This window comes from Corapipo altera, unplaced genomic scaffold, assembly GCF_003945725.1.
Source record: "Corapipo altera isolate COAL_440 unplaced genomic scaffold, ASM394572v1 326, whole genome shotgun sequence".
NCBI classification, from domain to species: Eukaryota; Metazoa; Chordata; class Aves; order Passeriformes; family Pipridae; genus Corapipo; species Corapipo altera.
This window is the reverse complement of record NW_020884945.1, coordinates 1,506,170-1,566,577: the sequence shown is the minus strand read 5'-3', so window position 1 is coordinate 1,566,577 and position 60,408 is coordinate 1,506,170. Positions and strand designations below refer to the sequence as shown.

The 60,408-nt window shown below is 43.4% G+C and overlaps 2 protein-coding genes across 3 annotated transcripts; both read right to left on the bottom strand.

Annotated features, from left to right (window-relative positions):
- Positions 1-720: 720 nt before the first annotated feature.
- On the bottom strand, positions 721-28,076 carry ALG13 (ALG13, UDP-N-acetylglucosaminyltransferase subunit). The gene is made up of 28 exons (XM_027662296.1): positions 27,854-28,076; positions 27,225-27,390; positions 26,868-27,006; positions 25,033-25,141; positions 23,209-23,406; positions 22,779-22,862; positions 21,894-21,944; positions 21,117-21,163; positions 20,114-20,186; positions 18,250-18,331; positions 17,727-17,907; positions 16,921-16,996; positions 16,094-16,202; positions 14,919-14,983; positions 13,942-14,042; positions 13,183-13,310; positions 12,245-12,479; positions 11,966-12,079; positions 11,620-11,776; positions 9,476-9,620; positions 8,998-9,057; positions 8,816-8,871; positions 8,105-8,167; positions 7,580-7,751; positions 6,266-6,388; positions 2,769-2,809; positions 1,742-1,922; positions 721-1,636 (listed from the first exon to the last, which is right to left on the bottom strand). Exons 1-28 carry the CDS (start codon positions 27,932-27,934, stop codon positions 1,371-1,373), a joined length of 3,303 nt encoding a protein of 1,100 aa, XP_027518097.1. The 5' UTR covers positions 27,935-28,076; the 3' UTR covers positions 721-1,370.
- A 15,933-nt stretch (positions 28,077-44,009) lies between these two features.
- SERTM2 (serine rich and transmembrane domain containing 2) lies at positions 44,010-51,488 on the bottom strand. Of its 2 annotated transcripts, none has more exons than XM_027662447.1 (2): positions 51,146-51,488; positions 44,010-47,871 (listed from the first exon to the last, which is right to left on the bottom strand). In XM_027662447.1, the coding sequence occupies exon 2, from the start codon at positions 47,294-47,296 to the stop codon at positions 47,018-47,020; it is 279 nt and encodes a 92-aa protein (XP_027518248.1). In that variant the 5' UTR covers positions 47,297-47,871; positions 51,146-51,488; the 3' UTR covers positions 44,010-47,017. The 2 variants fall into 2 exon arrangements, with proteins under 2 accessions (XP_027518248.1, XP_027518249.1); XM_027662448.1 differs by having other exon boundaries at positions 44,010-47,513.
- Between the last annotated feature and the right edge of the window lie 8,920 nt (positions 51,489-60,408).

Genomic DNA, 60,408 nt, shown 5'->3' with positions numbered 1-60,408 from the left:
CTGGCAGCCGTAGCTTTCAGAGTCAGGCTCAGAGATTGAAATGCTGAGCTCAGGTGCAAGTTAAGGTTGTTCTTCAGGGCCTCTGGCACTGAGCCAACACAACCTGCACTTGTGCCTGTGTTTGTTAAGCCAGGGCAGGGCTACGCATTTTTATATCCTTTGGTCACAGCTTCCTGGCAAGGTAGGAAAAGCAGCATCATTCTCTCCTTCAATCTCATAGAAAGTCAGAGTTCCTTCTGGCCCTTGAGGCTCCTCTCCATGCCCTGCCATAAACCCATCCTGACACTCCTTATTCTCACTCTGCAGCTGACGGCAGCTACAGCTGTATGAGCTTCAGGAACAAGAAAGGAGGTTAAGAATCACCACCACCTACAGTTTCTGCTGGTTTCAGACAGTTTCTCATACTCACTTTATAGTCACTTACCAGGACTTGCTGGAGAAGTTGTCATAGCTCTGATAACATCTCTTTCCTGGACAGGACTAGAATGCTATTTGAGGGCCAACTACATTGTGCCTGTTTACAAATCAGGCAGATTCCACAAGTTTAAAGGGGAAAAACTGCAATTACCAGGAATTACTCCACTCTCATACTGAAAGCTTTTGCTACCATTTCATAGAGGGCTGGAGCAGCCTTATCCCACATAACCACATTTCTTTGGTCCAGGCTGTGGGACAACTAGTTGTCAGGAACATTATCTGCCAGTGATAAATGACCACTCATTTTCACGTGTTCAATGCTTTTATTTTGTGCTGTCAGTGCAAATTAACCACCAAAGACTATCACCATATGTGCAACAGCTTTCACAAAACAAATCTTACAAATATACAACAGATCAAAACGTTATTCTTGTATTTCCAGTCATGAAATCTATGCACTATGAAGGTAGACAGAAGAAATACAGCTATTATAAATGTGACCACCAGCGGCAAAGCAGCTTTGTTTTGCAAAATCTGAGAAAGCCAACTTATTTTAAACATTTTCACCCTCTAATGACTCTATGCCCAATTTTTATCTATAGCTGTAGTGGCAGCCTATTTCAGTGCTTCAACAAGAACCAGGTGTTCAAGTGTTCAGTGCAACCTCTCAGAGATACATGCCTTTACTGACAGTGCTTTTCTCCACATACTTTATGCAGCCACATTCAATTGTGTTCCCTGCATTACAGATTGTGTGTACCTTTTTCCTATGCTTCCCTAATCAACTAAAACAACATCTTGTCAACTAGGAGCATAAACCTAAACATGAAATATGAATGCAGCTTGATCAACTGACTCAGCCCCCTAAGACAGGATAACATTTACAAAAATATATTAGCAATAGTTGACAAACAAGAAACGAGAAACCAAGAATGAGTTTCCAGCTCCCAGATTTACATTCCTTGAGGCATGTCATGAGGTACAGGGTTAGGTGAGGCAATGTAGCTGATTTGGTGTGGTGGTCCTGAACTTACAGCGTTGGCCATTTGTGGTGAACTTCCATGTGCAGGATTTACTGGGTGCCAGGCACTAATATAGTGGTAGGCAGGAACCACAGTGTCAAACCCAGGCAGAGACTGCTGGCTGAAGGGGTCTGACACAACTGGGTAATACACTGGTCCATAGGATAGGGGTGGAGGCTCTGCATTTGGAAAGTTACCTTAAAAAACAGAACAAAATGCACATACACAGGTTTTAACCACATTCATGGCCCTTTTTATGCTGTCTTTCATTACTATGAACACAGCAGGACTCAAATACCAACCATTTGCTGGTGCTTCCAAGGGAACCTGGACTTCAGTCTGCCGAGCATCAGTGAAGATCTGAGGTACTGACTGATCTAAGGCAGGAGCTGGCTCAGCATATGCTGGATAAACTTCTACTGAAGATGGAGGCAGCACTGGCTGTACATACACCATGGAAGGCCAATAGTTCTGATGGCAATACTTAGAGGAAAAGAAAAAAAACCCACAAGGTCAGGCATACAAACACATAGTCCCCTCCTCCAAATCGCTACTAGTTCAGATCTGAAGTTAGGAAAGAGTGCATTTTTTACCTTCCTAGCCCCTTGAAACACCAAACAAATAAATAATAATAAAAAAATACCGCCTACCAGGAACAATAATGCAATACACAGCAACAGCCAGCTCAGTTCCACACTGTTGTTATGCCAGAAGTATTTACAGAGGAAGAACATTCCCACCTACTGGTTTGGTCATATTCAAAAAGATTTTTAATATTTCTTTGTTTGAAAAAGTTCACATTACTTTTTTTACTTCCCTGAGCAGCAGACTGACACTGCCTATGACTACTGGAAGAGAAACAACTCTTCAACAGAGCAAGAGTTTCCAGAACACAAAGAAATTGTGCTAACCAGTCTGAACACAGCTGGACAAGTCCTAGAAGACTCAAACCACACATCTCTAAGTGGTCTTTGATGTCTTGTCTAAGTACACAAAGTTTCTTAAGAATGGCTCAGGTTCTCTGCCTTATCTTCACTGAAAGAACAATATTTATTCACCATCCCCTGCAAAACCAAAAGCAAACCCAAAAACCACCACCACAACCCAGAGTAAAATAACTTAATATACATACAGCATGCTTCATATTTTGAGTTAGAACTTCACTTCCTGAGTCACACTTTGATCTCCACCAAGCAAGCCAATATGTATTGTCAGGAGCACAGGATGCACACTTAGCACACTTAGAAGTGTTCAATGTGTGACTTTATTTGTCAAGAAAACCAGCAGTTTTTACAGGCAATTTACTATACTCATTTTAAAAGTGCTTACTTGCAATCCCAGATTAAAGTAATACCGCAAGACCTTTGTATCTGAAATGAAAGGATATGACATTAAAGAGCAGAGGAATAAAAACCAAGAAGTAAAAGCAATTTGCACACATTAAGAACATATTACTTTAAGCTACTCTTACTTAATGAATAAGAGTATCTTAGCACTACTTTTTTTTTTTTAAAGTTTCAAGGGTAAACAATGTATCTTGACTAGAAGTAGCTGTTAATGCTACCTTATCTTTTTAACTTAATCCAGTTAGATGTATGTGCAATAGTAGAGCATTTGTCTGACCAACTTATTACTTAACTTCAGTGACTACATTAGCTTTAATTTTGGTTTACTCATCTGGATTACTCAAGTGGTAACTGTCAATGTTGTTACAAGTCTCCATTGTCTAAGCAACTAGGATTTAAGCCAATCTGGCTTCCCTTTAATCTTGAGGTTTTAAAGGAAAAAGTATTTTCTCAAATAGAAATCAGATGAGTCCCAAAATGAAGCTGACCACTAAAGGCTCTCCCTCCCTCACTACAGAAATGAGAAAGGGTTTGGAAGCATGCAGACAGGCAGAAGCAGCCTTCTCATACACCTCTCAGTGACAATTCACCAAAGCTGTTACATACACAGTTTGTACACTGCCCATGTACTGCAAATACCCTCACTGGGCTGGCACACGAGACAACAGGCCAGCTCCACAGAGACTCCAGCTTCACACTGCTGCTGCCCAGGGCTAGTCTGTCTCTGCCACCACCTCCACCTCTAGAGCTTTGCTGAGCCATGGCCACAGAGACCTGTCAATGGGGACCACACACACAACGACCCTAAGACCTTCCCACCCAGTTTTGGGGGTCTCCCCAGTTGTTATATCAAGTGAGAAAACAGAGGCAGGGAAGGAGGAATAAGAACATATTCCTTCCTTCCCCCTCCTCACAAGGGTACTCAGTTCCCTGCTTTCTTGCAAATAGTCTTTTACTTCTGTCTTCCATGTACTGAATCATTTGTCTTCAGGCAAGTACATGAAATGCTGAGAAATGATATCAGATGTGTGGAGGAACTTTGAAAGCACTTTCCAAGCACAACAGGGTTTTGAACTTGCAAACATATTTCTGACTGTCCAAAAACAGTGAAGGAGTTTTAAACCTTTAGAGTGGACCACTGAAAGGAAAAAAAAGAGAGCAGGTGTTTAATCCCATGATGCAGTTCTGGAACTATGCATGAGAAAAGTTGTTTTCTTAGATTGCAATACAGTTTTGTGTTAAAGGCTCAGGAAGAGCAAGTCACCTATTGCACAGCACAGACTTTGCTTTAGCACAGCTGGGAGCTGACAGGGAGACAACTCAAAAGGGGCAAGCCGCTAAGGACTTCAATTCAGCAACACCTCAGAGTTACCTATATTCTCTACCAGGGCCTTAGATCAACAGTGCTTCCCTATCCACCCATGTCCCACACATTCCCAGCCCTGCTCCTCTATGGTACTGCATGTGGTATTTTGCTGCAGGAAGGCACAACGTCAGCAATGCAAACTCCTGTCTTAAAATGCATGAGGATTTGTTCCTCTATCATTGCTGCCAATTTTCAATTCTTTTAATGTTCAGCATATCTGATCAGGTCAACAATCCCCACAGCTATTCTAGGAAGTGCACACAGATCCATCCTTATGTCAGCTTAGTCCTGGAAGTGTTGGTGATCTGACTATAACATTGACCACAGTCACTAAAACATTAAAAATAACCCAAAGGCCTACATGAATGCCAACTTTTTAGTATCTAGCTGAAACTGCATCTACATTTGGAACAAGTTGGTTGGGTTTTTTTTAATCCAATTTTATTCTTTGTTTATGCAAATCTATGCAAAGCAAGCATCAGAGCAGAATGAAATAGCAGCTTCATAGCAGTGATAACAGCACAAAGGAAGAGCTGAGAGACACACTGATACTGGAAATACTGCTGTCTGTGGAATGCTGGAACAGAAGCATGTACAGTAGGAGACCAGTCTTCGTTTATATTCCTACTTTAGATGTCCAGAAATCAAGTAAGTCTTCAGTAAAACACTACAACTTTTATGAAGCAATAGCTAAGCCAAAGAAAGTTACCCACCCCTGATGAAAATACAAAGACCATGTTGACTGCTGATTAAAAGCTCATCTCACAACAAAGTTTTTACTCTGCTGATGGGAAGCTCTGGTCAACCCTGAACACTGCTGTGGTCTCTGGAACACACTTATATCAAGCAGTCTTTTATCAACACCTCCTTCAAATACAAGGGACCAAGCAAGGGTAGGACATCTAAGCTGACCATCTGTAAGTCTGAACTGCCATTAAAACAAGATCCAAGAGACTATGAAAACTGGAACAAACGCAGATACAAGTAATGCTAAGGCACACAGCAGGTTTTCTTCCCAGGTCCAGGTCTATTGACAAGTCATGGTCCCCATCTATAGCAGGCCTGCAGGTATCTTCAGCAAAGCACACAGAACTCCAGATCAAGTACACCCACATACTTAACCCTATGCTACCCCAAAGCTGCTGGATTTCTTAATCTAAAGGCCATTCAGATTATCATATAGTCTAACAACATAAATGCTACAAGCAATTAATTAGCAACCTTAAGATCCTTATTCTAGAGTCTGTGCCAAAAAGCACGTGGCCAATGTTATGCAGAGTGACTCAGCTGAAGAGCTACAGGTGGGGTCTGAAGAGGTTATTAATCCACATCCACTCCAGCTCCTTGTCAGCACACTTAACACCCAATTCTCCCAAGTGCTGAAAGCATCAGCTAAGGGCATTCACCTCGAGCTGAAAAGCATGAACTCTGATGTTACAGGATCAGCCAGAGTGATGGTACCACAGCAGGGAAGTGGAAAACAGAATATTCAAGATTAACAAATCTGGGAATTGAGAGCACAGGCAACGACAGCAGAGTAACTGAAGAGCACAGCAGCAGGACCTGTGAAAGCAGCAGGCCTGGTCTCTGCACACTCATTGCTCAGTGGCTGAAATGTACCTTAAACACTGTCCTACCTGATGACAGTATGTGACAAGGCCACACATACAAGGAACAAGATGACCCTACACTTAAGCCCTGGTTTATAATACCACAGAATGACATCTTGGAGCACAACAAAAACAGCCCACGGAACTGTGCAACAGCATGACTTTATAAATACAATTATTTTAATCAGTTATGAGAAAAATGATTACTGTGCCACAAACCAGTATGTTATAGGCCAAGCACCCTCTCCCTTGACAATCATTTATTTAGGGTGCCATCTAGAGCTGCAGTAATCATACATCTGAGTCAGATACAAACTTTCTATTCAAAACTGTTAAAACATTAAAATGTTTTAGCATAAGCATCTATAATATTATTTCTCACTCCCTGTGAGCTGCAAAGAGCTATTTCTTCTCACTACTGGTATTCTGTCAAGCTTCCAAGGAGAACACAAGTCAGAAGTGCTGAAGAGCAGCAGGAGTAAAAGCACAAAATACCATCATTACCTCGAGGCAGATCACTGCCACTGGGATCACAAGAGTAAGCTGGAAGAACAGCACCAGCTTCTCCCACCTCACTCACTGGAGGAAGAGGAGCTGAGTAAGTTGGGAATGGCACCGAAGAAACTGCTACAATTGGAAGGAAACAAATGTCACGCAAAAAGTCAACTTTGCCATGGTATGTCAAATGAACAAGGTGCTCAGTCACACAATTAAGCATGCACTTTGTCACCACAGTGCCCCTAAATTCAGGCTCTAACAAAATTCTCTTTAGCAATCGCTTTAAAACAAGTCCAGAAGAAATTCTGAAACCAGATGGGAAGGTTCCGATCTCTGAAGCCTTAATTGTATGTCTATCTGCAAGCTTCATATCCCAGTTAAGAAAAACTGCCTTTTTCAATCATTTCTCCATATTAGAAGGCAGGCCAGACTTCTCTTACATAATTGTCTGCCCTAGAACAACAGAGAACAGATTAATCACTTCAAGTCATCCGAAGTGTGACAATAAGCCCACAAAAACAAGACAAGGTTCAAGACACGTCAGGCCAAAAATATTTTGGGCAGCCTACTGTTAAACATTCCTTAGGTATGAAGGGATAACACATAAGCAGGTTGGCACTGGTGAGCAGACAGCTTTGAGAGCTCTGCTGACTAAACTCTCAAGCAGACTAGGAAAAAAAAAAAAAGGTTAAGAAAAGTGAGACAGAACTGAGCAGAATGGAAGGTGGAGGTTTTTTGGATGCTAAACGAAGAGTTACAGAAGACATGAAAATTCCTCCTTGCAAGAAGTGAAAAAGAATTTTTTAACAGACACTTCCAGGATGTTAAAGCAAATACATCTAAGGGGGCAAGTGCACTATGTGACCAACCACAAATCTGATCTCCTTGCACAGAAATAAGTAAGCACAGAATTAACTGAGAGTCACAAAAATGAACCTGACACTTGTGTGAATCCTGAAACATCACAGCCAGTGACTCTTCTGGAAGAGACAGTAAAGCCTCTGGAACAGTATCTCAACTCCAGGGTGCTTCCATGAACTTCTGCCTTCTAAAAAGAACTTTCTAGCAAAACTCTTGGCTAAAGGTGGCAAGGGGAGAAAACCCAAAGCAGAGACCTCCAACTCCTATGCAAATTTGGGGGCAACTGCCCCCTCAAAATAGAAAGTCAGCAATCAAGTTACAACAACAACTAAGTCATTTTAAACCAAAGCAAGTGACATTTCTGTTTTTAAACCTTTTAGCATTTGTTCTGGATGGGGGAGGGGAGGGAGGGCAAAATAACTGAAAACTTAGTCCAGGGCTGCAGTCTGTACACTCTACCTGGCCTCCCCACAGAAAAGGGAGATACTATGACAGGTTGAACTGCTGTCTGGGGGGGAGTTGCTGTGGTGACACTGGCTGGAGTGGAGGTAGCAGAATTTGAAGAGAGGCCTGTAGCTGGAGCAGTATAAACATCTGGGGAGGCTGAAACTCCTGCAGAGTTCACCAACACCTGGAAAAGAGTCAGAGTATTCAGCAGACTGCCTCTGCAACCGGCTTTGACAGAGACTACAGAAATACCACATACTTCAAAAATTCTCACTTTATATAAATCATTTTGGAAATCCTAGCTGTAAAGGCACCTAACTATCCAAATTCTCTAAAAATTGGCTCAAAAAATACCAGTTTAAAGTTACAGACACCTGCAAGGCTCTTCTGTTTTGCTTGGTTTTGTTGCAGCAAATTGTAATCTTTGCTGTAAGATGCTGTAGGGGACCCCCACAAACTGACACAATGCAAGCAGAGTGGTTTCCTCTCCACAGGGCTACCATGATAAAGCAGGAGATAAAGTACCAGATACTACACCTTCTGGGGATAGCTGTAGGAAGTCCCTTCCTCGTGAGGTGACACCGAGACAGGCCCTTCTTCCTGAAGGGATTCCAAAACCAAGCATGGTCCATTTAAGTGGCAAAGAAGCCACGAGGCACACACCCCACACTCCTGGTTTTTTTTTTTTGTTTTGTTTAGTTTTATTTTTTTTATTATTTATGGACTATACACCCACACAGATCATCTTCCATAGCTCAAGTAAAAGCAGTTTTATTCTGACATGCACAGGACTGCTTTCACACCCACTGAAGAGCAGCAGGTGAATAAGACTTAGTTTCAAATTGAAAAAATAAAGCTCCAAGGTCAGTTCTATCACAGATGAGATCTCTTCAGTCCCACAGTGGAGGACTAAGATTAGCTGGAATACAACTTGAAAGGCAGCATGATAAAAGCAAGTGCTGTCTGGAGTAGAAAAAGAAAAGTAAACAGCACTCAAATAGACATTTTCTCTTCCACAGAGCAAAAGATGAAAAATCATTCATGTATCCAGTGCAATTCAAACTTGACTGCTGATAAAAACCTCACTATTTAGGGAGAAAAGGAGGGGGAATGTATAAATGAAACCAACATGCCTTTCTAAGAAGTCTCTGACCTGCTGTGTTAAGCCTGCATCCAAGGACATTTCCTGTGAAGAATACTACACACCTCAAGGGTCCCACATCTGAAGAGACTGTGACTAAAGCTTACCAAGTTTGCTGTAGGTTCTGCTGAACTAAATACTGTTGCAGTTTCACAGTCAGGATCTGGAGGGCACAGGCAAAATTAATTGAAAAGAGCTGCATTAAATCTAATCCTTCAGAAACGTATGAAAATGTCTTAGTATTACATTCACCAAATATTCTATCAGTAAAGACTACATTTTTACTTACCTGGGGGTGCATAGATATATTCTTCATGAAATTTTCCTACAAGGGAGATAGAACAGGAAGCTTTGATTCAAGAAAAGGGGAAAAAATAAAGCTTGGAGTTACAACTACATTTTAGTGCATCCATTACTAACATGTTTTGAGTATCATCTTGCTTTGTGCAGAAAAAGTAAATAAACTCTGAAGCTACTTGGTGGAAGAACAAATGGTGTTATCAAGGTTGACATTACCAAATTTACACCATGCATTTTTAAGCAGCAACTTAACTTGCTACAAACCTCCACAAAGGTGCTGGTGTAGCAGCTTAAACAGAAGAGACACATTTGTATCAGACAACAAAGAAATATAATATGTTCACACACATATTCAGAGCTCACAACAAAGATCTCTAGGAGGTGTAAGGACCCCCCTTGGACAATCAAAAGCACATCGAAAAATTTATAAATCTGGTTTTTTGCCTACTAATCCCTTAAGAACTCACCATTTTCACTTATTGCTTCCTCCTCCTCTGAGGAATTCAGGGTCTGCTTGTTAGGTGAAACAGAGTTCTGGTTTCTCCTTGCTACCCAAAATCCTGCTGGACTATGGACAGTGGGAGCAGGACTACTCTGGCTCTGAAAAGCAAACTCAGAAGCATGCATTTAGAAATAATTTAAAGCCTTTCCATGCTCCACACAGATGCACACACACAGTAGCAACAGGCTGGCAGATGAAGCTTTCTGCAACCAAAGCTTACTAGAAGTATCATCTGTGTGTCCATTCCTATGCACTTGATTGCCACAAAACAGTTGCAGCCACATTTTCTTCCTTTATCTTTTGTTCTGCCTAGAATACTTAAGGCAATTTTTTATTTCAAGACCTACCAGTGTTCTGTGCTATGCAGTCAAGTTGCTTCCTCCCAGAACTCAGTCAGCTCTAACAAAGCTGAAAAGGAGGAAGGAGACCCCAGATAACAGCCAAGACTGCTACCTCCAACACGTATTACTGCATTCCTCACTCTGGAGCATCTGATCTAGTAACAGCAGATCAGTTCATCCAAATACTCCAATTATCATGGACAAAGGTTATCTTTAGTCACCACCAGTGAAACCCAGGGGTTACTGCTGGCACAGACACCACTGTCTGCACTAACTTGACCCACACATGCAAGCCTGACTGTTGCAGACAGCAGCACACATCAAGTTTTCCCAAAGGACTCCAACATTTTACATGCCCTTTGTGTTTGCACTGAAGTCAGTACCTAGCTACACCACAATTTAAAAGATATAGTTCTCTGAAGCAGGACTATAGGATTGAGATGCTTGAGTAAAAGAACTCGATTCACTCTTTTGTGATGGCTGAGGTGACACTCAAAATTCTCCTCAGAAGACACAAAAGACTGATAAAGTGTTTAGAGAGGCCTGAAAGATTTCCAGAGTTGAAGCAGAGGTTGTAAGTCAGAAGATTATCCCATCAGGCCTCTAGTAGGATGGCAGAGTTCTCTGTGAGATGCATCTTTCCCCAGAAAATGTCATATTCCTTTACTGAACAAGACAGAGAAAAATCTTTGGCATTGACAATACCAAAGTCAGTGAATGAACATGAAAACCTATTCATTGGGAGCTGGAGGTACACGGTCTAGCAATGGGGAGGAAAAGCCCAGTAAGCAATACTGATTTCATATGGAGAGAAGAAATGGCAGGATAATCTGTCCTTATTCCTTGACACTCTTGGAGAAAAATCAGAGCAAAGATTAAAGATCTAGTGCATGAGGGCAAAGAAAAAAAGACTGCTCCTGAAGCAACCCTGAGCATCTTCCCTCTCCCTCATTTAAAGACATTTGTTAAGTTCTCTGCTTTAATACAGTTCAAAAAATTCTCAAACCTACCAAGCTTTTTTTTGTTTGTTTCTAAAAGATCTGCTTTCCTATTCAGATACCTCTTTATCAGTTGTTTTTTGGTGTTTTTTTTTTGATAGAACACCCAGCTTTGGACTAGGTTTGGACTACAAATAAAAGAGAAAGATGCATTTTAAAGTTAAAGAATACACTCTGCCACTTTATCTACAAATCAACAGAAAGACTGTTTTATGAGAAGCCTAGATTCGTATTTTTTCCTGTTTCTATAGTAGAACACATTGTTGCAGAACAAGATGCTAATTCAAAACTACCCAACTACAAATTCACAGAAACAATCCAGGCTATCACCATACAGCTTCTGAATCCCATTACTCAAACAATACATTACAGAGTGGCAAATAAGTGAAAAGCTTTCTCCCACAACATTTAGAGTGAGACAGACATCCACAGGAGGAAGAGATTTTGTTTTGTTTTCAAACTGCAATAGAAAGGAGAAACACTGCTTTATGTTTATGAAAATATACTAATAAGAAAACAAGTGCTGCTGGTGAGGATACAGAGAAAGAAGGGGAATATTTCGAAAAACTGAGGTTTTAAGCAGATTTTACAGGATCTCAACTAATTTTAGTCTTCCATGCTCAAAGACATTCACTGCTAAGCCTTATTCCAAGAAAAAAAACCCCAAAGCTGCTGCATATTTAGGTAAAGAAGTGCCGTGCATTTGTACAGTTTTTCCCTCCTCCTCTCTCTTTGAGAGGTTTCAGCTTACCCTTTGGTTCATAACTTACTGGCAAGGTAGAAAAAGCAGCATCATTCTCTCCTTCAATCTCATAGAAAGTCAGAGTTCCTTCTGGCCCTTGAGGCTCCTCTCCATGCCCTGCCATAAACCCATCCTGACACTCCTTATTCTCACTCTGCAGCTGACGGCGGCTACGGCTGTACGAGCTTCAGGAACAAGAAAGGAGGTTAAGAATCACCACCACCTACAGTTTCACCACCGTTTTGGTGCTCATTTCTAACTCTTTTTAAGAACCCCTCTGTGCCACTAACAGCCAGTTCAGCCCTTCATGTCCCACCATCCTCCCCAGTGCTTGGTTGAGCAATGTTTGGTAGAAGAGGTTTACTGTCACTTACCAGGACCTGCAGGAGAAATTGTCATAGCTCTGACAACATCTCTTTCCTGGACTGGGGTTGAATGCTATTTGAGGGCCAACCATGCTGTGCCTGTTTATAAATTGGGCAGATCCCCTGAGTTTAAAGGGGGAAAGGTGCAATTACCAGGAAGTGCCTCTCAGGTGGAACTCAGCTGTGGTTTCACCTATTAAGCAGCACAAACTCTCTCCTAACTAGTCTGCAGCAAGAACGAATAGAAAACAAGTGGTCACCTCAAGACAGCTTTTCAAGACTTCATACCTCAGCATCCCAAATCCACGGTGATGTCTCTGAGGGTTCTGCTGATGATAGGGTTTGTAAGGTGCCATGTTTGCACCACCCTGGGAGCAGTGAACTGGAGGAGAGCGCCCCGAAGGAACGTTGTGCTGTAGGCGGGGTGGAAGAAGTGGCTGCCCCCTGCTATAAGCCACAGTCATAAAGACTTCCTTTCCACGAACTTTCTTAAGCATTCTCTTTCGTGTTTTCATACCCATTTCTGCAGTTTTCATTGAGGACAGAAGAGACAGATTTACACCTTAAACCTGAGCTACATTCTCTTTATCATTTGATAAGAACTAGTATTTGGACACATGGCAAAGGAAGAGCCAGTAGCCTATGACAGAAAAAGTGCATCATAGCTGTGCAAAGTTCAGGCCCTTCTTTTGAAGGCTCAAGCAGGTATTCTACATTATGAGAACACAAGCATCTCACATGTTAAGTACCTTCCCACCTTCAGCTAATCAAACCAGTACTGTCAGTATTTAAAATCTCTTTATGAAGGCTGAACTTATTTAATAAAAATAAGAAAACCACAACTCCTCCGAATTAAACAATTTCAATCCATATTTAATTGGCTGGGGAAGCCCTAGTCCATCCATGCATCTCTGCTAATGCCAAATCAGACAAGCTTTCTGGTTCACTGATGCAGTCTTTACATAAGGTTCTCAAGAGTCAAATTTGTTTTCAGTAATTTTGAGCAATAACCAATTTGCTCTGTATTTCAGTGGATTTGCTCTTTTGCAAAGGCAAATTCATCTGTCTGAAAGATAACTTTACATCAAACCCCCGCAGCAACCAAGTTTTGTATCACAATCTGAATTAAGTCACTTCCAATATCCAAAGATTGCTACAGTTACAACTGTCACGAGCATCTCCCCTACTCCCCCCAGCTCCAATGCTTCTCAAAACCTTGTACAAACCTATTCCTGAGAAGTGTCCACCTGTTATTTTCTGATAGGCTCCTCCTCTTCGGTTGTGAGCCACGTTCCAAGCAAGGACAGGAGCCACTTGAGTCACTGGCTTCAAGTTTGCCAAAGGAACTGTATGTCTGTACAAAGAACACAGGGATGGTGGCAGTGCCCCAAGGATACACTGGGCATAACTGCACAGCAACGTAAGCTGAAGCAACACCAAGGCAGCAGAAAATATAATAGCTTGTGAAAATAAATAATCTGTTTCTCTGACACCAAGCACACATTATTGCTACTTGTTTAATAAAAAGGGGCAACCTAGGCTTTAGTCTCAACCCTATTTACTGCCTGGTGAAGGGTGAATGATTAAACAGCAAGGGGGAGAAAGGGATTCGATTCACTGAAGTGCCAATTATTTACTTGTCTGGGTACAACATAAAAACTCCAACCAACAGCCCAGGGTAATTTGGTATCTGTGAATTAAGCCCAAACTGCAAAGATCACTTTCACTTTCCAGTGAATAAAGAGCAGCAAGATTCCATAGAAAGCATTACAATAATGATTTTGGTCATTAGAAATTCAAGAGGAAAAATGTCCTGCAATATTCTCTTTGAAGAGTGACAGCCAGTAAGGAAGTAATCCCTCGTTTTTATTTAAAAGCCAAAGTTCTCTTTTCCAAGTACCTTGACAATCCCATTTCAAGCACCTGTGAACCCAGAAACTCAACTAGAAAAAGTTCAAACTTGAAGTAATCAGCAGATTGCTTACTTTTCTGCCAGCTCCTCAACAAATACAGTCAAGGTGTTGTCCTCCTGTCCAACTTCCTGGATATGAGCATTGTAATACCTCTCTCCCGGCTCCAGACGCACCTGGAGAGAGAACAAGGGGAGCTCTAAAAAAAACCCAAACTGCATCAGAATATTGTCTACAAACCACTAAGAGCAAAGGTTGCTCCCAGCCAATCCTGTGTTACTGAGTTGGCCCAGGAGTCTCAAATACTTCTTGAAATTACAGGCAAAATAAAGAGCACTGTACTACCTTCAGGAAGGAAGGGAAAAGGAAATAAAATCAGTCTGGTGAGTGACAGAGAGGCAAGATACCTGCTTCCTAACTTATTTTTATACACTGTGCCAAGCAGATAAGTACCAAGGAAGACTACTACTGAAGAACTTGAGAACAGAAGATAAAACAGGAAATTGGAAAGGAAAGCTCTGCTCAGCAAGAAACAAGTCACTAAGTGAATCATCAGCACTACTTTAAACAGTGATTAAAAAAAAATAAGCCCTGACTACATACAACATCAGAATACAAAGAAAACTGACCTTCCTTTCAGCATCTCCTGGCCACGTCATGCTACTCTTCCCTTTCTATTTTATATAAGTATTTTGCTACATCACTGTTGAGAAAGACAAGACTATCCAGAATTTTTGCTGATACCCAGGTAAAAACTCCAAAGACAACTACCTTCAAAAGCACACCCTGTGCATTTTGAGCTCTCTGCCTGCACACACAGAATGTGTATGACTGGTTCACAATGAATTTCCAAACTGCTTTTCCTTCACACTACCCAAAGTTTAAAGGGAGATTTTAGAAAAAAATTACATTAAAAAGAAAGTCAAATTAATTGCTACATGGAAGAGAATGAGAGAAGCCTTGGAAAATTCTATGAAATAAAATGGTTTACCATATTCTATTTTAAGCAGTTTTAATAGTTTATCATAACTGAGTCTCCTTTGAGTACTAACCTGACACTTGTCTCCTAAATAGTACTGTCTCCCAGCAAACACCATGTAGTCAGTTTTTTGAAGCTCTAAAAATAAATGAATAAATAAATAAAAATAAAAAAAAGCCTTTAAACTACTGTTCTTTCTTCTTGTATCCCAAAAGTACTTCATGACAGCATCCAACTACAATTAATAGGCCAACTGTCATTTCCTATGTATACCTGAAAACATTCCCCATAGTAACAGTGAAGTAACTGCAGATGTTCTAAAACAGACCATAACCAGGCTAAGTCACAGACCAATAATAACCAGATAATGCAGTAAGTAACACCACTGCTTCAATGCTACAATGTCGTTGTGGTGATACAGAGTTAATCCCACATTTAGTGCAAATGCTGGTATTAAGAATTTTGGGCATATCTTGTCTTGACAGAGTCCTGGTGGCACTTGGCAAAAGTGAAATGTTATCCCAGAAAAGCTGACATTGCCTAAAGTCTCCTTGGTCCCAGATTTCAGTGGGGTTCTCTCAGTTCCTTGCCTGGATTCTCCACACATCAGTGTTCCACATAGATAATTGGTTACCATACTCTGTTCCAAGAATTTTAATGACCCACGTTACTGCTTACACAGTTTTAAAACACTGGAGTTCTTCAGTATGCAAAGCAAATCAGGTCAGACATCAAACATCACTTAAAAACTTATCCTTCTTGGTAACTTCTTGCTTTACAGATCAGTCACAGTGTATGCCAAAAAGCAGCCAACCTATCCCAAGCCACAAAGACCGTGCAATCTCTCCAGAATGTAGAAGTCCACGATGGGTGGGAAGCAGGAGAAAAACTCATCTGACAGATCCCAACGTTAAATTTGAGATCTGCGTTATTATACAGTTCTGAGGCCAAAGTCGTGCTATAAAAAGGAGTCCTTACACACGTGCTGTAACTAAAAATTCCCAAATTTGGTTGGTTTCCAATCCAACAGAATGGCAACACAGAGTTGGGTACTTTGCTTTGAGTCCTCTTACTTCCTGTATACAGTCAGTAAGTAGCAGAAAGCAGATTTTTAGCAACCTTGTACCATTACACAGTATCAAAAGCAGTGTATTTTGTACTTTGAATTGCAGACAAGAAACCAGCTACTGGTAAGAACATGTCCTACCTACAGGAAGAGTTTTTTGGCTTTCCCCTTTTCATAGATACCTTTTCTGCTGTCCAGCCAAACATCAAACTCCACGTTTCGATAGATCGCAGAGTCCAGTGCCTTTAGCACTTTATAAGGAACAGGCATCTTTGGGGGATTTTCTGAAGGCTAAAACAGAGTTGAAAGGCAACATTAACAAGTGCATTTCATGTGTTCAGCACAACCTCTAACCTGTCAGCACCTGTGGATCATTTTAAAGTGCACAGATGCTACTTTCCAAAATTTTCACTTCCACTGTATCCCCTAAAAACTGAAACTCAAGAATATGAAAACACATTTAGATATTCAGGTGTTGAGCAAACAGATTTTGGAAAGTAGAAACAGGTTTGAGAGTAACATTTGGCATGTTTTTTTACTCAAAAAGAATCAAAGGAATCTAACCAGACCCACGAAGCCATGACCTCAGAAATTGGTGGGAATTTCAGGTATTATATCTGAAAACAGGTTTTTGTAGAGTTTCTAAAACTCTACAGATGGAGTCCACACTACAGACAAGAGAAAAGTGAACCAGTTTAAACCATTTCTGGGGAAAAACAAACAACAGACCAGGAAACACCTGCTAAGTTCCATCTTCCAGTGGAAATGAAAATTAGCTAGGGGAAGAACTAGAGAATTTCAGAAAGGAAAAAGGCTTATCCAATTTAATAGAAACTCAAGGAGGACAAAACCAAAAGACAAAAGTAGATGGAAAAAATAAACCACCTACTTCCAAAAAATCCATTTTTAGAAAGTCAGAAGAGGGTTTAGCCCTGACAAGGGTAACAACATACAACAGAAAAGAAAAAACCAAAACAAACTGTAAAGTTTTCTTCTCTAACTGACAAACCTTTTCTTCTTCAATGCCTTGTTTGAACTTAGCTTCCTCTGGATTGCCAGCACCATTGCCTTCCCAGTCATCCACCCTAAGTAATTGAAAATAAGATTACAACAGATACAACACAGGATTTCTAGCCAGCATTAAAATCAACCAACTGCTCATACAACCTGAAAAAGCACCATGGTGCCATCAAGTGGTAGATTTTGCCTTAAACACTAGTGATGTGCAATGCAGTACAGGACAATCCTTTTCCAAGTTTTAAGAGCAAAACCTTTACTTGTTCCAACATCCACTCCTAATGAGGGTACTGCTTGAGTTAGAAAAGGATGAGGGTGATCCCACTGAGTGACTGAATTCTTGCACTGGCAAGTACAAGACACCCTGTTCTAGGTCCCATCAACCCAATGTCAGCTGCAAGCATTTAGCATTGGCCAGAGGCAGCTCTCAAGCCTTTCAGAGCTGTAGAGGCTCAGAAGAGTAATAAGTGTCTCACTAAAAAAAACCAAACAATAAAAAAGCTTTGATGAAATAAGGAACAATTTCCCTTACAAATAAGCTGTCATTTTACAGAGTAAGACACAGCTATAATGTAGCCCAGAGCAGAGTATATTTAATCATAAGATACTTCTCAGCTCCAAGGAAAGCACGGGATTTACTCTTCCAGGACATACTTGAGGTGTGTGCTCGTGTCATGACACAGCAAAAAGGGAGTTAACATTCCATAAAAATTCAAAGAAATTTGGAAAAGTTGTCCTCTGCAAGGTTTTTAATTTTTTTTGCTTCCCTTTTCCAGATCCCCTTCCCAAAAATACTACCTCTTTTCTGATGGATTTCTGGATACTTTTTCATGAAGACAACCGAAGTTTGCATCCTCACTTCCTACACGACCACTGTTTCTGTTCTTCTTGGATCCACTTCGAAACACCTCCACTGCAGACCTTAATTCTTCCTCATCCATGCCAAACACACCTTTGTACAGGACCTCATATAATAGAGCTGATCAACAAAAACCTCGATAACATGAGATTCATAAGAACCCCTGCAATTTTCAAGGTAAGCATATCTTCAGATATATCTACTGTTACAAAGCACTAGTCATATGAAATTTAATTAAGAAGAGAATCATAAAGTAATTCAGGTGGGAAGAAGGGATCTCTGGAGGTCATTTGGTCCAATATCCCACTTTAACAGATAAAAAAATGAGTGTATGTTATATTAACATACAATAAATGAGCTTCCATCTCTCTCCTCCCCAGCCCTGAAAGCTGAACCAAACCCTGCCTATAAACGTATGAAAACATGTAATTCTCTTTCATAGAAAAATGATTTCAAGTTTACCCTGGCAAACAGCAGCATTCTCCTGAAATTGTTTTGTATACACAGAGTCATAATGGCCGTTGTTGGAACAACACAGTAAAATCTGGGAAAGAAAAATAAAGGGGGAGAAAAAAAAAAAAGCTTTAAGGCTGGAATTATGTAAATCCAAGTTCTTTCTACCTGATATCCTAGCTCCAGACTACGTTATTCTTTTATTCTATAGTTGACACCAACTCACCAAGAAAACAATAAATATTCTCAATACAAATATGAAAAAGCTGTAGAATCAGCTTAAAACTGAATCCTAGGTAAAGTCTCTAAATTTTGTCTATCATAGAAAAAACATCAATCTGTACATCCTGCTGTATTAAACATGAAATATGAGTTTGTTTCCACCTTACTTCCAAGACCACCAATTGCTCAAGAGGTAAAATAAGTACAAGCCATTTAATGCAGTACCCCTGAGACACACTGTCCAAGTGTCAAAGGCACGTTTCATCCTTCTTTATGAGATGGACAAGAAGAGCTTTTATTTCTCTAGCCCTCAAAGCCTCACTTTTAATAAAAAGTATTGTGTTGCTTTTTGAAGGGGTGCATGCAGATTTCTGCAGCAGATGCCCTGGCACACCGTGTAAATGTGTGCCATCAAACCCCACCCTGGCACACAGCCAGAGCCAACTGCAACCAGCAGAAGCTGTCAGGCAGCTACCAGCACACTGCCAGCAAGGATGCTTCCCAGAGAGCCAGCAGGGGCTGGGATGCCAGGGCTCTTAATTCTCTGAGCACTGGGTATTCTGCCAACACAAGCTCTCCTCTCACGGTGAGGATGAGCAACACCAGAAGGAGCTGCTGCCTGTATGTACAGTCTAATGACAGACAGCTGCCAACACTTAATGAGAGCTCTGGTTTGTAAAGCCCTGGAGGACAAACACACATTTAAACCATACTGCTTGATTTTTAAACTCAGCTCATTTTGGAATTAAATTAAGCTACACAGAAAACTACAAAGAAGAAGAAAGAAGTGTGTGTAAACCAAGTAAGCAATACTAATCAGCAGAAATCAACAGCTGCTGGCTGCAGCACAGATTCAGAGCAGACTGGCCACTTTGGCAAATGTAACAGCCCACACTGAAATCACACCACAGCAACTTCACTGGCATCGTGCCTGAACTAGTCCCATAACTGTGCAGCCACATCTGCGTGGCTGCAGAAAACAAGAGGGCTCAGAGGGAAGGTAATACATAGCATTTCTCCTCTATATTCCTTCCTTTTGCCCCCAGCAGTAATTCTGCTGTAGACAAGCTGTTTCAACAGTTCCCATCCTTAACTCACATCAGTTTGTACGCCACAGAAATCAGCTTTAATAGATCAGTCGAATCCCATTAACTTCTCCTCTTCAAGAAAAAAACCTGCACGCCTCATCTGACTTCAGGAAGTGGCACTAGGGGTGGGGAGAACACCTTCTATTTGCCAGTATGAGAAATGTATCTTGGTGTAACTCAACACATTTCATTCTGTGCTGTCAGGTTATTCAAACTCGCCCTGGGAAGTGTTTTTACACAAAGATTTCAGAAACACGAAAGAATATTCCGGAGTTGTGATATTAACTCTTGCTATCAAAATCAATTAAGCAGGAGTAACAGAACAGGGAACAGCACACAAATCCACTGCTCAGATAGGAAGCAAAGCTGCTATAACTGAGTTAACTGTTGTGCAAATCCTGTGCTTTTTCTGTGAGCCGAAGTCAACTCTGCAGTTTTGTTCAAATATGCAAGGGCACTGGAGTTTCGAGAGCTCAATTCCAGTGGCAAGATTTTACAACTAAGCAGGACTGAAGGTAAGTAGATACCAGGGGTAGGAGGAAATTGCCCTCACTTCTGCTCACCTTGTCTTCAAAGTCATGGTCTGTGGCATACGTGGGTGGCTTTCCAGGGTACCGATACAGAATGAAGTCTCGCCTAGGCAAGCAGAGCAAAAACAAGACTTACAAGAGCAAACTTTTAGTAGAACCATGTTATGGAGAAGTTTGCAGGGAACTGTTTAGAGAATCCACTGATGGTTTACAAAAAAAATCGTGTGAAGTACTTTTCCTGAAAAGTGAATGCTCCCAATAAAGCAATGGCCAGATGAGTAAACACCACCTATCTTGAGAGGAAAAAAGGAAACTATCCAGGAAAGTGCATGGCATTTACTCACAGATGAAATCAAGGACTTATGCTGGTAGAAGGGTGCTCAGACATTGACACAATTTATTTTTTTAGAATTTACAATTTACAAGACAATCACTAAGGGAACCAGTCCCCCTGCAAAAGGACTAGAACCCCAGTACAGAGAACTAGTGACTCGTGCCAACCTTCAGTTTGTTCCTTTAGTACTGAGGCAAAACGAGCCTGCAAAGGGAGGGTTCTTATTTCTATCACTGGAGAGCCAGCCTGATACAGGATAGCAGCATTTTAGCAAGGCAGCAGCACCTCTGCAGGCTTTAATTTACCTCTGAAATAAGTATCAGGGTTTATGCACCAAGTAGGGCAAGTACTCCTTGCTACTGGTGCTTTCAAGAAGACTCACAGGAGTTTTAGTCATGCTTTTATCCACCACAGCGTTTCCACTACAGACAGCCCCTTGTTTTTCCCCATTTTCCATCCTTCAGCCACCAGAAAGTTTAACACCAACAAACAGATAACAGAGGAGCATCCCTGAAAAGCGACCCTCCCCTTAACCCGCAGGAGCTGGGATGGCACCATTCACATGTCAGTTAAGTGTTAAGGAAGCATTTCTCACCACGTTTCACACATCCACATCTCAGTGACAAAGCCTTAGAAGGTTCTGGGGCCACAACCCCCACACCATCAACCCAAAACAAGAAAACATAAGAAACAGATACTTACTTGTACATCATTGATAAAGCACTTATTTCCAGCTGGCCAGCACTTTCCTATGCAAGATTATAAGATTACATAAAAGAGTAGAGGCATCTTCAATATCAACAACTTTATTCCAGCTCTCTGTAGTATTAAAACCCCCATCCAAACTCATCAGTTTGTTAAAACAATCTGGAAGTTGAGATACTAGGATTTGGGGGAGAGTGTGGTGTGGTGAAAGGGGTCTGCAAGATGGGATAGCCACAATTATCAAAATGAGTAAAACAGAATGGTTCTGGCAGCAGCTCTTAAAACACATCACTCAAGATAGATTTGCTTTGAAATTAAAATCACATTTTTTTCAGAGACTGTGGCATTGATCAAGCTTACTGGTTAAAGACTAAAGAAATAAAACTTTGACCTCTGGTATTTGAACCTGGGGGTAAAGGAAGAAGCAGGAGATTGCAAACCCTGATAAACATTTAATGTGAAGTATACTCCATGTTATTTGTTTTTTTCTTAGAGAAGAATTGCAATTTTGAGTAAGCTTTTATTGTCCAGCCTACAGAGATTGCTTCTTTGCACCCATACAAATTCCCCACTAAAAGTGGTACTGTACAAACAATTCTTTCATGGTTATTTAGTACAAACCCTTAGTATTACTTATGCAAATGAGACCCCAGGATTGGGGTCCATCTAAAAAAAATCGCAAACTCAAGCACATTTTAAACTGTCCCCTAATTACGTTCCTTTTCTAGTCTCCTCAAATTTTAGTCTCTTGACAAGTATTAGATCAGTTCTTACCTTTGGATCTCTTAGTCGTTCTAGGTATTTCTCAAATGAGCCTTCCACATACTTTCAACAATGAAGAAAACAAATACAAAAACTTAGGCAGCTGGAAAACAAAGTTAAACCTAAACACTACTTAACAGTTACCAGCTGTTGTATGGAAGGGGGCAGGGCAGGGACCGGGGACATAAACATCAAATTTAGGACTAGTCTGCCAGTTCCTATCAGTTTTGGGTTTTGAAGGGCTCTGGCCTGACCAATGGCAGGAATTTAGCTCTTCCCTGCCTTAAATCATGGGAATGATTTGGGGTACCAACGTGGAAATACCAAGAGATTCTAAAAAAAATTAGGAGCACAAGTCAGTGACCCATACTCTGGGGCTCATCTCCCTCCTAGTTTAGATTATGCACTTACATATGATTACTGGGGAAAAAACCAACCAAATAAAATCCCAAAACACAACCCCCAAAACCCACACCAACACCATACACGCAGCTGCGCCCACACAAACTGCCACAGACAAAACCAACCAGAAAACTCACCCCAAAACCCCACGATTTCATGCAATGATTTCACACATACTGGAATTTTCCACTATCCTTTGATATTTGTTTCTTGCTCTGAAGTCCTACACATTTCCTACCTATCCATTTCTGCAATGGCTGCTCCGTAGAGATTATACACAAATAACTCCCACCCTGTTACTTGGGTTTTAGTAACTTGTTGTGTGGTTGCAACTCAAATAAGGTAAGGAAGCAGTCACCCCGCCACTTCTCTCACACGCGACAAGCCAGGCAAGGCACAGCATGTTCATGTGGGCGTGTTTAGTGCAAAACCACACACCCCCTCCCACAGCTCTGCCTAACTACACGTGCACAGCTGCCCCACGCAGTTACTTACAGATTCAAACTTGGACTGGTGCTGCCTCATAAAGGAGACACAAGCTTTCCTAACTTCCAAATGATGAATTTGAGATGAAAACAGCTGGAAGAAAATAAAAAGTTACGAAGGAGAAAATTCCAGAGCTTGTTTCACGCTTCGCACGAGCTGTTATTTTACCCGCAGTTTGCAAAGACTGATAGCAGCACAGAGCCCCGGCGGTGCGGAGGGTCACGGACACGTGAGGGCGGGCGGCAGTCGGAGCGCCCGGGGGCTGATGGCTCCCATCCTCACACACCTCCTCAGCCATCCACACCCACACCCCCTCCATCCCCCCCCGCGCCACCTCACCCCGGGCACCCGGGGGGTCTCCGGGAGCACCCCCAGCCCAGCCCCGGTGGCGCTCGGCCTGAGGCGCCCCAGGCTCCCCCCAGCCCGGCCGGCTGCCCACTTGCTCCGAGACGGCTCTGAAGAGGCAGGAGGCGTCCTTGGCCGTCATCTTGCGGTAGAGTCCCAGACTTCCCAGGTACTCGTCCATGGCCACCTCGCTGAAGGACTTCTGCCCGAAGTACTTTTTCCAGCCCTTCTGCATCTTCCCGGCTGAGGCGGACGCGAGCTCGGCGCGCGGCGGCTCCGCGCGCGGCCGCCGCTAATGAGGGGCCGCTAATGAGGGGCCGCGCCCACCTGCGGGATCGCCCGGAGGGACCCCCCGGGGCCTCGCCCTGTGCCCGGGGATCCCGCAGGAGCTGCCCCCGCCCGGGCCATTTTAAGCTGTCCCGTTCTCCCGCCCCGCTCCAGCCCCCGGCGTGAGTGCGCAGCCCTCTCCTCCCCGACCTGCCCGGGGAAGAGCCCTTGCTGAGCCAACTCCTTCAGCTCCATCGCTCGACATCCTTGGCTACGTAACCGGGGGGAACATCGGCCCGGTTGGTTGTGCAGAATTCCCTGTGACATCCCTGCACGCTCCCGGGCCGGAGACAAGTTGCTGGCAGTAAATTTGAAAAAAGCAGCTCTATAAAAATCGTTAAGGACATGAAAATCTTAGTTGCTCCTAAGGAAGTACTTGGGGTAAACTTCGGGGATCGGCAAAAACGACACCTGTGCAGCCTGATTATTCCACTTGATTAGGAGAATGCCTCTATGTACATTCAACTTCATAATAAAAATTCCACTTTGTTGTTTTAAACTACATCAGAAAAAAATCCCAAACAAATAATGTACTTGCAGGAAGGGCAATTAGCACTAGTTAGCACTGCAATTCCAGACCTTCACAAACCTAAGAGCCTGCATGAACATTTGTAAACCCTATGGTTTTCAAAACATTTACCTAAACAAATCAACATGATTGACCATTTCAATGGTTTAAATGGGAAGCTGGAATCAGCCTCAGATTCATAAAATGGTTTGGGTTGGAAGGGACCTTAAAGATCATCTTATTCCACCCCCTGCCATGGGCAGGGGCACCTTCCACCAGCCCAGGCTGCTCCAAGCCCTGTCCAACCTGCCTTTGAACATCCCTTCTAGGGATGGGGCAGCCACAGCTTCTCCGGGCAACCTGTGCCAGGGCCTCACAGCCCTCACAGGGAACAATTTCTTCCCAATATTTAATCTAAATAGGAAATATTGGGCTTTACAGAAGCCCAAACTAAGTCACTATGTGGATAACGCCGTGTAAATGGAGTGATTGTATTGCTAAGCCCATTCCTCTCCTGTGTTTTACTCTGGCAGTGAATCACCCAAACGCAGGTCACCTGCTGGGCACTTCGGCAGCACCTTTGCAGTTCTTGACTTTTCTCACCCAGATTCACCACGTGCCCCTTTCTCTTTTAAGAGGCTTAAATCTCTCCCTTTTGACTTCTCTTTACAGTATTTCTGTAAGCACGTGAAGAAGGCATCTGCTTATTTGCAGAACAGCACAGGAAGATCAACAAAACCAACTTAATTCCACTTGTCCTTGGCATATATGCCCCTTAAGAAGTCATTTAGCTTGTCCTCATCACTGGAATTACCATCCCAGTGGAGATCTTGTGATGTAAATATGTCAGTCCATGAAACCAGACAGTTCATACTCTTCCTCTCCTGGTTGGCTCTGTGCTCTTTTAAGCATAAAGCTGGATGACTCTGGCACTAAATTAGAAACCCTCTCATGCCAGTTAATATTAACAGACATCTTCTTCGAGGGTTTGCTCAAGCTGGTGGATCTTAAGTATGGAAGACCTCACCATGAGAGCAGAAAAGTGGGTTTTTTTCTCACATTTTTATTCTTCTGTATTGTTTATTGAAACCCAACAACTTTATCCAAGAACAAAGCAAACTTTTCTGGCTGTCCAGGCGGAAAAGGTTTCAGAGTTGACAAGTCCATCAACTGCAGCGTCTCCACGAGAGTGCTGTCAAAACAGATCAAACCCAGAGATTAAAAAAAAAGAAATCCATCCCCAAGGGAATTTTTATATACACACAATTTTCTTTCTAGTTTTACGTACGTAATCCTTTAGCATGGAAACCAAAATAAGGACATGGAAGGAAGAGACCTGACAGAGCAGCAGGCCCCAACCAGAACTGGCTCTTAAGGCAGCACTGCTGAGAACATACTTCAGCTTTCACAGACCACCTCAGCTCCTTAACTTTTTAACTTCTGTGGTTGCAATGCTGGGAGACTGAACAACATCCAAGGATCTTCTCCATGAACCATACCAGGAAATTCATCCTGTTTGAACACACGGCACAGTTCTCCACCAATCCCAGAGCCACAAAGAACTGCTACATCAATCTGTTACTTGCTATTATCAAGCTGCAGATAAGGCTCAAATGCTTGACACTGCCCAACAAAAAGAAAGAAAAATTCCTTCCTGTCTCCATAGCTGGCAGAAGCAGCAAGATAACAAGTTTCTTAAAACTTGCTCGATATAAATGAATGTCACACCTAGCCTGTTAAGAAAGCTCTTCTGAAACACATGAAATCCTATTTGCAGGGCAAAGGAACAAGACACAGACTAAAAATTGGGAGTTTTATTTCCTCTGCCTTCAATTTACAGGTCATCTGCTATTTCTAGAGTGCAGTCTATCATAAGAGAAAACAGTAAGATACAGTCCAAAAGGAGAGGAAATGGAACAAACAGGAGTCAGGATGAATACGAACTATCAAAAGGAGCTGAGTTTTTTGGTGGGAGAGGGGATTTTTTTTTTCTGTGTTGTTTGCTCAGTGGTTTGTTTTGGGAATTTTTACTGTGTGTGTTTTTTGTTTGGTTGTTTTACTTTTTCCCCTGAAATGACGGGCAGTAGGTCTGTGAAACTCCTTGTCAGAGAATACATAGGATTCTGAAAGTTTGGCTAAAAGGGCAGCCTGAATAAGTAATTGAAAGGCAGAGGTATTGAAGGTACTAACCAGACAGCATCTGATTTAGGAATCCCCCTGAATCAAAGCATATAAGAGCATTACGAAGAAAGTAATACAACCACATGTTCTTGCCCTGTTCCTGCTTTTGGCTGGGCATCTGTATATGGCCACTGCCAAGAGGAGACTGAGCTATGTAGACTCCTGATCTGTATCAGTAAAGCCATTCTTATGTTTTGTTCTAAATACTCCAGATACTTCTAATCTTGTTATGTTAGTGCAGCTGCACAGGCAACTCCAGCTCCTGCCCTTTACAAGGAAAGTGCATGTAGCAAAATGATGGAGTCCTGAGTCTGCAGGGAGGAACTGATTCCATGTGGTTTGTGGTTGCAAACTGATGGTCTAGGCTGTATTATTTCTAGACTTCAAAAAAAGAATCCCACAAATAGTGAGAAAGAGCAGAGAAAGAGAGTAGCTGTTGGGTGCTTCTAGGATCCTACCTGACTGTTCCAAATTCAACCACTTCTATTTAGTTTAAATTTTTCCTCTTTTAATCTGAATACATGTGCCCTCAAAGGAAAAAAAATAATTAAAGGGGCCACGGTCAAAAGGCTTGGTAAGTCTGGTCAATTAGCACATAATGTTAATCTGTCCACTCTGGAAACAAATGGAGGTTACAAAGAAGGATGTACATTTCTTTGGTACATTCTGAATTCTGCAGTAACACAGTCAATGTGCTGAGCACTTGCCCAGCCAGGACAGCCACAGCAGCTGCATACCTGCAGTTACAGCAGAGGACATACCCATCTCTGTGGAGCTGTTTGGCCAGTTCAAGCTGATGGTTGTTCATCAGCTTGTCGTTTATTACTACTATTAGTGGTTTTCCTTTTTCTAGAGTCTCCAGACAGCTACCTGCACCTACAACAGAAACAGAAAACACGGTGAGAGATGAAATATCCTACTTGCTCCTGAATCAGGGGAGATTCTTGGAGGTGGACATTTAACCACCCACCTCCAACTGCAGACCTCAGCATTACCAATCGGCCCACCCCCGAGCTGGAAAGTCACAGACTTCATCGCACGGACCCCCACTCTTGATCCAGGAGCACAGGCCCGGCAAGCAAAGGGGGCTGTACCTGCGTGGCTGATGACCAGGTCGGCGCTCCGCAGGTCCTCTGCCAGCGAGTCCTTGAAGCGGAACGATTCCACCTCCAGGGCCGCGCTGCCGCCGGGCAGCGGCGGCTGCAGCGCTCCCCGACCCACCTGCAGCACCAGCTTCTGGTACCCGCGGGTCTGCAGCGCCTGCGGCGGGACGGGGAGGGATGAGGGGACGGCTGACGGGGGCAAGGGGGCACAGGGAGATGACGGGGGGGAAGGGATGAGGGGACGGATGACGTGAGGGGACGGAGGAGAGGGAGATGACGGGGGAGAGGAGGGGGCGAGGAGGGATGACGGGGAGCGATAATGGGGACAGATGAGGGGCGGGATGGATGGAGGGGGTGTGCCCAACCGGGGCGCCGGGCCCTGATCGGCGGCCCGGGTACCGCGGCCCGGGTACCGCTGCCCCCCTCCCTTCCCCCAACTCTTCACGCCTCTCCCCGCGGACACCTCGGAACGGCGCCTGCCCTCAGACACCCCGGAACGGCGCCCGCCCTCAGACACCCCCAGCAGCCCGTGCCGGCACTGGGGCAGGCGGGGCAGCTCCCACCGCGCAGGCGCCAGGCGGGGGAGGCGCGGGCCGGTGTCTCTCTTTCGGCCGCCTCACCTGCAGCGCCGGCGGGGAGCGGGCGGTCGCGATCAGCTCGTCGAAGCTGGTGGTGCCCACGGTGACGAACACAGACTTCATGGCCACCGACCGGCGGCTCCGGGCTGGCCGCGGGGCCACCAGAGGGCGCCGCGCGCCCGGCTCGGCGCTCCCCGAAATGGCGGCGGCGCTGAGGGAGCGGGGCGGGCTCGGCCCTGAGGGGGCGGGGGCAGCTGCTCCTCGCGGTCCGTTCTCCCTTCGCGTCGTCCCGCCCCCGCCGCCCGGGCGAGCGGAGAGCGGGCAGGGCTCACGGGGCCGTGGGATTTACCCACGGCGCCCGCTCTAGCGAGCCCACACTCCGACAGCGTTTAGCGGGGTAGCCACAAGCGTCTCAGGTTTTCAGGCTTTCAAGGAGGAGAGGTTAGTAACTCTAGGCTTGGAAAGGGGATTCAGAAAGTTTTGTGCTCCGGGTGTGTTACTTCAGCACTCAGGGTCACTAATGGGCAGCCTGGCTGGGTGTGTTCAGAAGGGCCATTCCCAGGGCAGGGCCACATCCACCTTCCCTGGACAGACTGACCCGGGGGAGGTGTGGGGTTACCTCCCACGACACTTCTGAGAGTAACGCTTCAGTTTCCCTTAAAAAACTGAACATTAAATGTGTTAACACCGTCTTGCCCACCGAAGGCTAAGACTTGGCCCCTTAGCAGTTGCGCAAACTAGCAGTTTTGTCTCTTTAATTTCAAGTGTAACACGATGGACAACACTGTCACCGAAAATCGTCGGGAAGAAATTAAACCCTCCAACACTACCTTTTAAATGTTAATGAGCCAGACGTTACTTTATTCTGGTCAGAGATAGGTAACTTACTTTATTCTGGTCAGAGATAGGTAACGAATCATTCCAGCTAGCTGTACCCTTTCAAGACTTTTCATGTATTTATATGGTTTAGCAAACAAATTCGCATTAATTGGTTCTAAGTTACACAGTTCTCTTCATTTAATTAGTACATAAAGGACTAATTTGGTCCGCATTATTTGATCCTCTTACTATTCTTCTGGTTACTCCAACATATCTTTGAAGGACCATAAATTTAAGATCCCAGATGTTCAATCCTCAGCTCTCTCAAGCTTTGTTTATTGAAACTTATCAGAGCTAGTCCAGAGAAACTCAAAACTTCGGTGATTTAAAGATCAAATTGACAAGAGTCAGTAAGTTAAAAGAATCTAATTAACTGCTACAGTTAATTAAAATTTTAGGAAAGTTAAATAATTTCCAACAATACTACCAAAAAAAAAAAAAAAGAAAGTTAGGCATTTAAATCTATTCCCTGAATGAAATGTAACAGATGAGGTCATGAGTGTTCTAAGAAGATGCAGAAAAGACTCAGCTGTCTTAAGGACACCTCTGATTGCCATGTAATTGGCATATTCACATTGCACCTTAGCCCCCTCTTGCTTTCATTTAGCATAAGGAGCCACACTGAAATGTAGTTATTTTTTGATTAAAGCAAATAGTGCTGACAGCAGAAACAGTCAGGGGAGGGTGGCACTTTGTCTTGGGAAAAAGTGCTGTAGACCACTACAATATTGACAGTCCTGAGTGCACAGGGCCTTGGCAGCCCTGCCCACCCTCACCCAACTCTTAGTGCTGCCCCTCAGGACAAGGAATCTGGGAGCTGAGGGTGACCACAACACAAGAGAAGCAAAGACCTCACCAACAGGGCACAGTCTGACTGCACCAGAGAAGGGCAAGCAGAGCACTGGCTGCAAGGGGTCCAGTGACCATGAGGCAAAACCAAGGTTAACAAGCTCAATCCAGGAAACCCAAACAGCAATTCAGGAGCAGAATTAGCAGCAAAGTGACCCACAACTCATCTCTGTCATCCCAGCATGAGAAAGACAAGGACCTGGTTAGGTGGGTCCAAAGGAAGGCAACAAAGGTGGTCAGGGGCTGGAGCACCTCTCCTGGGAAGACAGGGCAGGAGAGCTGGGGTTGTACAGCCTGGAGAAGAGAGGGCTCTAGGGAGATCTCAGAACTGCTTCCAGTGCCTAATCAGGCTCCAAGAGAGCTGGAGAGGGACTTTGGACAAGGGCCTGGAGTGACAGGACAAGGGGGAATCGCTTTAAACTGAAAAAGGGCAGATTTAGATTAGATATTGGGAAGAAGTTTTTCCCTCTGAGGGTGGTGAAGCCCTGACACAGGTTGCCCAGAGAAGCTGTGGCTGCCCCATCCCTGGAAGTGTCCAAGGCCAGGTTGGATGGGGCTTGGAGCAACCTGGGATAGTGGAAGGTGTCTCTGCTTATGGCAAGGGGTTGGAACAAGATGATCTTTAAGGTCCCTTCCAACCAAAACCATTCTGTGTTTCTACTTGGAGCCCAAGCTTAAATGAAGTCACTGTCAGAGTGTGAGTGGAAGCCCAGCTGAGGCTGGTCTGGGCAATTAAGAGCCATTAGTGCAGTCAGGGTCCCAACAGCTGATGGACAAGAAGATAGACTTTGGGATGAAAGGAAGATGCTAAATTTTTCTGGTGTGTTAGAGATGAGGTTCAGCACATGTGTAAATCTTTGTGAGAAAAGGGCAGAATAAATGAATGTTATGGGTTTTAGTTTGGTTTTTTTCCATATGTCACTGAAAGTCAGCGTCCTCTGCAGCATGCTTTATATGGGCTAGAAGGAAAAATATTCACAAGTAACACTGCAGTGACTTGGAGTTTTCACTGGAGGATACATTCCACTTGCATGTTGAATTAGGCTTGTTGGGATGATTTTAAGCTGAAGAGAAGAGGGAAAACCATCCATTATAGGACTCAATTTCATGCTAATACCCACTGTTGTGTAGGGAATAAGTAGAATTTTGCCCATGAGTGCTTATGCTCTGGCCCATGAGAATTACAGATCATTCTCAGGATGAGGCACTTGGAGCTGATCCCGTACAGTTTTAAGGCAGATCATGTAATCCAGGCTTGATGCTGTGCCTTGTTTCATTGCTCCCCCTGCTCTGTGTTCCTCCAGGTACAACTGCACAGTGATCCAGTTCAGAGAACTGATCTGACAGGGGTTTGTTTGCAGTTGGATCAGTTCCCTGAGTTGCACAAGCAGCACAGCTAACCCAAGGGAGGAAGCAGGGTTGGGGCCCCTTGGATTTAGAGTGGTTTAAATGCTTAAACCCCTTCATAGCCATTGGTACCTGCAACCATTTTCTCTGAGCCTTGAGGCTCAGAGTCCCCGTTGCCTTTGGGACAAACGTCGTGGGAACTGGGCCCTGCTTGGGCTGGACAGTCTCTCTTTGCAGTGCCAGTTGTTTCTCTCCAAGCTATGGGTGTGGGATATTAGCAGGGATGTTCCAGAAAGATGGGCTCAACCTGCCACCATTAGTCCAGGACCCTGGGGAGAGGCTAGGAAAGGGCTGAAAGAGAAGATACGTTCTTGTCAGAGCTTGCTCCCATCTGTGCTTTATGTGGCACAATTTATATTCTGTTATTTCCTTCCTGTGCCAACATCTGGGCAAGAAAGCGAAGGTGGCTTGAGTGCAAGCCAGTTTTTGTTAAGAGAGAAATTATTTATCCCTCCCCTCTTCTCCTTAGCCATTATTTGAAATGTTTCTGGATGGCTCAGTTTTGAGCACTGTTGCTTTATATTCAGCTCAGCTTGCCACAGTTTGCCCTGAAAGCTCTATAATTACATTATTAAGGAGTAAGAAAATGTGTGAAAATAAACTAGTTGGTTCACATCTTGGTTTCTGAAAACTACATGCTGCCTTCAGTTTGCTCTTGAAGTTTTAAAGACTAACTCACAGCTGTCACAATAAAACTCTGGCACCACTGAAATGCATGGGCTGCAGACCGTATAAAAAAATTAATCTTAAAAATATATATACCAACAGGAAGACAGGTAGATCTCTAAGCCTACAAAGTCTGATTTTCTTGGAAGGAAAAAAAAAAGCCAGTGACTGGCTAGTTATTGTCTTTCCTTTGTATCCCTTATATTTTGTGCACAGATTGATTCTCCATTTGGCTTGTGATATAATGGTGCAGTGGATGACATGAGGCTCAGGAGAGCAGCTAGATTTCTGGACACTAAATTTACATTATACTTTGGTACTCGTAATATGTTGATGAATGTGCAAAATGAAGTTAGTCTTTCTGATTGGCTTTATATAAATTTGAACTGAAAAAAAATGTTTGCTTCCTTTTTCTCTCTCATTTAGATGTAGTGTGGCACCTATGAGGGTTGATATTTCTGTTACTGTAGGGAGGATATTTTGGGGAATTACTCCTTCATGTTACGGTGATTCAGAGATGCTTGATCTGGGTAAAAAACAGAGAAGCATTCATCAGGCAAATGTAAATATCTTTGAAATATCTCATTGCAACATTTCTTCATCCTTTGAATTGTCTCTTTGTGGGTTTGTTCTTTGGCAGTTGGATTGTCAGGTAGCTGACAGACACAAAGGCTCAGACTGACAGGAGACAGCAAAGGTGTTGGTTCACCTCCTCCTCAGGACTGACTGGCAGAACACGGGTGCTGAAGCAGCATGGAGGAACTCTGCTGAATAAATATTACCTGTCTGAAGTGGAAGGGGAGGCTGTGGCTGGAATGAGTGTCCATGATCTTATGGATTTTTCTGAATTTTGCCATAATTGATGGTGTGCCTCGAAGCCCCTGGTTCTGGAATTATGTAATCATGATTTTTAAGGCCTTATGCTTCTGAAGAGGAGACAGAGAAGATAACTCACTGAATCTTAAGGCCCTGAAGACAAACACATAAATAATATCTGTTATATATCTATAACTATGTATCTGTTTGTTACTCCTGTTTTGCTCTGTGTTTAAACAACGTTAATGATTCATTGAGACCTGGCTTCCAGAAGCTCAGAGCTTTCTCATTTATGAAAGTAAAGTGCTGCTGGTCTTTGTTCTGCCTGTGAAGCAGGAGGTCACCCCTACAGTGGGATATAGAACCTGTGCTGTTTCAATCCTTGTTTGGAGGACTGTGACTCAGTCCTTGAGCTGGCTCCTTACTGATGCTTGATGCCTCTGCTGGGTTTCTGTCAAATGCTTGCATAAAAAAATCAGAAAATGGGCTTCATATCATTTCTTAAAGCTGGTAATTTCCAGTAGTGTTTGGGATTTTTGGGAGATTGTAAAGGAAATATTTTGAAGGGTTGTGCAAACCAGGCCATGTGCAGATGTAGGAGGGAATCTGAGGTCTGTCTCAAAGCGTGTTATCCTGGCTGTGAAGGCTCACTATGGTGATGTCTGCTGGCAACTGGTCCCCTCAGCTGCCCAAGGAGCCTCTGCCCATGACAGCCTGGCACTACTCCTTGCTTCTGGTGGAAAATGCACTCCACGATTCCTGCCTCCTAGCCACCAGAAAACATCTTCACAGCAGTCCACCGTGTGAACACCCTGCCACTTCATATTCCTGCATAATCCCTCTAACAAGCAAATCTATTAAACATTTACAATTAATGAAAAGCTGCTCTAATTCTGCCAGCAAAGCACAGATGTGACCAGTGGCATTGGTGCCAGGACAGGGCTGCCCACCCTGCGTGGCAGCGACGGGATCAAAAGGCATCCAGCCTGCAGGCTACATTGTGCTCCACCTTTTCCCACCTTTTCTGCGTAGCATTAGCATCCTCCCATTTGCAATGCTGGTTTTTTCTTCTCAAGCTGTGTCAACAAACCAAAGTGAGACAGTGAAAGCAAATGAGATTCACCTCCCAGCCCATCCACAGGCCATGTCCAACACAGATCTGCACGAGGCCTGAAAGATGGAGTGATATCACAGGCACTGAACCTGCCTATTTCCTGCAAGTCTTGTTCAGAGGAACTGTGCCCTCTGCATCATTCCCAAGATTTTGGAATAGCAGTGACAGAGATGTGATTCATTTCCCTCTCCAGCTTATTATTTACAAGCAGTCCAGTTTCCATTGCACATTAGGGATCAAAGTAGCCACTAGATACCTGCCAAAACCACTGAGCTCAACTCTGAGGTTCCTTAACAGATCTAGGCCACCAGTTTTTTTGTTTGCATGATATATAGCATATACTGAGAAGAATCAATACCAGAAACATCTTTGTGTGCATTTCCTGTTTATGGCCTTCTTTTTATCACCAGAAATGCCAGAATCATTTCATGCAGAGGCAAACTAGAAGGTTAATATTGTGTGATGAATTTCACAAAGATAAAAAATTGTGGCTTTTATTTTTTAATGTTCTAAGGCTGTATGCAGAGTGATGTCTAAAAGAGATATATAGACATGTTTACAACTGAAAAACTGCCTTGAGTGTGTGTACCTGTGCATTTCACAAATGTTTGCTGTTACTTAAGTATCCACATATAATGGTGAATCTTCTCTCAGGATTTCTTTTGTCATAATTCCAGGGTAACGTTCAGCTGTTTAAAATAAATAATTGCTCTAGAATTTGCTTGGAAATATTGGACAAGATTCATTCCAGGTGTAACTGAACTGACTTAAATCTAAAAGAGAGCTCAATTTTACATTTGCAAGAGTCATTACTGATGCCAAAACAAGAGTGTTGCACATTATCTTGTCCCTAGAAAAAACTTTTCTGAACTCAGGATAGTCCTGTTTCCTTCACCCTGTAGCACTCTTATGCATGGCCACCTTTACTTCCATCCACAGTAACTTCACCTTTCTCTGATGAAACTAAGAGCTGTTCAGATACTAAATGTGGGCATTCATTTAAATAAGGCTTTGTGTACCAGTGTTTCCTGTTAGCAGCACACTAGAAAGCACTGTTCTTGTCGCTGTGCCACCTTAAAATGGTGATTCATGGTTAAAGCAGTCCTTGGTTTGTCTGATTTTTAAGGGTATCACAGATTGGGCTGGTGGTCCAGGGTAGCCTGAGGCCTTTAATCAGTCCATAAGTGAGGAGAAGCACAGCAGGTGTATGGACAGCTGAGCCTTCCTTGTCCTGCTGGGGAGGGAGGACGATGAAGACTGAGAAATTCTTCACACTTTACAGCATGGTCTGTCTCTAATCCCTTTGGTAATGGCTCCAAGCATTCAGGGGGGTGTGGGCAGCTGGCCACCAGAAATTGGACTGAGGACACTTGCAGGCTGCTGGGCCACCACCATGTAGAACAGCATCAGGTTACTATCAAACAGTGTTGAGTTTGTCCCAGTGTCTTTGCCATGAAGCAGTTAATATTCCTTTTCTGTCCCTTATCAGAGGGATATAATTGCCAGGCAGCACCCACAGTTACATGTTGACACTTTTGGCATAACTAGTAAAATAAATTAATTTTTCCAAATGCAATGAGCTTTGATATTGAAGAAATGATTCATGTCTAAGATCAAAAGGAAATGTCTTCTGAAGCAGAGTGTCCCATTTTCCCCCAGGGCCTTAGATTTCTGTCATCACAGGCAAGACCTTTGGTTTCTCTGAACCTGAAATTTTATTTTTTATTTTGTGAGGCAGTGACTTGGTGAGGACTCAGGTAAAATCTTCATTGATTCTGAGACTGGTATTACACAAGGTACTGCTGGGATATATTGGTCCCTTACTGTTTTCTGTTTATGAACCACCTACCCCAAGGTGCTAATTAGCTAGAAGAGTTGCATATACACAGAGTACTGTTTTGTTCCTCAATAAAAGTACATTTGTGGTTGATATGACTTGGCTTAATTGTGAACATCCTGTATTTTTGAAATCATCAAGGTAATAGCAAAAATTTGTGAGACTGGTATTTTTCATCTAAAAACGAATTACAAATATTTGGTTAATTCTTAATAACCCCTGTCCTCATTCATTATTTTTTGGCTACAATAAACCCATTTAAACATTTTTATTTATTTTCCCCAAAATCAGGTCACATATTGCTTGTACTCAATAAGATCTGTACTTGGGGGTTGGTACCTATGTTCTGTGATTGTAATTAGCTGTTTCCTTGCCCTAGGTACTGTGCAGGCTGGAAAAAATTCTTTCATGTGCCTTACTTTGACACATGAAATAGGATTTGTGCCATGCCAAGTGTCTCTTCCCTGCATTCAAGGATGCCTGAACAAGGAATATGAGGCAAGCATGGCTGGCTGTAATCTGTTGCTTCTGAGACTGGGCAATGCAGATGCCACTGATCTTAAATGTTCTGTGGGGTGTTTTATTTTTCTCAGAAAAAGGAGTTTCATGTCAGAGTCAGATGGATGGATAAAGTCTTGAGGGTACTTGTGGGTGCTAGATAATAATGATATACCAGTTTTACATCGAACCCTATGCCTCAGAAGTGGCTGCAATGGGAGGAATCAGCATGATCTCCATGGGTTTATGTAATAAAAATGAACACCAGTTACAGTGCCTTTTTTCCACTGGGACTTAGCCCATCATTTTGTCTAATTATGGTATGAATCCCACAATGGAGAAAACCCTTCTTCTCTAAAGAACTAATTCCCTCTAGAAATGCTAAAAATCTGAAAGAACTCTAATGATAATGCATTTCACAATAGATAAAGAGGGCCTGTGCCGGCCACTTACCACAGAAAAATAGAAACAAAACAAACCCACAGAAAAATATGAAGGACTACCCTGGGAGACAAAGAAGGAATATGAGGTAGTTTGTATAAATTCTTCTCATACTTTATCTAGGCTTGTACTAAATATAATGACTGATCTATGCCTAAACATCACCAGCCATTGATTGCTGATGGATTTCTTGACATAACATTCAAGGAATAATGTTGGACTAGAAAGAAGAAAATGGGAAGAAAATGGCTGAAAACATGTTCTACTATGCTCCTAAGAAATTCTGAGACAATGAGACAGGCAGTTTCTGTCACCAGATGAGTTACATCACAAAATGGTTTGCCTGTGATCAAAAAGGGACAAACCTCTGGTTTCCTCACTCCCAGTTCTTTTCCTCAGATCAAGCTCCAGCATTGATTTGATTGGATTTCTGCCAAACTGAGATAGCTCGTGAAGCTGCAGAGCTCTGCTGAGGGTTGTTCAAAAGACTGCTGAGTGACAAAACCACAGAGAGAAGAGCTGCAAGGCTTCTTCAGCACAACAGGGAATGGTTGTAAATGAGAACGGCAGAGAAGTAGGCTATGGTCACTCAGGGATGAAATCACCCCACCTACACATAGCACTAGGCTCTAGTTTACTTTGCCTGATGTTCTCTTATGAGTTTAAAACCAGCAACATTAAATAAAGAGGCCGTGTTTAACATTGAAATTGCCTAAAACATGCCTTCCCCAGCTGTCCGGTGAAATTGAGTCCAAACTCTAATTTTCATTGAATGGAATGACATACACTTTTATACTTCATTACACTGAATGAAAGATCTTTCAGACTCCCTTACAAGAAAGAATAAACAGCCTTCCCTAGAGGAAGACTGTGTTTATTTGCAGACAGGGCTACTAAAAAAAAAAAAAAACCCAAACCAAATGATGATTACTGCTGAAGGATGATACCTTGGGAAGTGAAAACCTGGTATAGCTGCATCTAATCACCTGAGAGACAGCAGCTCTCACGGCTTCCTGGCCGTGGAGAGGTTTGTTTGTCATGTTTGTCTTTCCTTGAAGGACACAATTGACTATTTATACACCCAGAAAGACCAAATCTCTGTTAAACAGACAAAACCTTGCAATTACCAGGTTTTCCTGCCTCAGTTAACACTGAAGTCAAACCATGTACTAACAGTCCAGAAAAAGCTGGTTTGTTCCTCCTTATTTTACCTTTAAATTGAATGTAAAGATTTTATTTAGATAATTCTTTGTATCAGTTTCTTGTGCTCTTTTGGGAGTGGTTGACGCTGATATACAAAGGGAGAGGAGCAGCACATGGAACGTGCACAGAGGCAAACAGGGCACAGCCAAGCTGCCTTTGCTGTACCTCACAGCAGTGGAAGGAACTGCTTGTTGAAAGAGGCTTTTCAAAGCAGATTCTGCCTGTGTGCATTCAGAAGTCTTTGGCTGGCAGTGCAGCATTGACTCTTGCATTTGCTTGGGCTGTTGCTGGTTTCTCAGTCTGCTGCCTGCTGAGAGAGGCCACGTTGCTCTAGAGTAAGAAATGAGAAATAACTGGCCTCTGCAATCACACTGTTCATTCCCATCCAATGCAAGCCTGGTTTAACCCTGTAAAGGTGCGTGCAGCTAATTGTGGTGAACCTTTGGGCAGGTGATGTTAAAATCTAAGCACTGTACTGATTCAAAGAAACCTTTGAACACTCTGAAAAGCACTTTTATTACGGCCAGGGAATGCAAAGGGGCAGGTGTTTTCCCCAGTGCACTCCACTGAGCAAAGGAACACCATAGCTTTTTATACAGTTTGAAAGTAGCAAGTTTAAAATTATCTATACACACACTCTTTTTGCAGTCTGCCTTATCTAAATAGACACTTAGTTTTACCTCCTATTCTTACCATTATAGACTAGTTACATAAAGTTTTATCATTTCAAACAGTTTCAGGTTCCCCACCCCTCTCTACGTGCTAAAAAGCCTTCCCTATCCCCTAAGCTATTTTATCTTAATTGCCCACAGTTTGGGCAGAGACTTTTAAGCAGTTTTACATTTTGCAAAGTCACACTTACACAGCTAAATTAACATAGCTAAATTTTATTTCATTTTCTATTTCAGTACCACAAAGGTCAGCTCTACTACAGTAAGAGAGCAAGTGATTCTGCCAGTGTCTCTGCCTTTGAGGCTGCCACAGCACCACCCGATTTCTTTGGATGGTTCTGTGAGTGCTGCCAGTATAGCAAAAGCTTCTCATATTGAAACTCATTGCTGGCTTTGTGACTGCACGGGACAGTTCTAACACCCAGACAATACCTTCCATTCTAAGTCCCGTAGAAACCTCGACATCAATATTTTATTGCCATTTAGCCCTCATGAGTGTCCTAGGTTTGAAAAGAGATGATGGAATTTTTTGCCCCCAGTGTCTCTCCCTCCCCGTCTGTTTCTCCCGGGATGGGGGAGTCAGGAGAGGGGGACGGAGCGAAGCCTCCCGGGCAGTGCGGGAGCGGGGGGGAGGGAGAGGTTCCCCAACCAGAGCGGGAGTGCTTTGTGCCGAGGGGTTGGTTGGACACCCACCGGGCAGAGCGGGAGCCCGCCTGCGGCCGCCTCCTTGTTTTTGTTTTTTTTTTTTTCGGAGGGGAAGTTTTTTCCCCACCGGAAACCTCGTAGAGGACGACTGAGAGATAGAGCCCGAGCTGAGATGGGTCAGAATACCTGAGCGAGGTATTCTGCCCTCGGGACTGTGCCTGTGGAAAAAGGACTCTCTCACTGCTGGCTGCGAAGCCACCGGCCGCTCACGAACGACAGCGAGCAGCTGCTGAGCTGCCGGAACAGTTTGCCTGCAGCCTTTTCCCCTCTCCCCCCTCCCCAGGCTGCCGTGGGTTTCTCCTTCCACCTGGGGAATTGGAACTTTATTTCTTCCGAAAGTTTTGATTGCACCATTTGTTGTTTATTCGGATTTTGTTAACAAAGAGCTGTTCTTTTCCACGCTTCCACCTGAAATTTCTTAATTTCTAAGCTGTAATCATGTTAAACTGAGACAATGAGGTATTGAGATTTTAGCCTGGCATGAAGCTGAAGTGCTTATGGTATCTTCTGCTAATGGTGTTGCTAATTCCTTCTGAGTATTACTGTATTCCATATAAGATCAATCCCCTACTTCACTGACCTCTTTGAGTAGCCTGTTAGAACGGAAGCACCTTACAGCTTGTTATTCAGTAGCCTGAATTTCAACTTAGTGAGCCTTTTCTTGGAACTGTTCAAATTATGGTGAGCTGTTATTTGTTATTACAGAAAACAAAACTTTATTAATTCTTGTAAAGCATTGAGTTTTGAGCTTTATTAATTGAATGTTCCTCCTTCATTTCCTCTCTCCCATAGGGTATTTGCTGTTGTGAGCAAGTGCCTGTCTGTTTTGGAATTCAGAGCTAACCATGCACTGAGAAAGTTGTGATACAATTCTCATAGGGGTCCCACTTTTCTATACATTTCTGTCTGAGATGCAACTGGTCTCCATGAACATCACTGGCACTCTGCTGTGATTCATTCCTGTGATTTACTGTGTGGCTCTTCTGCCTGTTTTCTGTTTCAGCTGGACATACACTAAGAGAAAGCTCGTCACACATATCCACCACAGACCTTCTCTGGCTTCACATGCCTGCTGTGTGCATTGCAGTTCTCTGTCATGGATACTTGTGTGCCTGCATAAACTGGATACTCTGACCTAGAGTTTTCACTGTGAGTATCTCTGTCCCCTGCTCTTGAGGTGTAATTCCTGTGTTCTTAAGTTTCCTCAGTAGGAGGGGAAAAAAAAAGAGGCAATGATGCTGAACTAATCAGTATTCAAAAAATACAAAGGCTTTTAAGTGGCAGGACACCAAATTTAAAGATGTTATGTCCAAGCATTGTGTCTGAACTGTGACTTGCTCATGGATATGGAAGGCAGCTTTCCAGAGAAAGGCTCTCAAGACATCTCACTACCTCAAAACATAATAAACTTTTCCTAATCTCTTTGCTATTGCTGTTGTCCAGCATGGGGCTTGAAGACACTGGAACAGTATCTATTTATGGATGTTTTAAGAATTCTACACCAGACAAAATTAATTGAAAAATTAGAAAATAGAACAAAATCTCACCTAGGCTAAGTATATACTTATTTATCAGCATATCTTTCCCAAATTGCTGTGCAGCAAATTATATATTCATCTGAGAACAGCAGATCAGCAGGCCAATGGTGTGTTTGTAGTAAATTGGTGGATAGTTACAAGCAAAAGTCAAACAAAGGCAAAGCAACCTCAGTCATGATCCCAGTGGTCTGATTCTTCCTGAGTAGCTTTCAGGTGTGGGCATATGGAGAATGTTGCCATGCTGTAGTTCCCTGTTAGCTGTCCCCTTCAGTGCTGGTTGTGCTCTGGAACAATAAACAGCTTTGAAATCCAGCACAGCATCAGTCAAAACCTGGTATTCAGAATGCATTCAGAATTGTTGGGTGTGTACAACACCAGCAAGTCACATTTCTTCCACACTAGATGCCAGCATAAAGTGCAAACTGCTATGGTGCTACCACCCAGACTGCACATCCTGACAGAGTCAGTGCCTAGAGGGCTGTTTAGAGCTTTCTGGAGGTGTGAAAGCATGAAAAAATTGTGAACAACTGCAAACCCACATCAGTCTGATTCTGTTGTGACAAGCTGTACAATTTGCCACTGAGGATATTGCAGCAACTTCCCACTGGCCCAGATCTGGGCTTCCTGGGACAATACAATCTTGTCATGCCACAGCTATTCAGACAAGTCCTAATAACCTAAAGATTGTGGAGTGCCATTATAAAAAGTGCTCACATTAACTGCTGTGAACATGAATTAGTTTGAATTAGGATTGCTAAAGCATAAGTAAACTGGAAACACCCACTTTGAATTCTGGTCCAAAGACAGGATTCTGTATGGGAAGATGTTTAAGGGACGTGGCAATACTAGTGGGAAGGAGGAGGATGCCAAAGGCTGTGACACACTCAAATCCAATTTATGGGTTTGTGTTGTCCTGCAAAGGGCCTCAATGCAGCTCCTGCTTGCCCACACAGTTCAAAGGGGAGCTCAAGGCTGGTTTGCTTCCCAGTGTCCCCTGCATTTTAGGGAAGAGCTTGTCTGCCTATTGTTTGCTCACATGTATGTGGTACATATAAATATCTCTGACAGGTCCTACTTGATCCTTCAGTGTTGTTGGTAGCTATGTTGGTTTTTTTCATAAAGCTACATAAATAGACTTCATCCAGTAGCTATTGTGGTACAAGTGTTTCAGGACTTGAAGAGGAGGTAGCTTCCAGACAACAGCCCAGAATAAATAAGATAAATTTCTTGCTTGCAGAGAACAGATTTCAAGAGTCAAAGAGTGGCTGAGCTCTCATTTGGCTTTCAGGTGCCTTTTGTTGTCTCTTAATCCATTGCTATTAAATGGGACTGTAAGAGTAGGACTATGACCATGCAGACAGAATTAATGCTCAGAGAGTCAGTTCAGGAAGTCTGTGGCTATTAGCTTGGTCAAATTATACTTTAAAAATGGGTTAATAAATCAAGAGGAGAAGGAAGGAGGGAATAGTCTTCTGAATTATTCATCATTTGTTTCCCTGTTGACAGGTTTACATAGACATGAAATGGAGGTGGGAGTATAAGGAGGGGGTGATTTATTAATTACATATGACTTGCAACAGACCTTGCTTGCCCTCTTGCATTTAGATCTGCTTTTACAACTTAGCTTTTATCTACAGCTGGAAAGATTCTTTTTGTCTTCAGCTGAAGAAATTCTGAAAAATCCAGTCCATCAAAATTCAAATTCAGTTTATTTTTCACACATAACATCAGTTGTCTTAGATGATACTTTAACTGTTCTCGATAATGAAAGGACTGAGGAGGAGATTTTCATATACCACATTCTAGACAGCAAGTGTACAAGGAACCAGCTTACCATTGTGTTTTTCTTTGTTATTTGTGCCCCCAGAATGAACACTGGGAATCAAAGACTGCTCTTGTTCATGCTGGAACTTCACAACCTTCTGTAAAAGCTGGATGATGGTAAATATTTCAGAGGGCTTTATGGGGCTAGGCTTTTGGCAGATGGAATGTATAACATGGAGTTCCTTTTTGTGAACAAATGTGAAATCTGTGTCAGGAACACTAGCTAAAAATAATATCTTCCCCAATCCACAAGTGTTTGGATCCTTTTTGCTTAACATTCTGTGTAGTCTTTTTTTGACCCCACTGAGTCCAAGCAGACTTCACTATCTCTAGGTTTATTTTTCTATTAAAATGTCAGCAATTGAGTTGACAGCTCATGTACCAAGCAAATACCCCTTTTCAGGTATATCTGCTCTGAATTTTTAGTCACACATGTCACTGTACAACTGCACATGTTTTCACAGGGCACATGAATAAACAGGACTGTCAACAAACTTCCTGTCCATACCAGAATTGTGTGGATCCACCACAAAGATATATCTTCTCTGAAAAGAAGTACAGTCATTCCACAGTCTCACCAATTTGCCACCTAATCTGTAGCAAATAATGTGACTTGTAGCATTACCTGTCAGCAGAGGAGTTGTCTGCATCTGTCCTGAGCTGCTCACCTGCTTAAATCTACAGCTGTGTCTGCACTGACATGGGATCTTACCTCATGAGCAATTACCACAGTAGTGACTGCAGGGTAAGGACTTATTTCTGGAGACAAGGCAGACAACTAAGTTGTCATTAATGCTGACAGTTAAATGGATGTGTGACTTCACATAATTTTCGAGTTTCAAACATTTTTTGTTTCTTTTTCAAGTAATATCAAAAAAAGGTCCTTTGGGAAGCTCAAGTTTGATCCTCTACTTAGTCGTGTTGTTTGCAAAATTGTGTTTTATTCTGCAGCCCTGTGAGGATATGAAAATAAATGTTTATGTTTATATATTCTGACACAGAGGAGAAACATATTCTACATATCAACCCTTTCTGCTTAATACTTAAAGGCTTGTTAATGCAGAAAATTCATGGATGTGGATGGAAATCATGTGGATGAGAATACCCTAGCATTAACCCTGTGGAATTTCTGTGGTGTGGGGAGTTACACCATACACCTGACGCCTCCCAGACTGAATACCCTGGAAGATTTGGGAGCGATGGTGTTTGATGACTGTAGGCTCCCTCTGGCCTCGCAGCCCCACCCCCAAGGCCCGCTGATGCTCGGGCGTTTAGTGCTGCTCGTTCAGAGCAGGCGGCTGTCCTCCCCCGCAGGCAGGGAGTGCAGGAGGTGAGGAATGCACTCCCCAGTCCTGTCTGTGTCCAGTGCCTAAGATGAGAGTGAAGATGGGGGCAAACTGTTCCAGTTCAAGTGCTGCTTACACAGACTGACAGGGGGTCTTCTTGCACAGACACCTCCTGTGGCCAACTAATTTGAAACAGTGGTGCCACTCGAGCCTGTTTCTGCCTGTGAGCTGGTCTTTCAGATCCACAGGTGGGAACAGTACAGAGCAATGACTCACCACTGATGGAGTATGCCTCTTTATTTTTGTAAACTCATTTTCTGTTAGCAGAGGGACAAGTGGGAAGGAAACAGACTGCAGGAGGGGAAGGGTTTGGATGTGGGACCTGCAGTTGTCCAAGATCCAGTCTTTTCTCAGAGGCATCCCTCGGATCTGGGCCATTACAAATGAGAATGAAAAGGGGGAAGGGCATTCTTCTGTTTCTCAGTAGGAAAGGTTTTGAAATTTCCTGGCATTGTACAGACAAATGAGGGACTCTTAAGTGCCCCTTGGTGTGTAAAGTGTTAAGTGGGACAGATACTTTGTGTGAAATGAAGCTATAGAAAGGAAAACTTGTCATTTTTTTATTAGAAGATACGGTACCTTCCATAACAGTATCCTAGAGCAATACACAGTCTGCCCAAAGATGGTATCTGGTATAATGTAATGATATATAAAGTGATTGCTCATTTATTTACAATATATTTACTGAATAAGTTTTAAAATGTAAGACTTTTCTGAAGTAACATTCTTTAGTATGAAGGAAAGAAGCTCAGTCTTGACACCTATCTTGGGGGGCATTTTGGCTGAGATCAGAGCAATCAGAGTTTGGGTTCTGGCTCAGATTCTGATAATGTCATTTTTCATTAGGAGATCTGAGATTTTATGTCAATAAAAGTCTGTCAATTAAAGCTGTCTGTTCTGCAGCCTCTTGGATACAAGGTTTTTCCACAGATAGTTGTGCTGGAAGGCTAATGTGGTTTAGTTGCTGATTTAGTATATTAGAACATTTATGGTCTAGGTAAGTTGTAGCTTTTGAATGGCATATCAAGAAAATGGAAAAGTTTTAGAGAGCAAGTCAGATGCTGAGGCTGGGCTAGGCTGCCTTATGATGGCTCAATGAATGACACATACCAAGCCAACTTGATCTGCATAGGTTTTTGTTAAATTTAAATGTCACTGACTAACTTGGTATCCCTCTGTCTTCATTAGATTAATATCCAGATCATCACAAAAAACTTTGGCTCTTGTGCAGTTCTGAGAGGAGCCAGTCTTTAGATGGTGTGTGAAGGCACCATCCTGCCCAGTATTGTCCCCATGGCAGGAAAGTGGAGGGCAGCCTGTCTCCTGCCATTTCTGCAGGGAAACACAGTCAGGCATGGCATGGGGAGATACTGCTGTGAGGGTGTTGTTTGTTGAATTCCCTTACACAGAACTGTTCTAGTTCACTGTTCAAGGCCAGGTTGGATGGGGCTCAGAGCAACCTGGGCTAGTGGAAGGTGTCCCTGCTCAGGGCAGGAACAAGATGAGCTTTAAGGTCCCTTCTAACCCAAACCATTCACTGATTCTACGATTCACAGATTAAACCAATTTATGTGGGGATTAATGGAGTGTAAAGGGACTTAATCAATATAAGGAAGTAAATTTTAAATAGTTTCATACTATATACATCAGTGAGAAATAACACTAGTCCTGCCCAAGGACCAAGTGTGTCCAGTATGGATGTTACTTGTCATTCTGCTCCCCCACACACAGTCAGCTGTAAAAGCCATATTCCCAGTCCAAACAGCTCCCCATGTACAGACCTCTAAAGGTGAACAAAGAACCTGTTGTACACAAAGCATTTGAGAAACAGATTTGTGTTACTGTCACAAGTCCATGTGACAGTCAGTGTCTTCCTTAATTTTACACTGGTTTTGTGTCAGGTGTTTACACTTTCCAAGCCCTTGGAGAGACAAGAATTAGCAGAGAAGTGTATACACATGTGGAAAGCATCCAGGGGGGTTTATTGCTGAACTAGAATTAGATTGTAATAAAGAGGATAAGCTGTGTAAAATTTCTGCCCTTTAGAGATGTAGCTGAAACAATCTCACTCGAGTTTTTTCTGTAAGAAGAAGTGGTGCTCCCAGGACCACTGGGATATCTCATATACCATCAAATATCCTATATCTGATTCCATCTTTCCCATATACAGAAGCAAAGCCTACCTCTCTCAACATCATTCATAGGTAAGAAGACTGGGTCAGATTGTTGCTTCATAAATGCAAGTAAACATTTCTTTCCTCCAGGAAATTCCACCAGGATATTTGAATGCAATCCTATTTTTTAGTGCTCAGTGAGTTTACTTTCCATTTGCATACTCCCTCTTAGTCTTTGTCCAGGGTTGTTCACATTATTCGTGATTGCAGTGCCAGGCCCCAGCATTTCCTCAGCGTTATTTGGAGGAAAACAAATGAAAGAGCTTTGGCAGAACTGGTCTGTCTTTTGAGGAAGAAAACCCAATATGGATCTGAAACAACATGTTATTATGAACTTAAGTCTGTTAGGAGAGTGATGTCCATTTGACTCCAAAACATTACATTGCATTTTAATTACTGAGTGTTACTGGGGAAGCTGAAAGGCAGAAACATGTTTGTATTCAGCTCAGTTAATGTGATGAAGAACAAAGGAAGAGGTAGTGTCTTAACATTTTTTCTCTCCTGCTGCTCATTTCCTGCTGATGCTTTCTTTTTACTTTAAACCTTGCTTAAATTTTGGCTTTATTTTCTTTCCTCTTTTAAAGTTCTGTCTCTTTTTGATATCTAGCATGCAACTATTCAATGTATGGCTTTTAGTGTCAAAAAGCAGTAGTTCCAGCAGGTGATGAAACATTTGTACACTTCCAAAACTCCACTGTGTAATTGCCATTTCAGTGGAAAAAAAAGCAATTTAAAGTTTTCCTTCTTGAATGGGAGAAATGCCTGAGAATATTCAAGCCACTGATAATTTGTGTGTGTGCCCTGTGGGTTCTTCCCACTTACACAACTCAACTTTGTTGATTCAACTCCTTTCACAAGGTAGATATTTAAGGGCAGAGAGAGGTGTCAGCAAATACAGGCTCCAAGACACATTGTGCTATATGTCTCTCTGGGTTTTTGGCTGTTATTATTGTGGTCTTCATGATTTCTGCAAGTTTTGTAGAGGGATATGAGCCTTTCCTGACAGCAGCAGGTTTCTGTAATGTAAGTTTGACTGAGGGTGTTGCACACAGGTTAGCTGTAGTGTTAACAGCCAGCCAGCCCGAGAGTCATGACACTTCCCAGCTGCTCTGTGCTGCTGGTGATGGTTGTGCAAGAAGTTGTGGGGCTCAATAGGCAGCCACAGATTCTTTCCACCACGTTTTGCTGAACAGAACACGTTTCACAAGCACAGAACCCTCCTCCTTGCTCTGTGGTCTCTATGTGGTTGGAATCCTGCTGTGCATTTCCACATCTGTGAACTGCTGGGTGTTCTCAGTGCCCTCTGGAGACACGGAGACCGGGGAAACAACGTGCTTCATGCGCAGGAGCATGGAGAAAAGCAGGATGAGAAGGACAGCCAGGAGTGTCAGGAACAATCCCACGTACACGTAGAGGCCGGAATATTTATCTGCTGTGGTGTCTACTTCGGTAGCCACAGTTGGAAGGTGGACACGGCCAGTCAGGTTTCCACGGGATTTTAAGTAGGTCTCAGTCATTGCTCTCTGGGGCCTGGGGGTTAGTCAGCTCTGGTCCATTTTCCCTACATACCTTCAATTTGCTGTCTTCCCTCACCAGACTCACAGAGGATGTCAGGGGAGGCAACTTAGGACAGATGTCACGATGGCTTCAGCAAGAGGTGCTCCATCCTCTCGGTGCCAAGGCTGCTGGTTCACACTGCACGGGACAGGACTTTGCAAATCATTTTGCAAGTTGCTGTCACAATGATAACAAGCATCGTGTTCTACACTCCCCCCTGGCTTTTATTTTGTGCTAAAAATATTTTGGTCCTTCTTTTGGTAGGTCAGCTTCTTTGGCAGGTGAAAAGCTCTGGTCCTTCTCTCAAACTGAGCTGCAAAGGTTTGCACAGCTTTGGTGTTGTTTTCCAAACAAATTGCACAATGAGCTTTCTGCCACCTTCTACCACAGCAGGTATCCTTGTTTGAGCTGGGGAGGGTTGTTTTCTGCTTTGCCAGATTGCTGAGGGATGTCTTCTAATCCTGGGCTAATGATCTTTGCTTAAAGAGCATGGAGTTTTGAGTTCCTCATTACAAACAATCAAAAATTCAGCTTTCTAAAATGAAAAAAAATGAGAGAGAAATGAAGCCAGGTACCAAAATAGCTTAGTCTTTATGTGGTATCTTTAGAACAAATAGATAAGAAACCCCTTATCATGGTCCTGTGAGACACTGAAATCAGGAGAAGCACTGAGTATTTAACTTTAGAACAAGATCATGCCAATCTAATTGTTAAGGTCTCCTCTGGTAACACATTACTTATGGGTAAGAGAAGGCCCCACAGTCTGTGGAATTAGATGTCACAGAGAAAGGGAAGATACGAATCCAATCACTGTTTTTCACTGTGTCTCATTTATTGTTTATCAGGAGGCTTTTTTCTGGGGTCAGATGCACCTGGCAGGTATCCAGAGCCCTACCTGTCCCACTGCAGCAACACTGCTGCAGGATGTGACACTTCACTCACCTCTTGGCAGCAGAACTCACTAGAAATGGGAGGAATCTTAACATTTTAGCAATTTTAATTCTTATAGCTGGAAACAGAAAATAAAAATGCTGAAATTTCACTGTAAATGGTGCATCCAAAAGAATCACGTTCTGCTCTGATAAGAATCTTGGTTTTAGCTGAAACAAAAATGGTAGCACTGAAACAAACTGATGCAGTAATTTAAAATGTTCACTCCCTATACACCTACATGAGATGTAAGCAGAGTAATATTAACATAGTCTTATACTATGCTTGTCAGATTAAAATGAAACATTAGGTCAAAATGATAAAAGTTCTGACATTTAAATTTTCACCTTGAAGACATATTGCAAAACATTTTGACTTTCATGAGCCTTCCATTTGTAAAATGCAGCTGATTTATTGACAATGTTTGGTTATGTTCTCCCTATGCACCAATGGGAACAACACCTTGCTGTTCTTCAGAGAGAGGTGGTTGAAATCTGGAGTCATCAAGGAGCTGATATGCAGGCTTTTATTACAAGCAAGACAGACCAGCTTTGGCTCATGTGATGGGGAAACATCTGATGAGCTGAGGTTTTGGAGAAGGGGCATGGAGGCTTGTCTACACTTTAACTTCCAGCTCCCACAGTACCTTCTTCAGTACCAAAGCAGCTGAGATAACAGTGATCCTGTTTAGGGAATATTGGACCAGATCCTCCTTGGTAATAAGCTGGGCCAAACTGCTGATTGAAAAAATAGCTTGGGGATTTGACTTTTGCAGCCCCTGCAAGCATAGTGGATCCTGAGCTGTGCTGTGTGTGGGCAAGCACAGTAGGAAAAGGTTGCTCAGTATTTCTCCAGGAGCTGACCCAAGTCCTGTGGAGCCAGTTATTGTGGCAGCAGGTTTTGTGCTGATGCAGAGCCATGGGACACGAAGGTGAAGGCTGGGGGGCAGCCAGGCACTTTTGCTCTCACTTACAGGGCAGTAACTGTGATTTTCACACTTCAAATCTACAAATGGAAATTCTTCCCCCATGAAGAATGTTCTCATGCTGTACACCAGGTGGGAAACAGAGGGTGTGAAGGTAACTGGCTGACTCAAACCTCTGTCCTTACAATATGATTTCTCTGTTGATAATGAAATGCAGTCAGTCTGGAATCTGACACTTGTGTGAGTTAAAGTACAGAGCAATGCCTTTGCCCATCCCATCTGCTCTGTTACTGAAAGCAAAAGCCAGAGCTAGTTTCTCTCCTTAAGGAGCAGAGAGTCTAATGGCTTTACATGCTTCATAAAATTAGACTGCAGAATGCTAAGGACATTAGTCTGAAGTTCAGTAATTTACTACAAACCAAGATGTTGAATTAGCAAAGCTCAGCTGGGCATTTATTTTTGAAAGGAGCAGATTAATAGTAAGAAGTATTAGCAATGGGGAGTTGGCACAGCTTGGGGTTTTTTTAATTGCAACTATAGATTTGTCAGGAGCAATCAACTGTTCAGACTATTGAAAACTGTAACATGAACTGCATCTTTTCCAGAAATGAGCCAGAAATAATTCAGTAGCTCCAGACAACCCCAAAGATTTTTTCTTTTCAATCTACCAATTATCCCATTGGCACATTTCTTTGGATATCCGGTAGATTTAGTTTTGCACAACCCCTTTTAAGGAATAGAGTCATGAAGACTGTAGAGACCAAAGTGATGTAAAAATAAGTGGTACACAGTAATTCTGAAAAACTGTGCATGAAGCAGGTCAGCACTATAACTGTATGGCAGATTATGGGAGGCAAAATCTCACTGGTTACCATGAGAAGCCCTCAAGTCCACGGGCAGAGGAACTAAATGGAAGTTTGTTATAGAGCAGAGCAGCATAACAAGAGCCCACATTCCCTCTGATCTCAGTTGTTCATCAAGATTTAATCATTCTCTGGCTGGACAATACTCCAGTTCTGAGAGGGGCCAGGCACCATTAGTGATCACTGGTGCTCAGTGGGTACAGATTGATTCCAAGCAGACACTTCTTTTTATCAGTTTGCTGTTATTTTTAATTAGAGATTAAAAAACCCCAAACACAACATATTTCATTTAATAAAAATCTGCAATGAAAATAGAAGCCTCATACACAAGAACAGAAAGGTTTCTTCTCGGAGTGTGTCACTGAGACAGGAATTTCAGCAGCCAAAACTTAATGGGTGCTGAATTTACCAGCCCCTCACTGCAGCTATCAGGGTGTGGGTAGCTTCAGGTTTGCAGTTTTTATGAAGCTCGCATGGCTGTAATCTGCACCCTTTGTAGGTCACAGGGGAGCAGAGAGAAAGAAAGATTTTCCCCCAAAACAATGCAGAGAGTACAAACTGATCCTGCAAGTGCAGTAAATGTCCTGTCTTCCCACTCGCTTCCTTCTGCTCCCATATTGGGTGTAAGTGCCACTTGCCAGCACGGCACCTCTGAAAGTGCAGGCAACTTCTTTGAGTTCTCTTTTGCTTTTCCACACGATACTCTGACTCTTACAAACAGGTAAGTGGGACAAAACAGAACAACAGCTTGTGTAGCTTCCCCTTTCCCTTAATTTAAAGTGGACTGAACTGGCTGGCAAATACAGAACAGTTTTGAACACTCAGTACCGGGTGTGTTCTGTCTAGGTCACCTTTACAGAAAAATACCAGCATTGAAGAAATGCAAGCAAAACATCAAAAGTACCAGTCCCATCCACGGTTTGCATTTTTTCTGGGGAGGATCTGAGGGAGAGGAAAGTGGTGGGGGGATAGAGTGGTATCTCTTCTTTCAGTGGTGGGCAGTATTCTTTGTTCTCATGCTGAAGTGAAGGCTCTGAGAGTGTCTGAGCTGTGGTAGTGCATAGGGAGAGAAGGGAATAAAGCATAGTTACCTTTCAGAGCAGGCAGTGGTGTTGGGACAAGGCACGGGAGTCCATGATTCAGACCAGGAGCTTGCTGGTGATTTATCTAGGAACATCCCCCATTCCAGCTAGTGGGAATTGTGCAGCAAAGATTAGCTGTTTTATAGCTGGAGTCGGGATAGTGCACTTCTTCTCCTCTGCTCTTGCGTTCACATGGCTTGCTGGCAGCGATGGCTCTTACTCCCTATGCTGGGATGTCACAGAGCAGCATCACTGCTGATGTCCCTCCTTCGCAGGCAATAGCAGAAGGGGCGAGGAGCCTTCGCTCCAGGGGCTCCAGTGCTTGGGTGGAAGCAGCCGGTCCCCCCCCTCGGCAGCGTTGGGCAGAGTGGAGCCGATGAATAAAGAGCTCCGGCGCTGCAGCAGCCGAGGAGGGAAGGGAGAGGGAGGCTGTGAGCTCAGCTCGAGGCAAAGTTTGTGCCAGGTTCGTCTTAACTCTTTCGTGCTTGCAAGTGGTAAACGAGGCAGGGCTGCCCGCTAACCGAGGAGCAGGACACGAGCCCGGAGGGTAGGTTATGAGTTTCGCTCATTTGCTGGAAGGTGCAAAGGTTTTTTTGTTTTGTGCCTCTTGGTTTGCCTGGTGAGGGCTCCCAGCTGGGTTCCTGTCTGGAGTGTGGACAAGTGTCACTTTTCAGCTTGGGATAGTCCCCAAATATTGCTCTTTGGCACTGGAGCTTTTGAGGTATTCTTGTCCCTGTGCTTGCTGTTTGGTGGTTTGGGTGGTTTTGGTGGTTTGTGTTTAGTTCACAGGTCCTCTCTCCCCTGAGTAGTTTGAAACTTTTCATGAATAAGCATAAACCCAACTTTGCGGTGTCGTGGGCAAAAAGTATTTTTGCTGATTTATGAATGTGTGAAGCACAAATCTACCTACAAGGTACCACAGAAATGAGGCAGAATGAGGTTTGGGTTCTCATGGTTGGGTGAGAACCCAAACCACACTGTTCTCTCTGATTGCCACACCTTTTGACCCGTGTTTCTTCACTCCCTGCAGCTGACAAAGTGAGGATTTTTTGTGATCCTGTTCCTGTTATGACACAAATTAGGATAAACTGTATCAACGAATCAACATAATTTTAGTTGTGTGCATGTTTCAGAAGGGAGATGGGGAACAGGATTTCCTTTGCTTTCTGCAGGGTGGTTCATTGTGCCCGGGACAGACGTTAGTTTGGGATGGGCTGCAGCAGTCCCAAGGTGTCACCAGCAGAGGAGGGGACCAGCACAGGGATGGAGTAGCTGCAGTGAACAGTCTGAGCCCCGAGCTCTGTACAGTTGTGAGCAGCTGTATTTCATGTGCCCGTGCCCCTGTGCCCAAGAAGGCAGATTGCCTGAAGGCACCTCAGGGGGTGAACCTGACCCACAGGCCCACACTGAACAGTTGGCTTGTGGCAGTTCCCAGGTTGTCTTTCATGGCCTGTTTTTGGAGCACTTGGAAACAAGCTTCCCCTCTGAAAAGTGGGTCCCACTGGGGTTTCAGAAAGATGAGTTAATTTTCTCTCTGCAGCTTTCTCAGTGACAAAATAGAGACATTTAATCTCAAAACTGTCTCCTCAGAATAGCTTTCCCTCTCTGGTCCCTCATGACCACAGCCTGAGCAGAGGGGCCAAAGGGTAATGAAACCCAGAGCTGCACAGCTCTTTCATCCTCTTGGGATGGAGGCCTGTAGTATAAATGCATCTCTCTAAGGGCTCATCATTCTCTGGAGTTCACAAACACAGTGTACACAATGGGACACTATTTAGATAAATAAAACATAGTCTCTGGAAAAAAACCAATTCCTTCATGCTTCTGTGATGGGATGAACCCTCTGAAAACCAAGACTTGAAAGGCAGATTTGATTGCTGCTGTTATTTCACATTTCTTTCGTTGTGATATCGTGTGCAGTAGTATCACGTGCAGTATCATATTTTCCCAATTTTGCAGTGTATGCCACCATTCCCTGCTAGGCACTTAGGAATGAAAGTACAATAATAAAGGAGTGCATTTCTCCCCCTGGAATTGGTACAATTACTGCTTTACCAACAAGCTACCTGACAGCATCTCAAAACCTTTGGTACATGTCCTTGTATTTAAAAAGAAACAAGTGAGAGCTCTATTTGTTGCTGGTTGAATTATGAGAACCAGAAGACACATGTTGAAGATGAGAATGTTGAAAATGAGACCAGAAGAGATGCTGTTGAAATCCAGCATCTCTGCTTTCTATATAATGCTAATGAGCAGTGCTGAAGTGAAAGCCTCTCTCTCCCTGTCCATGCAATTCAGCTTCTCTGTTCAACTTTTTTCACCCTTTGTTCATTTTACAGTAAATTATCTCTCCCTTTTGTAGGACCAAGCTACTGCTTGCTGGATGGATACACTTAGATTTCTTGTTTCCTTTGTAGCAGGGTATAATAAAGACAGATGAATTTTAAATACTGCCACAATTTATACCAGCTGAGGCTGATGAATACTTGACTGAATGATTGCTGAATTCCTGAATTGTTGAGTAATATGTAATTTTTGGGACAATCAATGACAAATTTGTGCTACATAAAAATGAGAGTGTACAAATTCCCTTGGAGATACTCAGAGATATGAACCCAGTGTATATAATTTTTTTAACCAACCATTAAGAATTTGGGGGCAACAGCCCAGGGAGCTTGTTGGGTTCTTTCCTTTGCATTATTTGACCTGTGTCTCAAGCTTTGTATCAGATCATTTTACACATCTTTCTCATGATGATCCCCCACCAGCCTCAGAGTGAAATTTGGATTTAACAAAAAGCAAACAAGATCTCTGAATGATTGATTGTGAGTATAATCTGTGTGTTTCTACAGGGATTCTTCTGTTATCCAGATTCATGAATCCTGTGAACATAGTAAATGCATACTTTGGGTCTTAGAAATTGCTTGCATTGCAGCTGCAGTGATGGAAAAATAGCTGTGCTCTCCTCTCCCCCACATCCCTTTCAGAGGAGACACATCCTGGGATGGTTTCCTCAAGCCCTCAGCTCTAAAGCCCTTCCATGATGTTGGGGCTGTTGGTGTGTGGGAGGGTCAGGGCTAAGCAGAGGTCTTGTTTTCTGATGCAGATGCTCTACACTGAACTCAGGGAAGAGCCCCAGCTTGGGGGGCTGTGCACACATCAGAGATGGCAGGAAAACAGACAGCAGATTGGTTTTTGGTATTGGAGGCCACAAGGTCCAGGTGCTGAGGTGCCCAGCTAATATTAGACACATTACATAGGAAAAAAACTGCCTTTTACCTTTCCCCTCTTCCCCAGCCCTGCCCTGGCCACCCACAGAGCTGCTCAGAGGCCCCTTTGCTGCCATGAGGAGAGGTAGATAACTGGACCTGCCCGAGCTGTTTGACTGGGGGAGTTGTGCTTCCAAAGCCCAGGATGGTTCCTAATCTCCACCCAGAACTGTGCAAGTGCTGGGAACAAGACAGATAAGTCACTGTGGAAGAGCTGCTGAAACAAGGGCAGCCCCCAGTGCTGTTTGTCCTGACAGAGACAGTGGTTGTAAATACGTTTTTGTTTTAACATTTTGTCTTTATAGCCACAGCACTGAGTGGCAGATGATCTATACCACAAACAGGTTTGTGAAACACATGAAAAAAGTCATATTTCATTCGATTTTGAATCAAGAGTCTCTAATGAATGGACTTTGAAATATTTATTGCTCATTCAGATTTGTGTGAAATAGGTCCAGCTGCCACCAACTTTAAGGGAGAAAGTCAAGGGGATGGCAGCCTTGAAAATTACCTGGAGCTTGTTCCTTGCTTAGGCCACTGAGAGTTTCAACCAAATATACTGACTTCTCCCTATCTCATTTCTTTCTCATGAAAAGGGAAAAATTTCTAGCACCTCCTCCCTCCTAAACAATCTGTCAATGCAAAGTGCTACCAAAGGCACGTGGTCATGTGCTCACTGCTGCAGCAGCATCCAGTGCCTTTCCCTCTGTGCATTCCCACACAATCTTGTTTTGTCCAGCTCAGTGTGTCTGAAAATGCTCCTGTGTTTGGACTAAAAGAGTTTTGTTGCTTTGAAAAGCTCTTGGCTATTTTGACAATTTGGCTTTGTTTTGAACTTCCTTCATCAAAAACATGCTTCAGTTTATTTATAGAAACTTAGTCTCCCACAGATAACTGAAAAAATTCAACCTAGTCTGATGTTACTGCTAATTTTTAGGAACATTTCTAATTTGATTTACTGTTGTCAGTGAAGGGCTGTATTGTTCTGCACAGAATTCTGTCTGAAACTGGCCTAAGCTTCGTTTTCGTGAGTGAGCTTGTGGAGAAGCCACTGCATGTTCCCAAAATGGCATTGACACAACTCACAGAAGGGACTTGCAGTGCTCCAGGTGAGCCCATGAGAGTTAGCTCAGGTAGGGCCAGCTGGCAGTGAGCATGGTGCTGTGGATAGCCCTTGGAGCAAGGGGTGTCTAAAAAGCAGATTCCTCTGGGATCCAAATGGCAAGAACGTGTCAGCCACGCTCATCACGGGCCCACGCAGGTCCTTGTGGACCCTGGCAAAAATTGGTTGAACGATGAGGCAGGGATTGAACTTAAAACACAGGATTTTAAGCACAGGATTGTGTTCTCCAGCCCATGGGGTAGAATACTATTTTGTCTCGTGAAGTAGGATAGCTCTTGCAGCAGTGCCTATTTTTAGGGAGTTCAGCACAAATTATTAACCAAAGAGTTTCAGGTAATTCTGGAGATGATTTCAGATGTGCTGATCCTCTGGTTTTGGCTGGCCAGTTGCTAAGATACAACCTGAGAGATGCTCGCATGACAGTGAGCCACTGTGGTTTAGTCACTTAAATTGAGCTCTTGTTTATAACCCTCCCATCCAGCTTGTCTCACACCCACCTACCCGCTTCACCAGGGGACTGTGATGTGACTGGTGACTGGCACAATAAATACCAACAACTGGGCCTTATTGTAGCAACAGGAAAGCAGACTGGCTTCCAGGAGACAAGGTTGTTTCTCTGCACGGTGGACAAATAATCCATGGAGACAACGCAGCATTTGTTGGGAATTGGGTCACCCATGGAACTTTCTTCCTCCTATCTGCATGGCAGGACTGGTGCCCCAGGGGACACTTGGCATGGACCTCAGTATCAAAACCAACACCTGAGGACTGTAAATGTATGAAATGTGAATGTTTTGGTGCTATCTGCTTTCATAGAATCATAGAATCACAGAATCAGCCGGCTTGGAAGGGACTTCCGAGATCATCAAGTCCAACCCTTGATCCAACCCCGCTGTGGTTCCCAGCCCATGGCACTGATGCCACATCCAGTCTGTCCTTAAACACCTCCAGGGATGGAGAATCCACCCCTTTCCTGGGCAGCCCATTCCAATGGCTGAGCACCCTCTCTGTAAAGAATTTCTTCCTAATCTCCAACCTAAACCTCCCCTGGCACAGCTGAAGACCGAGCCCTCTTGTCTTGCTGATGGTTGCCTGGGAAAAGAGACCAACCCCCCCTGGCTCCCCCCTCCTGTCAGGGAGTTGCAGAGAGTGATGAGGTCTCCCCTGAGCCTCCTCTTCTCCAGGCTGAGCAGCCCCAGCTCCCTCAGCCTCTCCTCACAGCACTTGTGCTCCAGTCCCTTCCCCAGCCTTGTTGCCCTTCCCTGGACCTGCTCCAGCCCCTCAATGTCCTTCCTGAACTGAGGGGCCCAGAGCTGGACACAGCACTCCAGGGGTGGCCTCACCAGAGCTGAGTCCAGGGCAAGAATCACTTCCCTGGACCTGTTGGCCAAACTGTTCCTGATCCGGACCAGGATCCATTGGCCTTCTTGGCCACCTGGGCACACTCTGGCTCCTGTTCAGCTTCTTTTGAAACTCCAGACATGCTTTATGAGGCCGAAAACGTACTTGTTCATTTTTCATTCCCACCTGATTTTCCCGCTGCCTGGCTCCGTGGACGGCATTGCCTTCGGTGTTACTCTGTGTTGCTCCCTGGGGAGGTGCCCGAGGCAGTCTCAAGGCACTGGACACCCTGTCAGCACAAAGCCCATCTCAGCCCACCCAGAGCTGGGCCTGGCTGTGTGCAAAGAGCCCTGGACTCCTGTGGGCTCCTCACAGATTTCTGCCTGCAGGAACAGCTTGTAGGGCTGAGGCTTAGAAGGGATTCCTGAAAGGTGCCTTTCACAGCACAGATGATGTGAGGAAGGTCTCAGATACAGTCACACATGTTAAAACATCTGTCTTTCCTTCTGTTACAAAGGTACCAGCTGAACTTGCCGGGCAGCACTTGTGACTTACAATGTTGATGGGTAATTCCTGAGCAGAACTGTCCTGAAGCTGGAGTTCACTGTTCTGCAGGATGGCATTTTGGTCTGAGCTCAGCATTTATAGTCTCAGGTATTGACTAACTCACTACCAGCAGGGACCCATTAGGCATAACTTCCAGAATCTTGAAAATATGAACAGATATTCCTTGGATTCTTACCAAATCCTCCCCTCCAGACCGTGAAGCTGAACAAACAGTGGGTAGAGCACAGGGAATGAGAGCTGCAAAGCAGCTAAACCCTTCTTTGAACCTTCTGATGCCACATTATTTGCATGATCCACAGTTAACATGTGGGCTTGTGCCTGTATCGAGGGGGATCAGTTCTTTTATTGCTATCAGTAAATAATAATTATGACAATTTATACCAAATGGAAAAAAAATTGGTGATGACCACATTACACCAATTTTTATTTATTTGGATTGTTTGTTTTAATTCCATTCTTAGAGAAGAAAATATCTTTTCTTGTTCTCATTTACAAAATATGAGCTCTGCTCACCCCCACACTGTAACATTTCAGATATCAGCATTTCCATGCAGGATGGGATGAGCTCTTTCTAAACCTGTTTGGAGGAAACATGGTTGAAATCTTCACAGCAGAAGACTTAAAAACAGTACTAGATGCAATTTCGAGGAAACCCTTTGTTTGGATGTATCTGTTCTATCCAGGAGAGCCCAGCACAGGAATCCTGAGCTGCTGCCAGTTGTACTAAAAGACTTATCACAGTTTAAGCTAAAAAAAAAAAAAATCTTATAAGTGATATAAAAGCCCATGTTGTGGTACTAGAATGGCACTGAATTAAATCTTCCAGGGGTTCAGATTATGCTGCACCTGTGTGCATCAGAGCTCCTGAAACCTTCTTCAGTGTGCCCTTGCTCAAGTGATGAGGCTGAAAGAGTGTGTGGATCAGTGTTGCTCAGCCCCCTTGCCTTTGGGTGGCTGGCTGTGGTTACTTGTACAACACAGGAAAATTCATCTTGTGGTAAAGATGTGCCTGTGGCCTCTGTCTGCATGGGAATTGGGTGCAGGGGCACATAATGCTTCCTGGGATGCATGTCAGCATCACAGATGTGTTTGGGAATAAGGCTCCATTTGATTTAATCTGGGGGGGGGCATGAGAACCCATTGGTGTTTATCACTGAAATAGTCCAGAACATCAGAGCGGGGAAAATAGCTGCACTTTGTTCTTTTGCACCATAAAACAGCCATTCAGGTATTTCTCTTTAATCCACTTCCCAGGAGTGACCCTTCTCAACAGCAGGGATCCCTCTCTTGCCATGACTTCCTAAGCACTGCTCTGGCTTCTGCCCCAAAGCATTTGTGCTTTAATATCTGCCACTTACTGACACGAATCCCATGCTTTGCCCTGACCCTGTGCAATGGTATCCCAATTTATGCTGCTGTGGTGAGGGAGCAGGAAGAGAGTTATGTCACATAACCCAATTTTGAAATCCTTTGTGATTCATGGGATGTAAAAAATGCTGCTCTTGTCACTTGTGTCAGATACAGTAATAGGAAACAACATAACCAGTGAATTCTGAGTAGATGGTTCTTGAGCTTCAGTTCCAAACTTGATCCCCCATTGGCACTTTGAGACTGCTGTGGAGGAGAGTGGCCAGTATGAAAACATGTGAAGAACAACTGCATAGTGTCTGAGTTCCCATTTCATTTCACCAGAGGCTTCTTTATACAACAACTTTTAGCATCTGCTGTTTTCATCCAAGAGCAGAACACGAAGTCAGCCCAGGCAGAACTTCAGTCTGAGCTGTGGCAGCAGTTGCAATACATTTATGGTAAAGTCAAGGATAATTCCATTTGATGCCTTTGTTTGTCTAACAGCAGTCACAAGGTCCCTCTTCCCCAGCCTCTGGGGTCAGTAACAGAACAAGCTCACTGGCCAGTTCCACTTAATTATTGTTCTTTTTTTGGTGAATTAAAGAATAAATGTCACTGTGTGACTGTGCTTTACTAATGTGTGTGGTTATTAATAGCCAGTTTGGTCCCCCTTCCAGCCTATGTGCCACAAAATACATTTGCCTTTGGTCTCGAGAATCAAGTAATTTGGGAAGTCCCTGTTCTGTGAAGAGAGGGGACAAAAAGCTTATTGAACAACCCTTCCTTTTGAACAGCAGACTGATCTCTCTTTTTATTTTTAGGCTGTTAATGACAAAAGTTGCTTTATTGCTTTACTTTTCACAGATGAAGACACGTTCTCAATTTGGACAAAGACCTCCCCAGCCATAAGCTGCCCAGAGTGGTTACATTTTATTTAAGACATTTTAAATGTCTTTTGGTTCATTATAACCTTGAATTCGCATCTGGAGAAAGAGCCACACACTCTAAGAGAAATTCTTTTAATTTACTGAGAAAAATAAGAAAAATTATTTTTGCAAAAGGTTTTACAGGACTAAAGTACAAGCAAGAGAAGCATTCACTAAAACACCTAGCACAAAGACCCATTCCACAACACACCCACTACAAACAATCAATATACCAGCTTCAGTGAAACACAATTAATTGGTTTTAAGTTACCCCAAGAGAAGGAAAAGAGTAAAACAAAAAACGGATTGAAGGAGTAAAGAAAGAAGGAAGGAAGAAAGAGAGAAGGAGAAAAAGGAGAGAAAAAATAGTTACCAATAAGAGGAGAGGAAGAGAGAAAGCTCACGGGGAGTCTGGTGTAATTCTAGAGTTCAGTTTTCCCTCCCAGGCAGGACATGTGGTCAGTGCCTTGCAGGTCAGAGGGGGGGGGGCTGGAGCCAGTCACAGGCTGCAGGGGTGTGGTGTGGGCAGGTCTGACCGGGCTGCCAGCCCGGCTGCTCGGCCTTCAGTGCCACCCTGTGCTGTGAGTGACACCTGTGCTGTGCATGGCCCTCAGTGACACCCTGTGCTGTGCATGGGCTTCAGTGCCAGCCTGTGCTGTGCATGGACTGTGAGTGACACCCTGTGCTGTGAGTGAC

What these genes read in the sequence shown, in the direction of transcription:
- ALG13 (XM_027662296.1), bottom strand. Translation starts at nt 27,934, where the DNA reads ATGAAGTCTGTGTTCGTCACCGTGGGCACCACCAGCTTCGACGAGCTG. An exon ending in TCAGAGCCGTCTCGGAGCAA is followed by an intron (nt 22,863 to 23,208) that starts GTGGGCAGCCGG and finishes ATTTTCTTCCAG; the next exon opens with CTGTTTTCATCTCAAATTCA. An exon ending in CTTGGAAGCACCAGCAAATG is followed by an intron (nt 1,637 to 1,741) that starts GTTGGTATTTGA and finishes CTGTTTTTTAAG; the next exon opens with GTAACTTTCCAAATGCAGAG.
- SERTM2 (XM_027662447.1), bottom strand. Translation starts at nt 47,296, where the DNA reads ATGACTGAGACCTACTTAAAATCCCGTGGAAACCTGACTGGCCGTGTC.